Genomic DNA, 72089 nt, shown 5'->3' with positions numbered 1-72089 from the left:
TATAGTATAGTATTTAAAAAAAAAAATTGGGCCCCCAAAAAATAAAGGCCCTGTGCACATGCACAGGTTGCACAGCCTCATCACCGGGCCTGGATTTTGTATGTGCAACGGCTCATGTTTAAGACTATAGAACCCGGGGCTTAAGTACAACAAAACATGAGTTTTATTTATTTATTTATTTATTATAAGATGAAGTTAAGACATAAAGAACATATGGCAAAGAGCATGTTCGGCAAAACTAACTGATAGCGAGTAGCATATAGCTGGTAGCATTTTGTTAAATGCTACATGAGATAACTTTTAGATTTGTAGCGTTTTGTTTAAACTAAACTTAACGTTAAAAACTTGTAGTGTTAAATGAAATTTTTTGAGTTTTTATTCAAAACCAAATATTTTGTCAAACGCTAAAAGTTAGAAGGTTACAAAGCATCTTGTCTAGTAATTTATGTGTAGCTTTTGCAAAGCATGTTGTTGAATTGTACACTCTAACTGCAAGAGATGATTATATGCATTGCAACGATTTGGTGCCTTTCAAAGTTAATATTATGTGGTGGAGAGTTGGCTTAAATCATTTACGTACTAACTAAATGTTAGGGGGTTGAATCTAATGTCATCTCCAATGGATTAAACTCTATGGAGAGTTGTATGAAATGTCAAGTAGGAAAGAGAATGTATACATTCATTTAAATTCTTAAAAAATTCATAAATTTTCATTACAATTCCATTGAACCGTTGTATGGCCATTCAACCCCACACTCTCTCTCCTCTTTATTATATTCACATTTATTCTATTAAACTATCATACAACTCCCATTGTGAATGGCTTAAATCTATCATGTGCTCCTTGTGCGATGCGGACATCGAATTTATCGATCACTTATTTGCTTCTTGCCGTGTGGCAACTTTTCTCTGACAAAAAATTAGTTGTTGGTGGGACTTTCCAAATCCCAACTTTTCTTTTGCTAGATATTGGATTCTTTAGGAGGATCAACCTATTGAAGAAAGGGCACCTGATATACTTTATATACTTTGATACAGTCATTTTTATGGCTTTATGTGTTATGTGAGCTTTTCAAAATGCTTTAACTTTCGAATTACATAAAATCTAGAAAATATGTTTTATTTGATAGATTTGTCCTACAATCATTTTATATGGTGTCATGTAGGGTTCACAAGATCAAACATTAGCCATATTGATCGACTTAAAATGTAAAAACTCAATCAAAGTTATTTTTTTGTTGTAATTTTGTTTAGTTTCTTGTTAGTTTTTAAAATAATTGGATCAGTTTCAAAAAATGTTACTATTTATTGATTATCAATAAGGGTTAATAACAAAAAAACCCACTATATTTTGTCATTTTTTCTCGGTTTAACCACCTAATTTTCGTTTGTGTTAAAGAACCAACTTATTTTTAGATAAAAGTTCTATCGCGACTATTGACGTTTTTTTGTTTTTATTTTTAGTGCTGATTTTTATCGAAAAAATTACTATATCAAAATTTATACTCCTTTGTCCTCTATAGAGAGACAATTGTATCTATATGTCGGCAAATTTCGTTTTTTTTTTTTTTGTTTGAAAAACAATTCGGTTCGGTTTTATGATTTAGTTTAAGCTTTTTTAGGTTGAAAATTTCTATGATTTTGGTTTCTATGATTTAGTTATATTTTTTTGGTTGAAAACCATTCGATTTAGGTTTTTTTGTGTTGAAAAAACAAACTGTAAAATTTGGTTTATATAATTAAGTATGGAAACGCAATTTTCATACAATCACATGCACCTTTTCTATAATACAATCTAGAAATATTAAGTTTTTTACTAAAACTAAATTATATAAACCAAAATCAAATGGTTTTTCTACCAAAAAAAATGAAACTAAATCATAAAAATCGAAACCGAATGGTTTTCAACAAAATTAAAAAATAATAATCGAACTTTACCGTTTAGTATCAACATATATCGATATAGTTGTCTGTTTGTAAAAAAAAGATTATAAATTTTGATATATTAACAAAAAAAAAATAGTTTGTTGTGATGGAATTTTTTGAAAATATTAGTGGTTTTTGTAGAACAAAAAAGGGGGACATTACCTGTTTGACCAAATTTTGCAGGGCATAGTGGTTGCTATAGAACATTTATCCAAAAATTGATGGTATTTTTACAACAAAATAAAACTGTATGATTAAACCGGAAAAAATGTCAAAATATAATGATTTTTATGTTAGGGTAAATTACACCAATTGTCTCTCGTGCAGATGTCAGAAAACGTGTTTAGTCCTTATTTTCAAAAGTTAACTCGGACCGTCCTTCGTTTGCTTAAAACATGCACGCTTCGTCCCTGATATGCATTTTTGTTGTGAATGTAGTCTCTGCCAGATCTAAAATCACCATAATGCCCTTTGTGTATTTCTTTTCCATTTAATTTAATGTTATTATTATTATTATTTTTTTTTAAAAGGGTAAACATATCATACCTACCCACCCCCACCCCATTTGTCCCTTTCCAAATCCCCATCTGCCTCACACGAATCCACTCCCTTTAAAGTAAAAATCTGGCCACCGAACCATCACCTTGCACCACCACCGGAAAATGGAGCAGCACCACCGGAAAATGGAAAATCGTCGAAAATCTTCACCCCTTTTCTCTCCTTTTGTCTCATACACCTGGATCTACCTCTCTATAACTTCACCAAAAAAAACAAAATTATCGTCAATCGCAAACCCTAATCCCAAATTTTCATTAAATCTATTAGCTTTAATGAAACCAATTCAATCTTTTACCTGGCACTGTAGAGCAAATTAAGATCACTCCGATCAAATCTGATTCCAAGACCAGGAATTTTATTATTGATCTTGAGATAAATCGCTTCATCAGGCTGGACACGAAGCACGAGCTCATTTGTAGCCTTCTCCAAATCCATTTCAAAGTTTTGTTTGTAATGATTACCATGAACACGTCGATTGAAGCGTTAGGAAGGAGGAGACACATCTGGTGACCGATTGGAGGGAGAAGAAGAACATGGATTGTAAAACAAAGCCTTGTCAACGTATTCTCTTGCCACTTCATCCACCACTTTATCGACCTTGATTTACAACAGATTTATAGACGATGAGGGAACGATATATGAGCTTGAAAGTGGGGTCAGAAGACGAGGACTTCTCTGCTACCATCGTCGGAGAAAGGATGAGGAATGTAACATCCCAAAAGTCATGACCAAAAATTTTATTTTTGATAGAACAACTCATAAAACAATTTAAAGAAAACATCATCGATTTATTTCATTTCATCAAAGCCAAAGATCATATGTCTCAAAAGCATGTCATAATTTAGTAACGATGTCAGAGTACAATCCCAAGAACATCATAGTGCGGAAAATAGTGGTGTGATGCGATGCTACCATGCCGGCTCCTTTCCCTTCGAAGAAGAAGGACCTGAAACAAAAACTGTAAACCGTAAGCACAAAGCGTAGTGAGTTCCCCCATCATACCACATACCATAAACACATAATGACTATCCCTCGGTATCTTTCAACCAGTACCTGACTGGCATAACCGGAAGCTGGACTTCCTTTCAGTATCTTTCAACCGGTAACCAGGAGCTGACCTCCCCTTCTGTATCTTTCAACCGGTAACTGGGAGCTGACCTCCCCTTCGCTATCTTTCAACCGGTAACTGGGGACTATTTCACCCCTACCACTACCATATAATAACATAACATGAATATACTGCTAGGCATGCATGGGTACTGTCTACTCCTTCGGTATCTTTCAACCGGTAACCGGGGACTATTTCACCCCTACTACTACTACTACTACTACTACTAACACATATATCATAGCATCCTATCACATAAAGTGTAACAGATAGTGGCATACCAGACAATTATCACAAAGACAATCATCTAACAAACAACTCCTACTAGTGGGCCGACATTGTGGCCTTAGACCCACTTCTACTGGAAGGTAACTAACCTTAATGTCGTGCAGTAACTGAACTGCCCTCAGTGTTGGGATCAACTCTCCTCAAACTCCTACACATAACAGTCTCCTTCAGTTACTCTTTCATATTCATATCCCCTTTAAGGGCCAATCTTGGATAATGGTCAAATTCAAAGTCAAAGTCAACGCCCTGGTCAAAGCCAACATCCTGGTTGACTCAACTCGCCGAGTTGGTCCATCAACTCGTCAAGTTCCATAATTCAGAGAATCTCAAATTCGCGATCTGACTCGTCGAGTTACCCTCTAACTCGCCGAGTTTCTCCTTATGACAGAATCAAGACTTTCCATTTGAACTCATCGAGTCCTTCCTTGGACTCATCGAGTTCTCCTTCATACAGGTCTAGACATTTTCTCATTGACTCGCCGAGTTCATCCTTGGGCTCGTCGAGTTCTTGACCTTTAAGTCCATAACACGTCTAATTGGCTGAGTCATCGTTTAGACTCAACAAGTTTGCTAAGTAACATAAAAGGTTTGGGAACCATGACCCAACTCGCCGAGTCCCAAGAACGACTCGTCGAGTCCCCCATGATCCAAAACTATCCAGTCGACTTCAGTCGGGCTTAATGCATGGAAAACATAGATCTGGCCTCCTATGGTCGATATAACACGTAAAGTTACAAACTTTACGTTCATGCATTGGTCATTTAGCTCAAAAAGCCCCAAAAAGTGGTTCAAAGGATGCATGGGACTCCCATGGCCATAAAGTTGGCACCTTTATGCCATGGAGTCCCTCAAAGACTCTGGATCTGAAGTCAATACCACAAAACATGCTTGCATCCATGAATGGTTCCAAAAATGGCTCCTTAAAGCCCTAAACTACTCCAAAAAGATATCTAATAGATGAATGGACAAAGTATAAACTTTATACCTCAAATGAGCTGGAAATGGAACACAACCTCTGTGTAACGCCCGCAGATTCGGGCTAGTCAATTTAGAGACAATAAGCATCAAAAATGAGTTTTGATGGAAGATTATTTAGAAGGAGTAATCTTAATCAAATGGTAGTATATGTTACAAGGGTTCCGTACATATAAAGAACGCCGAAATCCGAGTTATAACGAAGAAGTTATGGCACGTCGAAGTTTTTCGGCAAAACCGGCATGGCACCGGGAGACATAAATAGTGAATTTACGATGGAGGAATTTTTAGTCTTAGAAATCTAAGCAAAAGTTTTAGTATACGTTAAACCGAGAACATACAAAAAAAAGAACGCCCAAATCTGACTTCGTATGAGGAAGTTATGAATTTTCTAAGATTTGGCATAGCAGTGCACGGCCCGAAACTCGAATTTTAGATCGAGCGGTTTTTGGCTTACGCAACCTAAATGAGAATTGAAGATCTCATTAATAGGAACTCAACGGTAAAAAGACAGACGAAAACGGAGTCCGTATGTTGAAGTTATGAATTTTACGCGGACATTTAACAGTATAATCTCCTCGTACTGTTAAATTTAAGAGCGGTCAAGAATTAGCCGATGGAGTCAAAATGAAAGTTGTAGATCTTATTTTTACCTACGCGTGGATATAAAGAACGTTGAAAACGGAGCTCGTATGCGAAAGTTACGGGGTTTTGAAGTCGGCAGGGTGCTGCTGCAAAAAGGGTGACGTGACACAATCTTGGCCATTGCTTTCTCCCCAAGGCTTGCCACTAGATGGTGACATGTGGCACTAATTTCAGCCATATTTCACCCTATAAATACAACCCCTTCCACCCTCATTTCTTCACACCTCCACCCTTCTCTCTCTACTCTCTCTCTAAACCTCCCAAAACTCCCCTAGCGCTAGAAGAAATCCCCGGAGCGCTCGACGGCTCCGAGAAGAAGAGCTTTCGGCTCGGAAGTTCTGCCCTTGCAGAGCGCGGCTTCTAGCCAAACCCCCTCGTAGGTAAGATACGCCTACCTAATTTTTAATATAGCTTTTATTTAAATATAGTAACGTTATTAGGACCTTATAATATTTATTTGAGCTATTATTACGGGTTATATAAGTGTCGTTATAATATCTTTTTAACCACTCGCGGTACGGGGAATCCGGTTTGAAGGGCCGCATGGGTTGTTGGATTTCAGAAGTGTTATATGCCAAAATGATCCTGCCCTCGGGTGTTTCATGTCTGGCCCCTGTCTGTACATAGTGGGTGAAGAGTATTGTTTAACGCTTATATAATAGTAATAATAGTTAGACTATTAATTAGTCTCGTTGAACATTAGACTAAACTCTAGTGGAAATGATACTAGATTTTGTCAACGAAAATTCGTTTTAAAGTAAACGAAGTGCTGTCCGAGTACCGAGTCACCACCATTGCAGGTGAGTGCATAGTTACTTTCATCTTACACATAGATATGAAGTATTTTATATAAATTACGTGGTATGTGTGCATATTATTTGAATACTTGCTTTCTATGCTGGATGAACGATTTTATACATGTTTTAAATAATGTAAAATGTATATGTATTTTATATCTATGAATATGTTGGGTAAAACATGGGTAGATGAATGATGAGAGATGAAAGATGATATGAGTGAACATTGGCAACTATAGACTTAGTGCCTAACAAATAACATCGGCAGCTATGGACTTAGTGCCTATAGAATAAACATTGGTAGCTATGGACTTAGTATCTGTTAAATAAACGTTGGTAGCTATGGATTTAGTACCTATTAGCTGAACACCGGTAGCTATGGATTTAGTACCCGATGAATGAACTTTAGCAGCTATGGAATTAGTGCTTTACGAACAAGCATTGGCAGCTATGGACTTAGTGCCTATCATATAAACCCTGGAAGCAATGGGCTTCGAAATGAATGAATGCAGGATAAATGATTCTTAGGGTAGATCCTTAAGAGTAAGGAAGATAATGGGGATGAGTAATTGGGTTGATTGTTTGATGTTTAAACATAATAATTGAATTATTGTGGGTTAAAAACCCTATGTACTCACCAGGTTTCCCAACCTGACCCACTCAAGCTTATTTGTATCACAGGTGTCGATATGAAGCTACTTTACACTGAGGGATTTAAAAGAGATGTAGATCACTAGTGTAAATGAATGTAAGTTCTGTTATGCTTATGTTTCTGTATTAACGATGACATCCCAAATGTTTTAAAATTGATAAAAATACATTTCTTCGGAAATGCTTTGATAACGTATTTATCATGTTTTTCTGAGAACAAATTCCGCAACATTTTTATTAAAAGAGGTACTCTGATTTTTATAAAGCATAAACAAAATCGGTCTTTTCTGGCCGTGAAAAATGGGGATGTCACACTCTGGATCTACTTGCTTCCTCTTAAACTCCCAAGCTTCTTCTTCCTTCTCAAGCTTCAAAACCACCAAAAACACACCACAATGGCTCAAGAACACTCAAAATGGGTTAGGGTTTCGAATTAGGGTTTTCTGGACTAAGGGAGGTGATGAGGGAGGCCACAATAGGGGTGTTAAGGCCTTTAAATAGGATGCAAACCCTGAAAATTAGGGTTTCACTCTGGCAGACCTACTCGTCGAGTCGAGGCTCCTCGACTCGTCGAGTAGACTTAAAGTCCCGCATCCAACATATCCAATTCCTACTCGACGAGTCTGGGGTCTCCAACTCGTCGAGTCCCTTAGCAAATATGAATAATTCTTATTTAAATACGTACCAGGAACCGGGCGTTACAAGGAACTTATGTGGTCTCACTGAAGAGTTAGGTTTTGGGTGGTTGTCGGTAATGGTAAGAATGATGGAGACGAAAGAAACTGGGGAAAGGGAAGGGGGGGGGGTAAGGGAGGGTTTGGTAGAGATATTTTTTTCTTTTTTTTTTTAAGTCTAAAAATGATTAACAGATAACAGAAAACTAAAAAAGAAATTATTAATGGCAAACTAGTCTTTTTATGTCTAGATGGATGAAGTGTGCAAGTTTTAAACAACCGATGGACGGTCTGAGTTAATTTTTGAAAGTAGAGACTAAACACGTTTTTTCGCCTATGCACGAGGGACGATTAGTGTAATTTACCCTCTATGTTATTAACCCTTATGATAAGTTTTAAACAACCGATGGACGGTCTGAGTTAATTTTTGAAAGTAGAGACTGAACACGTTTTTTCGCCTATGCACGAGGGACGATTGGTGTAATTTACCCTCTATGTTATTAACCCTTATGATAAATCCACATAAATTTATTCATTGATCGGATTACTATTTGTCTTTATTTACCGAAATGATGTTTCTATCAAACCAGTTTGTGTCTTTTATTGTATGATATGTTTGATTAATTATGATAAAGCCTCGTATAGTTATTCATTGTTCAAATTGAATTGTTATTTTTATCGAATGGAGTAATTTTATTAAAACACTAGCCAAGTACTAGTTAAGTAACTATATTACATATTGGAAATAGGCAAGCATGGTTGTATAATCAATTAGTCCTATTCATCTTACGCTTTTTTCATTACTGGTCTAGATCAAAAAAATAAAATTGGTAACAATCTTAGGGAGGAGGGACTCATTCCTTCCCAACCCACTGAACCCACTGCGACATCATTTTTTTTTCATCTTTTCCAACCCATGACACACGGAAACTCTATCTTTTTGAACACATTCAACTCATTCAATTAAAAAAATACAAAGCAATCAAGGTAAAATCTTAATTAGCAAAAGAGTTACCGCCGATACCACTTCCGTTTCGGCAGATTGTTTAATTGGTTTCACTAACCCACTTTATCCTCTCTCTCTACTTTCTCTCTCTCATTTTCTCTTGTACCATGTGTTTTAAAACTTGTATTATAGTTGTTTTGTATTTTTTAAATTGAGTGAGTTGAGTGAGTTGAGAAAGGTAGGATTTCTGTGTGTTGTGGGTTGGGAAAGATGAAGAAACAAAAAAAGAAACAAAAATTGATATGACAGTGGGTTCAGTGGATTAGGAGGGAATGACTCCCTCCTCCCTTAATACTAGAAAGCCCTACCTTCTCCAACTTAATTGTATCAAAACAAAGTGCTATTTTGCAAAATTCAAAAGGACCCAAAAAGTAGTGAGAATGATGTAAGTAGCGAGAATGTCTACATCTAAACATTTTCTTTGATGTCTATTTAACCCTTAATTGATCAAATCCACAAACATAATATAATGAAAAGCTAAATCCCAACACCTTCCTACTTGATTCTAGTACCAAATGTTTTGGTCATGAGAAGCTCACCCAACCATCTTATTCTTGATTGGATTGAAACTCATACACGAGCAACCTCCAATTTATCATTATTTCTAAAAGAAACATAGTTTCGAACTTTGAAAATCATCAAAAAGAGAGTTGAGAAATTATATAAAGTGTTTAGATACTCATAAAAAAAGAGTTTGAAAGTGTTTACATAGCTCCGAATTAAACTTTTTGTCACTAGATACTACATTTAATTTTCTTGAGTATTATCTAACGTTTATGTGATTACTAGGCGAATGCCCGCGCGTTGCGCAGAAACACATATATAGTTGAAATCTTTACAAACATATTTTTTTTTAAAATATAACAATAACGTTGTTGTTAAATTTGATATAATAATTCGTATTCTAAATTGATATAATATATTAATTATTTTGAATTATATGATAATATATACATCTATTATAACTGCATAATCTTAACCGTTTGAATGACTTCTACCCGTAAGTTACTCATGAATAAAATTAAATATAATATATGGTTTAATGTTATTTATAGTTGTTGTTATTGTTAATTATTTTTTTAAAATTTATTTGCTTAACGTTTTAATTTCTATCATTATAATTATTTAAAACATCAAACATTGTTTTTTGATTTTAAAGGTAACAATATAATCATTTATATAAAGTTATTTTTAACTATTGTTACTGTAAGTTATTTTAATCTACTTATTTGAAAACTTTTAACGATTATAAAAATATCTTTAGGAAATATTTTAGTTAAATTGAGATTATAATTTAGTTTTTGCATTTTAGCACTACAATTTATCACTTTTAACTATTCACAAAATATTCATTGAGATTTTTAAGTGGAACTGAAATTTATATTTAAGTTGACACTGTAATGTTATATTTAAATTAACAATTTAAGTATTTTGTTCAAACTGTTCAAAAGTTGTAGTTTTAAATTGATAATGGTTTACATACAACAACATATTAAATCTAATAAATTAAGTATATTATGTGAAAAGTTAAAGATATAACTTTATAAGTAGAAGTAAATATATTATTTTTAATATTGAAATTTAGTTTATTTAGGATTACACTTTAGGTTTGATATTTATTTAACCTTATTAACTAACTTATAATCATTATTAGAACGACACTACAATTTATCAGTTTTAACTATTTACACAATATTCTTTGGGTTGTTTAAGTTAAATTAAAATTTATATTTAACTTGATTCTGTAATGATATATTTAAATTTATAATTTAAGTATTTTATGCAAATTGCTAAAAAGTTGTAGCTTTGAAATGATAATGGTTTACATCCAACAATATATTAAAAATAATAAATTAAGTATAATATGTTAAAAGTTAAAAAACATAACTTTATAAGTAGAAGTAAAGATATTCTTTTCATATTGAAATTTAGTTTATATATGATTACACTTTAGGTTTGATATTTATTTAATCTTATTAACCAACTTATAATCATTATTATAAAGAAATTGAAAAATCATGGGAGTTTCAAATGAATGTGGTGAAAGGAAAAATGTTTCATTTATAAGTATACGATGCGTAACCTCGCGCGTTGCGCAAGAATGCATTTAAGTGGTTAAAATAATTATGGAAAAAAATAGAAATATGTTGAAATTTACGTTTTTAGTCATGCTTTGGGCATTAACCGAATTATAATAACAAAAAAATCCATCAACTTATATTTTGATACTATCTAATATAGTTTTACTTTTATAATATCCAATATATATTATAAGTTTTTGTATAACATTAATATAATCTACTTTTGTTATGTCCGATAATATTTTTTGGATAAAATAAGAAATAAGTTGTTTTGAATGAGCTATTAATAAACAATATTGAACTAATAAACTTTGTATTACACTATTTATATTACACCAAAACATCAAAGGTTTCATATATGAACTTTCAAATATTAAACATTGAAATTAAGAATGAAGTCATACAAAATATATCATTATACATAAATATCATCAAGAGTTTTAAAATAAGTCGATTAGTAAATATGATATTTAATTTTAAGTACATATTTTGCAAGGCGTACATTTGACTCTATGTTGGTGCGCCGATAATCCTCTTCCTTAATTTGTACCTAAAAAATTAAGGTGAATAGGAATATAAAATAGATATTATTAAGCATTGATATAAATAATTAAAAAGGGTATGTGGATCTCCTACCACCGGTTAAAGACAACATACATCTCTAGTGGTATCGATTCATATGTGAAATTTAAATAGTCATTCTATGTACACCTTGTTTTCTAATTACATAAACAAATATGAGTAACTAAACATAAAAATGTTATCTTTATGTAGGAAAAATATTTTAGTTAACTAACAAATTAAATAATAAGTTTAAGAGTTAAGAGTTTCAAAACATTAATATTTTTATTAATCAATCAATTAAGTAACACATGTTGAAATTTTTACAATCATTATTAAAAAGCATTTGAAATATTAGATTTTAAATGAATTTTGGTTGAAGTGTTTTGACCGGTATTATTATTATTATTATTATTATTATTATTATTATATATATATATATATATATATATATAGAGAGAGAGAGAGAGATAGAGATGGAAAGTATAACATATGCATGAGTTTTAATTAATTATCTTTTTGAAACGGTACAATTACAAAACAAAAAAAAACATATTTAAAATATTTTCGACATCACCCTATATAACATACGATCAATATATTAACGATTAAACCACAATATACAACTACTGTATTACAATAATCCAAAAACGAAGAAAATATAAAAACGAATTAGTATAACAAACTTACAAATTAAAATCTCTAATATAATAGCATATATCTAAAAGTGGTCATAAGACCTCAACCCAACACAAAAATCTTTAAGTTTGTTTTCTTTTTGAAATTTGTATATGATTTGTATACATGTCTTCCCAAAAGATTGGCCTTTTTATAGTAAACTTTTCACTAAATGCTAATTAAACATAATATAAGTTATAAAACTTTTGAGTTGCATTAGTTAACAAAGGGGGTTTCAAATGAATGTGGTTTGAGGAAGTTAAAAAATGGAGTTTCAAATGCATGAGATTCAAGAAAAAATGTTAACTTTATAAGTATGTATGACTAGGCGAATGCCCTCGCGTTGCGCAGAATCAACTATATAGTTGAAATCTTTACAAATATATGTTTTTTTAAATATAACAATAACGTTGTTGTTAAATTTGATATAATAATTCGTATACTAAATTGATATAATATATTGATTATTTTGAATTTATACGATAATATATACATCTATTATAACTGCATAATCTCAATCGTTTGAATGACTTCTACCCGCGAGTTACACATGAATAAAATCAAATATAATATACGGTTTAATGTTATTTATAGTTGTTGTTATTGTTAATTAATTTTTTAAAATTTATTTGCTTAATGTTTTAATTTCTATCATTATAATTATTTAAAACATCAAACATTATTTTTTGATTTTAAGGATAACAATATAATCATTTATATAGAGTTGTTTTTTAATTGTAAGTTATTTTAAGGTACTTATTTGAAAACTTTTAACGATTATAAAAGATACTAATGTTTTAATTTCTATCATTATAATTATTTAAAACATCAAACATTGTTTTTCGATTTTAAAAGTAGCAATATAATCATTTATATAGAGTTATTTTTAACTATTATTATTGTAAGTTATTTTAAGCTACTTATTTGATAACTTTTAATGATTATAAAAATATTTTTAGGATATATTTTAGTTAAATTGAGATTACAATTTAGTTTTTGCATTTATCACTACAATTTATCACTTTTATCTAGTTACAAAATATTCTTTGGTTTTTTAAGTGGAACTGGAATTTATATTTAAGTTGACACTCTAATGTTATATTTAAATTAAGAATTGAAGTATTTGCGCAAACTGTTCAAAAGTTGTAGCTTTAAATTGATAATGATTTACATGTAATAACATTTTAAATCTAATAAATTAAGTATAATATGTTAAAAGTTAAAGAAATAACTTTATAAGTAGAAGTAAAGATATTATTTTAAAATTGAAATTTAGTTTATTTATTATTACACTTTAGGTTTGATATTTATTTAACCTTATTAATCAACTTATATTCATTATTAGAAAGACACTACAATTTATCATTTTTAACTATTTACAAAATATTTTTTAGGTTGTTTAAGTTAAACTAAAATTTATATTTAAGTTGAGCCTGTAATGCTATATTTAAATTAATAATTTAAGTATTTTATAAAAATTGTTCCAAAATTATATCTTTAAAATGATAATGGTTTACATCCAACAATATATTAAAACTAATAAATTAATTATAATATGTTAAAAGTTAACAAACATAACTTTATAAATAGAAGTAAATATATTATTTTAATATTGAAATTTATTTTATATATGATTACACTTTAGATTTGATATTTATTTAACCTTATTAAACAACGTATAATTATTATTAGAAAGAAATGGAAAGTCATTGGAGTTTCAAATGAATGTGATGAAAGGAAAAATGATGGGAGTTTCAAATGAATGTGGTGAAAGAAAAAATGTTTCCTTTATAGTATATAAAGATCTCGTCTATTAAATTGCCACTTATAATTTTAACTCTTTTAAGATCATATTTTTAATCTTCATCAAAAAATATTTATAGTTTGAAATTAAGTCGAGATTATTAAATTTGTACCTAGGGGTGGCAACTCTCGACCCAACCCGTAACCCGACACTGACCCAATCCGAAAATAGACGGGTTTGGGTTGAGATTTTTGATCCGCCAATCCGTCAACCCGCCAACCCACCAACCCATTTATTTCATGGGTTGGGTTGGGTTATCTGTTTGGGTTCGCGGGTCAACCCGCCAACCCGTATTACATTAAAAAAAATGATATATTTAATTATTAATGAAATTTGATTTCCATCCATATTCGTAATATTCTGTATCATTGTATTCCTTCCGTATTCGTATGTGATTAATCTGCGTTTACGGTTCGTTAATCAAAAAAAGAAAAAATACATGTCGTTATTTTCACGAGTCATGAACGAAGAACGCATCCACTTTCTATGAATGTTTTTATTTTTCATTTTTATTTGGATGTTATTGGTTTTATGAATTTATGTTGAAAACCTTTTTTTATGTTAATTACTTTAATCATTTTATGAATTTATGTTGAAAAAACCTCATTTTTTTAAATGTGTTGTTTATTTATTAAACGGGTTATATGGGTTGGGTTTAACCCATTAACTTGTGAACCCGCGAACCCATATACTTAAACGGGTTATATGGGTTGGGTTGGGTTGGGTTGAGGTTTCCAACCCACCAACCCGTGACCCGCAAACCCGTCAACCCATATATTATATGGGTTGGGTTGAGTTTATGTTATCTTACCCGTCAACCCGACAACCCGTGACCCGCCAACCCGAACTCAACCCAATTGTCAGGCCTATTTGTACCCGTATTACCGACCTCGACTTAATACCCTCCACGTGTTGTGGCTCTCACCTTCCTTATTTCGTTAAAAATTAAAATCATATCTCAATCTCCATATTCGTCTTATCCTCTACCCACGTTGACCTATTTACCCTTAACTACTCCGCGCACGTGAGGGGCAAATCCGTCACTTCACTTCTCCACCATTACTATATTAACCCCATCCCGCCCTTACTCTCTTCACCTACACTTAAAACCTGGTATTCTTAGTTCCAGACTTCCAGTACATGCACGTCGTCGTTTTGTCACGTCAAAACTAAAACAACCAAACAACACATAGTGCATTGTGAAAGTGTGTGAGTGTGAAAAAAATAGAGAGTGAAAAAATGGGTAGCTTCCGGTGGTGGTTTACAGCTGTTTTGGTACTCGCCGTCGGTGTAACGGTGAATGCCTGCCCGCCGTCAGATAGGGCAGCTTTGATGGCCTTCAAAGCTGCTTTACACGAACCTTATTTGGGCATTTTCGAGTCGTGGAAGGGCAACGACTGTTGTAGCAAATGGTACGGCGTTACTTGCGACCCGACTACTAAACGGGTTGCGGATATAGCGCTTCGTGGAGAGTCCGAGGATCCGATTTTTCAGAAGGCGAAGCGGACCGGGTACATGACCGGTTCAATCTCGCCGGAATTATGTAAGTTGGAGAGGTTATCGAATGTAGTTATCGCCGATTGGAAGGGTATTTCCGGTACTATACCTTCCTGCATTACCACTTTGCCGTTCCTCCGTCACCTAGATCTCGTCGGAAACCAAATCTCCGGTGAAATCCCTTCCGATATCGGCAAACTCAGCCTTCTGACGGTTTTAAACCTGGCGGATAACAAAATCACTGGAAGGATCCCGAGGTCGATTGCAAATCTATCTTCGTTGATGCATTTGGATCTACGAAACAACTTGATCTCAGGAACTATACCGATCAACATCGGTAAGCTGAGGATGCTCAGTCGTGCTTTGCTTAGCAACAACCAGATCTCCGGACAGATTCCGAACACCATTTCCTACATCTATCGTCTCTCAGATCTCGATCTCTCGTTAAACCGGATCTCCGGACCGATTCCTGAAGCGCTTGGAAAAATGAAGGTGCTGGCGACGTTGAATCTCGATGGAAACATGATTTCCGGTAAATTACCAACGTCATTGATGAACTCCGGCATTAGCATTCTGAACCTTAGCAAAAACGGTATCGAAGGAAGCATCCCGAACGCATTCGGACCTAGATCTTACTTCATGGTGATGGATTTATCGTATAACAACCTGAAAGGTCCAATTCCGGAATCGATAGCATCAGCGTCGTATGTCGGACATCTTGATCTGAGCCATAACCATCTGTGTGGGGCGATTCCGGCGGGTTCGTGGTTCGACCACCTTGAAGCGTCGTCGTTTACTTACAATGATTGTCTGTGTGGAAAGCCTCTTAGGGCTTGTTAATTGAATTTGTTAGATTAATGTATTTACTCGTCGGTCGCCGTTCAAAGGATACAAATGTCGCCGGAGATTTGTTTCAGTTCGGCAAGTTTGAGCAGTTGGTTTTTACCGTGTCGGTGTTTCACAGGTAATGATGTATTAGTATGTAATTTCTAATCTGGTTAATTGTGTATTTATGGATTATGGAGAGTTTATATAGCGTGGGAGAGGTTCATGGTAGTTACTATGCACCGCTTCTTTGAATGAACACTTCACATGCTGTTATTATTAGTTTTTTTTTTCTGATTCTGAATTTCTGATCTTTTTATTAATTATATACCTTATAATTATAAATAATATCTTTGTCTGTTCATCAATTAAAAACTGATTTTGCCCACCTCTGTAACTTGTCGTGCACGTGAATGTCATGTGAATTTTAACGAACCTCGTGTCATAAAAACCAGTTTCATAGTGCTTCAACCAACAATGTTTTTCATGGTCTGTTTAACTATTAAACTATTAAATATATGTTGAAGTATCTTTAAATATTAATAAAAGATAACTTTTAATTCACCAATGAAACAATCAGGACTTTTAATTGAATTTCAGTCATAACTTTTCTACCTTTAGATCTTTTTGAAGACGTCACCTTGACCAAAATATACACCCGCGTCCGGTCGTAACTTACAATCTCACCTTCTACATGTTGAAAACCCTAATCTCCTCAACACACCAATAGCATCGTCAAACCACATCTCCTATTTCTCTTCCCTTTATATGTTGAGTCTCCGGCAAACGTTTATTACCACCACCCTCCGTATCGCTACAACCTACAAGAAGGTAACCTACTATCCATTCCCCGTTAACCCTCACATGCTTACCTAAAACTTCTTCCCTCTCCCTGTAAAACACTAGTCGGAGTCATTGTTGTTCAGGACCTGCTCCCTTCCCTCACCCTATAGACGATATGTACCATCATTCGAGAATCAAATGAACTCTTGCTATCGAAAAATCTTCTATGTGATTATGGCTTTAGAGCGCTCTTATTAGCTTGGACAGAAGTTTATAATTTTCTCCTCTTTGAGTTGATTTTCTTGCTGATAATTAAATTTGAAGAATGCTTACTCATCTTCAAACTCATTTTTGATTGTATGGATGATTGTAGCGTATTGCAAAACCATCTCCCCAGTCGTAACTTGGAATCCTCGTGAAGGATTAAGATATGTAGCTTTCCATTTAGCGTGAGTGGAAATTTTCAGCTCTCGCTCACCACCCATTCGATAAAATGCCTCAGAGGTCTCAAGAAAAGTTGTAAGTGCATCAATGACAGAAAACTTATTGCAACAAGCCTTCACACATCCAAGCTATAAAAACTCGTAATCCTATGAAAGATTGGTGGTTGTTATAGTTTGAAGGATATTATTGTAACATATGATGTTATTCTATTAACTGTTAACATAATAATATAATGTATATTGTTTTTATTCAAGCTTCTAATTCCATACTAATTTTGTTTTGTTTAGTTAATAAGTCTAAACCTGTAATCTTGCGGGTTGTCTTCCTTCCTCTGTTGGCATTTGAAGTAACCATTCTTGTTGACAATTTCAGGCATGCGTGTGTGTGTGTGTGTGTGTTTTTGAAAATTGTCTATTCCCCTTTACAACAGGATTATGTTAATTTGCAATGTATATAACAGAATGTGCAAGGCCTTATTACTTGGAGATGATGAAAATGTGAGCGATGATGTAATATAGGAGACACTTCCTGTAAGTTCATTTCATAAAGAAAGTATATTCATATGTATATGCCTTCATTTTTGTTCTCATAGTTCATCGAAAGAGACCATTGTCCTTATAGTCTAAAATATCTATTATTTTTCAACATTTTTGGGTTGCTATATCCATGGTTTTCTTCATTCCCTTATTCATATAGTACACACTCGAATATTAATTATACAATTCTCATCATTGAACTCTGAGATGATTATTGATGATAAAATCAAACGTACTATCCTACCACCACCGAATCATTTGAGATTGTTATCGTCAACAACTAATTCAGTCAAACAACCTATTGAGATTTTTACCACCACTGAATCATTTGAATGGTCTTCTTCGAAAGATGGTGTTGTTGCTCCTTCCTTGAAGATCCCAAAAATGGAAAAGTTTGAATAAGTTTAAGTCATTCATCATTATTTGACATTTTAGTTTGAAGACTTTTTTTATTGTTTGTTTATGGATTTGTTTAACAAGTAATTTGTTTTGATTTTGAAGTTTATGTTTGTTTTCATTTGTTTCCCATAAATTTTCTTTTTTAATTATTATGCAATATCTATAGACGTTTTTATGTTATGTGTTCCCCTCGTTTAACGCGAGTTATAATCTAGTTAACTTTAAAATATAAATAAAAATAAAATATTATACTTTTTATTACAAAATGACCATTAACATATGGTTAGTGATATAAAAAAATTGTTATTTTCCAGTTTAAGCAACCAATTTTCATATATGCTAAAACAATAACTTATTTTTGGATAAAAGTTTTATCGCAACAACTATAACTTGCAAATGTCAGTGAATCAGGCAGTTCCTTTTTTTGTTGTACAAAAACTATCCATATATATATATATATATATATATATATATATATATATATATATATATATCGAATTACTATATCAAAATTTATAATCTTTTGTCTACCGACTACTATAAATAGACAACTAAATTGATATATGTTGATGCGAAACTGCAAACTTTGGTTTTTCTGTTACTATATACAACTAGATTATAACCCGCGTTAAACGCGGGGAACACATAAAAAACATAGAAACGTCTATAGACATTACACAATGATTAAAAAAGAAAATTTATGGGAAAACGTGTTGTTTGATGACTGTCCTTGACTTTTGTTAATTGTCATAGCAAAACAAATAATTACGGGGAATTACATGATTTTCTTTATCAGGCAAAGTTAACTTCATGCGATGTATATAAGTAGTCTCGTTAAAGAATCTACCGGATATGATTTGGGCTTCAATGATGCGTCCTCCAAGAAATCAAGATATGAGTAAAAATGACAATTTTACCCTTCTCATATAAACACTGTTTTTTGGACTAAATACTATTAAATGACCGTTTTACCCTTCTCATATAACGATACAAATTTTCTTGTTATAACCATAAACTCAATTTCACATACCTTTAAGAAATCAAGATATGAGTAAAAATGACAACTTTATCCTTGTGAACTCATAAAGATCTCTCCCTTGATTAACCCAAAAGAAACAGTCCTATATATATATATATATATATATATATATATATAGAGAGAGAGAGAGAGAGAGAGATAGAGATTTTGGACCAAAAGAAAATTCCATTTGATAGATAGAGATTTTGATTTAAGCAAGAAGAAAGACACAAACAAATACATAAAAATATGGGATTTACTAACCTTGTTTCTGTAGTCATTGCTACACTAGTTGGTATGATTTTTTTGAAGACTATGTTGCAATAAGAACATAAAGTAGGATTTATATGGGTGTAAAAGCATCTTACATGTACCATAATCAAAACTTACAACATTTTATCAAGCATAAACTCAATAGAACTCTTTTATATGAAATTCTAAAGGAAATTTATACTAATCGATGATGATGATGGGTTGACATCATCTCATACTGAGACATGAAATCCAAACATTGATCCTCAATCACAGCAAATCCCAAGACATGATCTTCAAAAACCAAAACCGAAGTGATCCTCTTAGAACTTTCATCACTACCTGTCAGATCATCAAAAAAATGTCTCGATTAAGAAATTAAGACTAATTACTTCGATCTATGCCATGACCTAAATAGTAAAAACAAAAGAAAAGCATGAAAACCTCAGAAGCTACTTGCAATAAAAATAATATGCTACTAACCTGGTCAAAATCCCTTAAAAAAGTTTAATATTTCCTAAAATACCCTTCAGCAATACATACTGTGATGGGACAAGGTAGTTCTCATGTATATGAATCATGGAAGCACCACCAGCAAAGGTTAAGGAAACCTCATGAAAAATCCCATTTATGTTGTTTATAAGTCAAAAAAAAAAAGATCAGTTAAATGTTCTTGGAATGAAATGAAATAAAAAATTAATAAACCGGTGTCTTATTTAAAAATAGATGATAAGGGTATTTTGGTGTTTTTGCAAAAACAGAAGAGTTTATTGAACTTTAAAACCAATGTCAACATTTTTATTGAATTTTGTCTCAATTATGAAACGCCACAAGAATAAAAAAATAAAAATAAGTCTATACAATAAGTGGAGTCTTGAGGGTAAAATTGTCATTTACTATATTTTAACTAACCTCTAAGAATTGACACACCATTCTAGATTCTCTGAAAGCCAATACACCATGGTGTACCTCCATCCTAACCACACGTGAAAAAAGTCAAACTTTTTGTTACCCAATCTTTGACCCACTCATAAATTTGTATAAAAATGTAAATTTTAGAGACACTTAAAGAACACTCACAAGAGGATCCCCATGTACAAGGTAGTTCTCAGGTTTAAGAATCATAGAAGCACCACTAGCAAACTTTAAGGAAACCTCTGGAAAAATCCCATTTATGTTGTTTATAAGTCAAAAAAAAAAAACAAAAAAAAAGTTAAATGTTCTTGACACACCATTCATATATTTTTGCCTTGTTGCTATATCAGAACTCCTCTAACCTTATATTTAATAAAAGTCTGATTATATTAAACCCTTTAAATTTTAAAATAAGAAAATTTCAATGAACATTGAATAAAGAAGAATTACAATGAACCAAACAGTTAAAAAGAGGATTGTTTTGATTAGTTTTTGAGTAAATTACAATCTTGATCTCTGAGTTTAGCTGAAATTTTCGGTTTTGGTCACTAAAAGAATTGGGTTGTAATTTTGGTCATTATTTTAAAGTTTTCTTTCAATTTTGGTCCCTCGGTCATAGTTAACAGTCCAGCTGTTTATCTAAATGCCCTTTTTGCCCTTAGACTAAAGCTGAAAAAACAGTGCACTTAATAATGTGGAAAAGTGTATGATTTATATTTGTATCAGTGTATTGTGTATGTTCTTCAGATATAACATTTTTAACAAAATAATATATTTCGAATACTATAAACCTTAACTATTAAAAAAAGGAGCAAACTACGTATTTGGTCCCAATATGGATTGTTTTGTTCAGTTTTGGTCCATGGACAAAATGGCCATTTTGTAAAAACAAGAATTGTCTATTTATAAAAATTAAAAACCTAAAAAGGTCATCAGTGATAAGTAATGTCTGAACAACCATTCTTTCATGGGCAACCTCAACATGCTTTGGTCCATAACATGTACGATTTGGATCCTGCACAAAAATAAATAATATCAAAATGACTATCTGAATATGTTTTAAGGACTAATTTACAATACTTTCAGAGAAGTTGGAAACTTACATTAGTAAGCATAGTGAAGAAATTCTTGAGAACTCGCACCTCTTGGGCTGCTTTTGTATCTTTGATAATATTCATCACATTTGGAGCATCAAGAACTTCTCTTAAACTATGTTCGTGTAACAAACAAAACAACAAATATTACTTAAATATGACATTAAAAAACTTGAAGAAATGAATATAAGAAAAACCCGTACTTGTATCCTGAAGTGGAGTGTACATGAATGATGCATGATTTGTTCTCAATTCTCCCTCAAATTTCTCCTTGCTGCTTCTAACATTAAATGCCGATGAAAAAATAAACACCTGAAATTGTCAACAAGCCCTCACACATCCAAGTTATAAAAACTCTAAATCCTATGAAAGATTGGTGGTTTTCTGGAAACAGGCCAAGATGCTAATGAAACAATTTTGTCTGGAATGAGTTTTGACTACGGCAATCCATAATCAGGTCAACAATAACCTCTGGACTGTTGCAACAGTAAAAACAAAAATGCAGCTTATGCAAAAATTCTATTATCAACGAATTCAAACAACATCCTACCATTTTTTACAAATTAAAACAGTAAACAGTCAAAGTTAATTCATTGACCCCCTCTTTTTTACTTGATCAACCATGTACTTCAAACAAATCCGAATACCAAACCCATAAACTTAATTAATCAAATATCATTTTACTAAATCGAGAATAGATCAACAAAATTAAAAAAGAAACAGCTCAATTTGAAGGAAATAAAGAAAACCCACAAACAAATTACAAAAAAAAATGTACAGAATCACGTACCAGCCTTTGAAGAGTAGATAAAAGAGAGGAAGAAGTTGGGCAAGAAAGCACAACAGATTGATTGGTTTAGGAACCATGCTAATTGCTAAGACGTGATTGGAGAGTGTAATCCACAACAATATGAGATGCCTTCCTACACCTGAGCTGATATAACAGTAATATGTGTAAATAACATATTAGATTTTAAAAAAGCATAATCACATCTATTATTTGAATTGAACAAATTAACTTTTCAGCAGAAAGAGTATCCATGTAGACTGCAGGCATTAAATTCTCAAATGGTATAATATTTAATAAGCCAGGTGATTATACCTTTGGAGAAATGTTTTGAAGAAATCCATAGATGGGCTATGGAGGACTGAAGCTGGAATTGCCAACTCCGAATGAGTTTTTGGCTTCTTTAAGCAGTTATCTTTGTTACTCATATAATGCTTATGTACCATATACCAAACCCAGAAACCAAATCATCCTTAGTGACAAGCTTCTGATGTCGATTACACAATTGGTTGGAAACCTACATCATTTAAAAAAAATAATACTACAAAAATACAAAATATATATATATATGTATATATAATTCTACAAGAATATACCGAGTCAATGAATTGGTTTCCGCTTGTTATATGGAAGTATTTACGAACGTAACGTCCTAATTCGCTCATTTGTTCAACCTGAAAATCAATTGAACACACAATTTTTTCAGCGTAAAATCGGATCTGTCAAAAGGGGCAAATCAGATGAGGAATTCTAACATTGAAATTGATATTAAAAAGGATCTGTCAAAAGAAAAAAATGAATAACAAAACAATGAAGAACAGAAATCGATTAAACAAATGCACCATTGGAAGAAAAGAAATTTTAAATTTGGGAGTAAAATCAAGACGAAATAACAGTATTCTTGGAGGCGTTTGAAGAGGCGAGGTAGATGTGAATCAATGATAAGTTTTCTAGCATGATTGAAGTAAACAGGAATGATTAGGTTACAATTGAGAGAGAGAAAGAGGGTAGATGACGAAGGAAAGAAGAGAGAAGCATGTAACGGTGTTAGAGTAATAAGGATGATGTCAGCAAACAATCCAATGGTGATAAATTAAGGATTGAAATGTAATGAATGACCCTATTTTTTAAGATTAGAATTCAAGGTTCTCTTTTAATAATATTTAGAGATGATTATTTAACGCAAAATGAAAAAAAATAAATTCAAAAGAACAAACCTTGTTATAAATCCATTCTATCCAAGATGAGGCTTTGCAAAGAGGAGAAACAAGAATCAAACATGTAACCTTGTCTCTGTATTTTATCTGCAATATACAAAACCATATTTTGTTTTTTTTCAATATAATTTCTTTTTTAAAAAATAATAATTATAGCATTGTACTTTGAATCAAGAAGTCTCACCGCAAATAGTGTAAGGATGTATGCGCCAGCTGTCGCCCCCATACATATCACTGCACCAAGCCTTAAACAACCACAAGAGAATTTTAACGTTAATAATATAATTCAGAAAATTAAATATAAATATAAAGAAAGTAAATATGAGTTGGCACGTTGACAGACCTCGTGTCTAGGTGGACTGATGTGATAAATGCATAAATTATGGAGGAGCAATGAAGTTGCTTCAGGATAGAAGAATAATCCTTAGAAACACAACATATCTGTAGTCATAAGTAAAGGAAAAAAATGAGATGCTGACGTGGTGTTTGTTGCACTGTGTTAGGGTTATTTTCAATGATGAATATGAGAAGGGTATTTATGTCTTTTTGCATAGACAAGAGATTGAGAATGGAGTAATAAAAAAATTGCACTTTTTATCCCATTGACATCAGTACCAGTCCAAATATCCAAAATACAATACAATCTGTTCTACACAGTACAACTTGTTCTGTTTTGTTATGTTCAGTGTTACCATGTGATAGAAAGGGGTAATGAAATTATTCTTGCTTACGATTTAGAGCTAAATCTGGATAAATAATCAATGGTGGCTTTTCTTGATCTCCATACACAATCACAGACACGGACCCATGCCTGAATATAAATTTTAGAAGAATATTAAAATCCATGAAGTGTAAAACCGTTGAAAACTATTGAAAATTGGATTTTGTTTATTCGAAATAGAAAGATGACAACTAAATGCATCATGCATCAAGGCATAATTCTTGATCATTGTTGTATTGTATGCCATGTGAATTCGGCTTATAATATTATAATGAATCTAATATAAAAACAAAGAAGAGTGGCATGATATCGTTGGACTCTCTTTTAGAGTCTCCAAATGTAAGTTGAAGTTTGTGAATAAAGATGGGATTCAATGATGTTTAAATTTGACATTGACTTTGATATTGACGCATAAGCTAACAAGAAACAGATATAAAATAAATAAAAGATGGGACTTTCATGCTAAGATAATGACATCTCATCATAAATGCTTTTGAAGATAGCAAAAATTTACCATTAAAAGAAGAATCTTGGATTAAACCTTAAGCCAAGTTAATAAATCTGAAAGTAATTCAACGACAAAATTACTAATTAAAAAAAAAAAGGTTTTGTTTTGTTACCTTGAGAAGATCAATCCAACAAGGAATCTCTAGGGCTTGAGCAGCTTCATCAATAATGTCTAAATCAAATGAAATTCCATCTAAAAAGTCTGAAATACCCTTAATTCTTTTTTTCACAGTCAAATATTTCCATCAAATTATGGACATAGTCTTGGAAATGAACATGATTAAACAGGAGTACTATGATTAAGATGCCATAAAGGGAGCAACTATTCCATTGGACGGAAAAATAGATAAATAATACCTTTTTTTCTAATTAACACACCAAAATCGTCAATCACAATATTAAAGGATCAAATGGAAAACATTATACCAATACAAAACATAGACTACAGTTATTGGACAAATAAAACACGTCCTTTAGAATCTGGTTCAAGCCGATCAACTCAACAATAAGAATCTTTGGTCTCTGCCATTATTAAAAAACACAGAAACATAGTAAAAATAATGATAGAAGGTAATCAAGGTATAATTTTTAATAAATTGTGTGAATTCATGATGAATTATCAAGAGTCATAAGTTATAAAAACATACCTGGGAAGAATTCTTAAATCAAAGATTAGACAATAATGTTCTGTTCTCTGCATCTTGACCTCACATGGTAAGATCAAGCATGAACATTTCCCATATCCATTGTCAATTAGTAACTTTTATGTAATTAGAAATCTTTGATTTAAGAGATGGAAAATGAAAAAACATCTACCACAACTATCTTGAAGTAATTTATGTAAGTTCATACCAATCATCAAAGCCCTAAATTATGATATCAGAAGAAAACAAGCAGAAGGTACTTGTCTACAAATTATAGAATTATGTAGTTTCAGTTCATCTTAATCATCAAATTAACATAAAAGTCCGTTTCTAAAAACAGAATCCAATTAGTAAGCCCTAAATTCAAATTTCAGTGGACTAAGGTAAAATTGCACTCACAGTTATAGCAAACCTTCAGAAAAGAATACGATCATCATAAAATTCAGAAGCAAACAAAAGGAACATGTCAGAAAAAATACTGCAAATTAATAATATCGTGATTACATGGGAAAGAATTATATGTAAATTCAACAACGGGGGTTATTCCATCTCTAGATCCGATACAAGTAAAGCTTGGAAGTCCGATCAAGGTTAGGAAGGTATAAAACATACTGCAAATTAATAAGATCGTGATTACATTACCTTAGTGTTAAATCCATCTTTTGCATTGGTTTTTACAAACATGGCCCCGAAATTGCGAGCTTTATTGCCCCTTCTTCTATTGTTACTTGCCTGTTTGACCACCAAAATTCTTAATGAACAAAAGAAACTGAATAAAAATTTCATCTAATTAAAAAGAATGCCATCCGCACCTTTTGTCAACAAGATCAGTTTCGTTCCCGATAAGTGTTGGATTAGTGTCTAAGTCCATAACTATTTTGGTATGTACTTGACCCGATTATGAGCATGGTCCTTTTGGGTTGCCTTCACCATAGCAATATGTAGGATGAATTAAGGAGAGAAAGGTTTAATTATGATTTATTAATATATTATAAGAATAATATATTAAAGGAGAAATCATATTGTTTAATTAATATTAGTCAAGAATTAATTAAGAATTAATTTTGTGACTAAAAGAGATTAATTATATTAAGGGGACTGATATTGTAATTATAAGATAGTTACAAAGTTGGGCTTAGGATCCATTAGATGGCAATGGACAAATTCTATATGGAGGACCATAAAGAAATCGTCCAAGGGCCTTCTGGAATGGTCCATTGGACTGCTTAGGGCTTAAGCAGATAGATTAGGGTTTCCTAGTTGCAAACCCTAATAGCCTACACGTATATAAAGGACCCTTAAGCCCCAAAAACGTGGACAAGTAATCCTTTAGGGTTTCCAGCCGTTTTTGGTGCCTCCTCTCTCCTCCCTCTTCATCCAAGTTGTTTGGTGGTGTTTGTGACTCCATTAGAGGTGCAACACTTGAGGCACTAAGCTTTCTGAAGCCAATCAAAGCAAGGATTGATTGTTATTGCTATATAACAATCAAAGGTAATTACTAAACCCTTATTTCAGTTCTTATTTGATAGATCTAGGGTTTGTAAGTCTTGGATTCATTGCATGTACAATAGAGAAACCTAGATCCAAGCATTAGGGTTTGTATGAGCACATAGGATTGTTCTTATGCTTAAAACCCAACAGTGGTATCAGAGCCTTGATTGGTTTCTGTTGTATGTGATGCTATAACTGTTTACATGCTGAAAATCGTTTTTCTGCCTTCTGTTCGACTAGACTCGGCGAGTCCCTTCATGGACTCGGCGAGTCGGCCCTACTCAGCGAGTCCATGAGTGACTCGGCGAGTCGGATCGTCTGACAGAGGCAATATCGGGATTTCTTGCTGTTTTTGCTATGGAATAGTTGCCTAATCTGTTTTTACTGATAAAATTCGAATTTTAATGATTTTGTGAGACTATCCTTGCCAAAAACAAAAGATATTTACCAATTGATTAGATAATAGATTCCTTATATGATTAAAATTGATTATTTGTATTAATTGGGTAACTTATCTTGCAAGAAATTGAATTAGGTCAAATATAGATAATCACTAAATTAATTGTTTGATTTATATTATTTGTTATTTGATCCCTAGTAAGTTTGAATAGTTTCAAATTACTCCCTTTAGGTTTTATAGTTTAAATTTGAACTTAAAAGTTTTGTTTTTGAAATTTAAATAGTTAAACCCTAATGTTTTGAAAAGTTTCAAAACTTGCCCTCAAGTTTTGGAATTTAAATTTTTGATTAAAAGTTTAATGTTGAAATATTTAAATTCTAAAACCTAATGTTTTGAAATGTTTCAAAACTTGCCCTCAAGTTTTGGAATTTAAAATTTTGATTAATAGTTTAATTATGTAATATTTAAATTCTAAAACTCTAGTATTTTGAAAAGTTCAAATTACACCCTCATGGTTTTGTTAAGTTAATTAAAAGTTTAATTAAAAGAGAAAGTTAATAAAACCACCTAGTATTTTAAAAGTGTAAAATATACCCTATACTATATATATGTAACATTAAAAGTCTAATATTATATATATGAGTAAAGAGTCAGTCTTACCGTTAGTAGGCCTCATTCACGAAGCTGGTCTATAAGGGGTGTTTAAGGAAATTGCCTATAAAATGGCGATTGAATGGGTATCCACTCTTACCCACCGCACTCTTGACTAGTGGAGGGTCGTTAGCTGAACGGGTAGGATAGGACGAAACCTTCCATTATAAGTATAATGAAGTACAAAGTAACTAAATGCTTTTACAAATTCCCAGCCTTAGTTACTTTAGGGCAAAATGTGAATTTGTATGCTAATCCATGGAATTACACTTCGTACCCTTGTCAAACGTTAGTGGAGCGTGTGTGGCTAACCGGCACACTAATTTGGGATTGACATTGGTATTGAAGGGTGGCTCGATGTTTATCATAGATTAATGGAGCGTGTGTGGCTAACCGGCACATTGATTAGGTGATAGTAGCAATTGGGTGCACCACGTGATTCGTATGGTTATTCACACCTTGTTTGTGATCCTCGGCATCCCAGTCACAAATAGAAGGGTATAATCGAGATTAAACATGCCATTGAAAAGTTCAATGAATCTCAAAAGATCTAGGTGTTTCAATTCATTTAAAACGTAAATTTCTTTTTCGTTTTTCATGGTGGGAATTGGTAAATCGTCATTTACCTACCTTCAAATATTCTGCAACTAGATTACGACGTCCCTCTTCTAGGTTGTAGAATGTTGTGTTGGATTCTAGCCTTGATGTTTCATTTGGGTGTTACATCAAGGATTCTTATCAACTAACTTGAATTTTCTCCCGTTTTGTAGATGTCTAAATCTTACAATGGTCTTCCCAAGTCCCTTGGAACAAGCTTTCCAAATGAAGATGACGTTCCATTATACGATCAAGGAAATGAGAGTCATGCTTCACTTCCTCCACCTCCTCCAATTATTCTCCCTAACCCACAAGTTCAAAGTCTTGAAAAGTTTAAGCTCACTCAAGCCCTTTTGGAAAGTAAACACGAAGATGGGAAACCTGTGTGTGCACACGTCTTAGAGATGAAGTCACACATTGATAGGTTAAGGATGATGGGTGTCGATATCTCAGAAATATTGGCTGTTGACTGGGTTCTTCAGTCACTTCCTGAATCATATAGTGAGTTCGTTAGAGAGTACTATATGATGGACCATGACGTGACCCTCATTGATTTGACCTATTTGCTTATAGCTGCTGAATCAGAAATGATTTGGCGTGCTGATCAAGCAAATTTGTCTGGCAAATCAAACTCCCAAACTTCAATGGACATTGAAAATGGTGACATTGGAAATCCGGAAAAGGTGGATTCTGAGAAAGTTCCTTGTGCCATTCCAAAAGAGTCCATCTGCTTCTACTGCCAAGAGAAGGGGCATTGGAGACGAAGCTGCCCTGTTTACCTGAGAGATCTGAGAGATGAGAGAGTCAAGACGTATGGCTCTACTTCAGGTAAAATCTATTAACTAACTCTATAAGTTCCTATTCGTTGATTCTTAATACATGATGTGATAAGATTACATTTTGATGTTTTTGCAGGATCGAAGAAAAGAGAGGAAGCTTAAGGAAAAAGTGTGTTGAATCTGATCATAAAGAAATGGATTTCGATCGCATGGACTCGAGGATCAGATTTTTGAGCTGCTACTCTAGAGTTAGGATAGAATGATAAGAAATATGAAATAGCATAATTTTCAGTTGAATTGCATTGTAAGGACAAATTTTTCCGCAATAAAATAAATTTTGATTTTGTCTTATTTATTTATCCTTGCAATGGTGTGTAAGAAAAATTGATGTTTGATTGTTTCTATTATTAGCAATAATGGATTCTTAATTATGTTGTTTGTGGAAATGTCGAGAATTTGCCAAATAAGAGAGTTTCTCATCACCCAAGTTTCAATTGGACAGAAACTTGGAATCATGCAACCTGTATTGTGTGATGAATGATAAAACTTCATATTTGAAAATTAGACTAATTCCTTGACAAAGTGTCAAGTGAAGGACTAAGAGATCGAGTACACTTGGTTGTGCGTCGATCAAATCCACCACAAGAGTAATAAAGATATTCTTCATGATTTTACTAAAGTTTAGTAAATATGGTTATACTTATAAGATTAAGTATAATTTTTGAGTTGATTGAAAGAGTTTCAATAAATAGCAGAACGAATAAGAAGAATCTAGTAGGCAGAAAGATAAAAGTTTCTCTATTCTAAGAAGAAGGGAGAGTAACTTTTATTGTGTTTTATGATAGGTCTTAATGATTAAGAGTCATGTCTCAATTGATCCGCTAAGTGAGTCTTAGTGCAATTGCATGTCTAAGAAGAGGAATTGAGAATTGTAGAAATGGTTAAATCAAGAAGTCAATCATACTTCGTTCCAATATCAAGTCTTAGAGTCAAGATTCTGACATGAGTGACAAGTCTTAAGTAGGTTTATAACACTCGACAAATGTGGAATTTGGAAAAGTTTTCTTATTCCTGCACATTTGAGATTGGTAAGTTGTGATGTCTTGGATAAGACAAAGACCAACTAGAACCAATTATGTGAAGTGATAGTCTTGATAAAAACTACACTAACTCTTGAATATTTGTTTTGTCAAGGAATGTTTCTTAACAAGAGAACCCTATATGTCAAGGAGTCAGTGGGAGTCTTAATGGTCTTGAAAAGTTTAAAGAACAAATCAAAAGTAAACCTAGTTAATCATCATTAGCGCACGACTTGAGGTTTATAACCTATCGTGATGACATTATTTGTTTATGTGTCATTCCAATTAAGCTAAATATGTATGTGAGTTCTATGAGTTCTCATTTGAATGCATAAAGACAAAGCACCTTGATCAATGGAAAGTACATTGATATGTAAGGGTGAGTTGCTAAACCACTTGGAAGACATGGTGGGCACTCGTGTTACCATGAGGCAAGAAATCAAGATTGAACAAGTTCAGTCCATATGGTTTTGGATTTGTCGCAAACTTTCGTTTTGACAAATTCACATGGATAGGAACACATACATCATAAAATCTAAGTGTCATAAGGTTTTCCTCCTTCATGAAAATGATTGTGAGGAAATGCTTTCACTAAGAGAGATTTTAAGAAGATAGCAATTGTGAAAATTGTATTCTCAAATTCGATTATGATTACGGCATCCCTTTTCATAGTTTGAATTGTGAGATTTGGCAATTGATCTGAACATTTGGGACTTAGTAACATAAATTCCGAATTGTTTAGACACACATGTGAGCTATCTAAGGCAAAGGTGTATGAGCTTAAAAAGCTTAGATAAAGGCTTATCAAAGCATTAGGTATTAGAAATGTGAACTTAAGGAATTCAATAAGCATTGTTTTCTAGAAGTTCAATTGGTTTCTGAATACATGTCAAAGCTAGTGGGAGCATAAGTGTTATGCTGGTAAGAAAATAATCATCATGTTAGTGGGAGCATGATTATTATGGTAAGTATTGCAAGTTAGCAATATTAATTATAGAAAACAAAGATTCATTTTGCAAAGTTGCAAGGGTTGAAAAGTTGTTTTGCTATAATTAAGGGAGATAATATTATACTTCGTTTCAAAATTCTAAAGCTTAGATCGAGAAATGTTAATAAATTTAGTCAAGGATACATAGTGCATTCTCAAAATTCGATTATGATTACGGCATCCCTCTTCATAGTTCGAATTGTGGGAACAGGGCACATAAAATATTATGGCAGAAGGATGATGAAGTATCATGTCTTTATGTGAGACATTATGCATCGTGTCCAATACGCTTCGGGTATAGGATCGATTGCATATGCTATAATATTTGACCATTCTAAAATTTTCCAAATGCCTAGGGCATTAAGAGGGAAAAGGGACTAGAACTGGTTTTGACTAAAATAATTAAACAACTATCAAAGGACGATCTGAGGTTCACTGAGGATTTGTCACTTGTGAGTAGTTGGAAGTATAGTACTGGATGGACTATATTGACATTATTATGAATAGATAAGATTCTATTAAGAATGAGTTGTCATATGGCAAATATGGAAATATTTCCATTAATGGGAGTTGGATATTAAGAAATATGTCTAGATCAGAAACTTTTATGCGAGAAGGATGTTCAAAGGAATGTACTTTGAATGTGAGACTTCACGTCTATGGAATTGTCTTGTAACAATTTCTGATAGAATACGTTGTAATTTCATTAGTCGGGTCTTGGTGACTTTTGTGCTATGACATTACGAAAGAATCATTGCATAAAATGTTAGAATCTGACATATTCTAAAAGTGGCAAGAATTTGGTATTCTTATACTAATAATAAGGATTGGGGATTGTGAAATGAGTTTCATTGGAAAAGTTTTCAATTGATCTATTTCACAAAGTATGGACCATAGGAAACCAAAGTGTGTATGCTTGGAGCATGGGACAATCGTGGTTATAATTCGAGTAATAAGTTGATTTTCTGAAACAGTAAGCAATGAATAATGAGTAATCAATATGGTGTTTAAATAAAAGTGTTTTTATTTACGCTCAAAAGTTTTGGGACCATATAGGATTAATATTATTATTGCGTTTCATTTTTGCATGTTTTGACTTCCAGAATAACTAGGTTATTCGAACCTCTACAGTCAGTCATACGTTAGAAGTAGGTATGAAGGAAGACTGTCATGAATCTGTCTGTAGATTGTCGAAAGTGTTTAGACATAGCACAAGTTTGTTGCAGAGTTCATGAGTGCTTTGATAAGATTAAAGTATTGGATTAAACTCACGCTCACTTGAATCACTTCATGGTTTTATCACGAGTGATTGGTGAGACGATAACATTGTATATTCTTGAAACCGAGACGTGTGAGTTGTTATTTGATGGTCGGTTGCACATTAATGATAAGTAAACGCACCAGTAACTTGGTGTTATAAAACTTATTGTTGTGTGTGATTCGATTAGTAGGTGCAAGCAAGCATTTGAGTAAAAGTTTATCCACTCCTTTTACCCAAGGTGGGATAAAAGCGATGTCTGTGGGCCCCTCGATGATTTAGTGATGACAAAGGAAAGTGCTCGGCCGGGCCAGGACTGATTTGATTTGTTCAATTAGTCAGTCGTCATAAATCAGAAATCGGGAAACGACACATAGACTGAGAGAATGATTTCAATCCATGTCTCATGTCTATACGATATCTTGTAGAATGGAGAAATATATGATCCCTTATCTAAAGGACACGCGTACCTGATAAGATCAGAGTTGTCAGCGGCTTTTGGAAGCTACGATTGCTGATCAGGTTCTGAAGTCATACGCAGAATAGTTATTAGACTTATCCAAGTGGGAGACTGTTGGATTAGTGTCTAAGTCCATAACTATTTTGGTATGTACTTGACCCGATTATGAGCATGGTCCTTTTGGGTTGCCTTCAGCATAGCAATATGTAGGATGAATTAAGGAGAGAAAGGTTTAATTATGATTTATTAATATATTATAAGAATAATATATTAAAGGAGAAATCATATTGTTTAACTAATATTAGTCAAGAATTAATTAAGAATTAATTTTGTGACTAAAAGAGATTAATTATATTAAGGGGACTGATATTGTAATTATAAGATAGTTACAAAGTTGGGCTTAGGATCCATTAGATGGCAATGGACAAATTCTATATGGAGGACCATAAAGAAATCGTCCAAGGGCCTTCTGGAATGGTCCATTGGACTGCTTAGGGCTTAAGCAGTCAGATTAGGGTTTCCTAGTTGCAAACCCTAATAGCCTACATGTATATAAAGGACCCTTAAGCCCCAAAAACGTGGACAAGTAATCCTTTAGGGTTTCCAGCCGTTTTTGGTGCCTCTTCTCTCCTCCCTCTTCATCCAAGTTGCTTGGTGGTGTTTGTGACTCCATTAGAGGTGCAACACTTGAGGCACTAAGCTTTCTGAAGCCAATCAAAGCAAGGATTGATTGTTATTGCTATATAACAATCAAAGGTAATTACTAAACCCTTATTTCAGTTCTTATTTGATAGATCTAGGGTTTGTAAGTCTTGGATTCATTGCATGTATAATAGAGAAACCCAGATCCAAGCATTAGGGTTTGTATGAGCACATAGGATTGTTCTTATGCTTAAAACCCAACAATAAGGACTATATTCACATCGTTGCCTTGCTAGACGGGAAACCCTAAAATCTGAGATTGATGAAGAAGATTGAAGTAGACGGGAATGGTTTCGCTGTTTCTTTAGGTCGCGATTGGAGAGAGAGAGAGAGAGAGAGAGAGAGAGAGAGAATGACGAACGAAAGAAGACAATTATGTAACGGTGTTTGACCAATACCATACCATGACGTCAACAAATAATCTAAAGGTGGAGAATATAGTGGAGAATATAGGATTGAAATGTAATCAACGGCCCGGATTGTTTTAGGTTAGAATTAAAGGTTCTCTTTTAATAATATTTAGAGATATGGTCAAATGCTCAAAGTCAAATGCTTTTCTACCAAAAAAATTTTTTTTAACTAAATCATACAGCCCGAATAAAGTTTTTTTGACTTATACAAATATGGTTTCATGTTACTACATACAATATGATCAAAATTATAAATTGTGGAAAAGTATTTTCACACACAATCCTTGAAGTATACACGATATAATTGATATTTGCTAATCCTTTTTCTAAAATAAAATACAAATAAAATAAAAGAAATCGAACAATTTTCACAGGTTACAAATTCTGATGTTACATACATTAATAATTATAATAATAATAATAAGGTAAAGTTACATGACAAATACTACATGAAATATAAATTGTTAAGTTGAATAATATAGTTTTCTACTAAAATTGAACAACTTTCAACTACATACCATAAAAAGATTAAGTGGCTAACAACTAAAACAAAAACATAACAATATGATACATCAACATGTCACGTCAACGAGTAACTGGATTAACAAATCAAGTGGTCAATATTACAAAAAATTGAAAAAGTAGAAAACTTGGTAATTAAATTGTAACAAAACATAACACAATATCATAAATGATTTTTTTTCTAAAACATAATTACTTTTGTGCGATTTACCTTCATCATAAATAAATAAAATATATTGTCCTTTGTTTTATAAGATAATCATTATATGTATTAAACTCTTTCCATTTATCTTTTAATTGTAAATTACTAAATGTAAATGCAATTTAAAATAAATAAATAAATAAACTTACTGTTAAATTGTTTTTCTGTTTATTTTAGCTTCTAACTTGATAGATCATTTTCAAACTGTAAAATGTAAATCAGTAAATCCAATTGAGAATATGGGCTTGTAACATCCAAAAATTTCACGCCAAATTTAAACTTTTTCAATCACAAATAAAACCAGATAGTATTTGTTTACAAAAATGTTTTCAATCATTATTCATCAGAGTGTCCCAATAACCAGATCATAAGGATGAGGAGCGGTACGGTCACGCTTTCGCCTTGCCATGATCTCCTGAAGTACATGAAACAATAAACTGAAAACTGTAAGCCCGAGGGCTTAGTGAGCTACCCCCAAAATACCAATTAGACCTGTCAATGGGGCGGGTTTTGACCCTGATTCGCTCCAAACCCATAAGAATTTAACGGGTTTGGATTTTAATTTTTGATTCGTTTACCCGTTTACGATCCATACCCGTTTACCCTTTTAGCAAATGGGTCGGGTATGGATCATGGTCGATTCGCTCCACTTATGACCCGCCCCATTTAATATATATATATATATATATATATATATATATATATATATATATATATATATATATATATATATATGACAACAAAATATACAACTCGATGTCTAAGTAAAATGTGATTTTTATTGTATTGGACTTTGAGTATTAATTAATGTACATCTTGTTTAAGTAGACATTTTATCCTTTTGAGAAATATTACTTTGTGGAACACATAAAAATTACGAAAATTTAATATTATAAAAGGGTCGGGTTAATGGGTCGGGTATTCGTTGATTCGGTGGATACGGGTATGGATTCGACTATTCAAGACCCTGAGGGTTATTGGAGCGGGGCGGGTCATGTTTTTATTTTTTTATACGGGTTTGGATCAATGGTGATTCGCTCCAAACCCGCCCCATTGACAGGTCTAATACCAATACCACACCGATAATACCATATCAGTAACAGACAATCAACAACATGCATGCTGGGCCATCGGCCTGACTGGACCGCTCTGTAGGGCCTACAGTCTATCTAAATCTGTCCCGAGCCTTCGGCATAACTGGACCGCCACGTGGGCCTACAGTCTCTCCGGACCGCTCATAGGGTATGTTGGCCTTCCGCACAAATCAGGACCGCCTCAACCCAAGCAACAAGCAAATAACCATGTGCGCATAACTAACATATACTGGCATATACAAGCATCAAACATATCTATCTCACTGATCACCAATCATAGCAATCTCTCGTAACTAGAGCACCGACCTAGCAGGTCACTAACATATCAATCCCTACGGATCATAAGAGCATAACATATTGTCTATCCTGATTTCGATCTAACATGTCATAACCACATGTATCATACCATAACAATAACAACTAAAGGGCCGGCCTTGGTGTCTTAGACCCTATCGATATAGTGAGGATAACTCACCTTGCAGATGTCGACTCGGTAGATAAACTTCAACCCTCGAATCGCTGCCACAAACTCCACCACCTATTACCATAGTATAATCATACCCATAAGTTCCCAACCTTCCAATGTACCCCATAAGCCAACTAATCAAACCCTGGTCAAATTCAAAGTCATCAGTCAAGGTCAACAGTCCATGTAGACCCTAACTCGCCGAGTCCCTTGAAGTACTAGCCCACTCGCCGAGTCACCGGAGTGACTCGTCGAGTTCCTTCGGTTTACGATCGAAATCCTAAGGCCACTCGTCGAGTTTCCTTCTTGCAACTCGACGGTTACACGCGCATACATAAATTGGGGAAACCTCAACCGACTCGCCGAGTTGTTCATCCAACTCGTCGAGTCTACCGCAATCTTCATCGGACTCGCCGAGTTGTTCATCCAACTCGTCGGGTCCAAGCTCATCTTCATGAGACTCGCCGAGTCAACCTTGCGACTCGCCGAGTTCCATCAGTCCTTAAGCCATACAGACTCTTTTAAGCCATGCAGTGGCTCCAAATTACAGATCCAAGCTTCTAAGGCATGCTTTTCACGTAAAGTTGCAAACTTTACGTGCATGCATAGCTACAAAGGCTCTAAATGACAATTCCAAGCTCACAATGGGGTTTCATACTCAAAGAGGCTTCATACATGACCAAATTTGGGGCTTTATGACTCTAGAACCCCAGAAAGGTCCAGATCTGAAGTTACAACTTCAGATCTAGCCCATATCTCACCTTATCTTCTCAACCAAACCATAAAAACCCTAGATCTCAACCAAAAGAGGTCTAGGAGGAAAAAGAAGAAAAGGCGACGACTTGATACCTCCAAATGATGCTATCTGAGGTAGATTTCTGATTTCCCACACCTCCTTGCCCCTAGCCTTTTGTCCTTCAAGCTCCTCTTCTCAAAAGATCTCCTCTCCAAAGCTTTAAACACACAAGAATGAAGCACCACACGAATTAGGGTTTTCTGAGCTCTCAATGGACTGCAAAGAGGCCAAAGGAGGCTTATGCTTCCTTGAATAGGGTGCAAAACCCCGGGATTAGGGTTTCATCTGCCAGCTCCTACTCGTCGAGTCCCTTTATGGACTCGGCGAGTAGGCCACTAAATATGCGTCCCCATCCCGCTGCTACTCGACGAGTAGGACAACCAACTCGTCGAGTAGACCTTAAAATCCAAGAAATTCATATTTAAACAATATCTGAGAATCGAGGCGTTACAGGGCTAGTCTTTTTACGGGATAATGACTTAAAAATGTAATATATTTTTTGATTTGTTCATATTTGGTCACTGAGTTTTTATTCCGTCCATATTTAACCCTTCAACTTGTTAAACTGTACACATTCAGTCCTTATGACCGGTTACTCCAGGTTGACCGAAAAAAATGACTTAATAGGGTAATATATTTTTCATTTTATACACATTTAGTCCTTAATATTTTTTTGTTTCAAAATAAGTTATTTTTGTTTTTGTACTCATTCAGTACTTATGAATGATTTCTTTAGACTTTTATCACGACATCTTACGTGACACAAGCATTGATAAGGTTTTTGGAGTTGTTGATGTTTATGTCCATCGCGATCTCAACTGCTTGGTTGTGTATGCCTTTTGGTTATGCTTAGGTCTTGTGTTCTGAACGTCGTAACTTCTTCATACAATATTAGATTTTAACGATCTTTATATCCATGTGTTCAATTTTTGAGTCTGCTAGAACTTTGGTTAAGATTACTCCCGTTAAAATGTAATATATTTTTACTTAGGATTTTATAAAAAAAAACATCCATACATGCATTCATAAAAAAACGTATGGATATAAAGATTGTAAGTAAAAATGTATTACTTTTTAACGAGAGTAATCTAAACGAAAGTTGTAGTAGACCAAAATACGATCGTATGAAAAAGTCATGATGTTCAAAACACATGACCTAAGCAACTAAGTAGTCGAGATTGCGATGGACATGAGCATCAAAAGTCTCAAACAACTAATTAATGATTGTCCCACGAAAGATGTCGTGAGAAAAAACCTAAATAAATCATTCATAAATACTGAATGAGTACAAAAAACAAAAATGACTTATTTTAATACAAAAAAAAATATTAATGACTAAATGTGCAGAAAAATATTAAGTATTGAATGTGTGCAAAGTGAGAAATATATTACCATATTAAGTCATTTTTACCAGCTAACTTGGGGTAGCCGGTCATAATGACTAAATGTATACAATTTAATAAGTTAAAGGGTAAATGTGGACGAAAAAAAAACTCAGTAACCAAATATGTACTAATCGAAAAATATATTACCATTTTAAGTCATTATCCTTCCAAAGAACTACATCTTTGAGGCCAAATGTTTTCAAATAGTGGCCGCTCTATATGGCGGACCAAAAACACTTTCTCATCATTTAATAATATTGTTTTAATTATCAATTTATTTCTCAAGTTCTATATACCTTATATTCTATATTATTTAATTATTATAACTAAATTTACCTTATATTTTATATTATTTACTTATTATAACTAAATTTTTCCTTATAAATTTGATATTTTCTTGCAAAAAAATCAATAAACGATTATTACATCCCATGCTATAGTTTTGACATTAAATTAATTGTGTGTACTGCAAAAATAAAGATATTATAAATGCGATAATTTTAAACATATATCGTTTCCATACATGTTTGTTTCATTGTTTGTATATAATTATACGAACAATTAAACCCCTTGAATGATTTGACACACACACAAAATAACTTTAAGATATTTAAATGTCTATTCTAGGTTAAGCTTATGACCTTATTTTAAGATGTTACATAGAGAACTTTACATACTATACAATGTAGTATGATTTATGAAAAGGTAAAGTATGAGAGACTTGATGCTATGATCTGTGTATGAAGGTTTCCTAGCAATTATAAGAGTGTACGTAATAAGTGTTTCCAAGTGGGCATGGTACAACCTCGTCATGTATTACTTATGGTTGGAATTGTTAATTGTGATATCATATGGTACAAGAGCGGGAGCATGGATTTACAAGAGTATGCATGTAATTTAGGCTTATAACTTGAAATGAGACATGAAAATTTGTTACAAACTTGTTTTGTTCCATGTCAAGTCGAACGAGAAGCTGCATATGTGGAAATCATCCAAGTTATCCCTTCCTTCCCAGTCTACAAGCCACACCGTCATTACAACAATTTTTATCTCTCTTTCTTGTTTTTTTTTCTAAGTTCCATAAACATATGGAAATGGTCGTCCCTAGTATCCCTCCCATCAATGATGCACCGGGTACAAAATGCAACAAGAATAAAAGGGAGAGGGGAGTTCGGTGAGTTTTATGCAAAAATGTTTCTCTATTTTTCCGTAAACACATGTGGTCGTGTTCCTTCCCTTCCCATGTTCCCTTTCTCGAGCTTAAATGCTCAATACCAGTGTTATAAAAAATGTGATTTTAATCCTAAAATCGCACGATTCTGTGATCCTATGTTTGGTATTTCAATTTCGATCTTAGTAAGCTTCTTTTTGGGTAGAATCGTCAAATCGGGTCGTGGGATCGTAAATTCGTAAGCGTCCCGATTCTACATATGTTAACTAATTGACCTGTTGACCTTTACCTCTTGACCAACTACCATTCTCGTTTACTTGCTAATGAAATTTAACTATTTCATATAAATAGATAATTTCAAATTTACTTATAATAGTTTATTGAATGTTTATTAAAATCAATTTCTAATAAATAATCAATTGTATCAAGTTTTTGTTAGTGTGACCAATTCGTATCATATGTTAATTAGCAATATCACTTTAATATGATTATTGAGCATATAATATCCTTAAGTATATTGGTCCTTATAGGGTTTTAGCCCGGGTGGGCAGGGTTGTATATCGTTTGGATATGCCCGATGAGCTCAGTCAGATTCATAGCACTTTTCATGTCTCTCATATGCAAAAATATTTGGTTGATGATTATGCAGTTGTTCTATTGGAGGACATTCAGGTGGATGATCATCTGAATTATATAGAGAGACCAGTGGTGATCCTTGACAGGAGGACGAAGACTATGCAAAACAAAGTTGTGGATCTTGTGAAGGTGCAGTGGCAGCACTGAAAGGGTTCTGAATGGACGTGGGAGCATGGGGACGATATAAAGGAGCGTTACCCATAGTTATTTGAGGTGGCTGACTTCGAGGACAAAGTCTAATTCAAGTGGGGGAGCGTTGTAATGCCCAAATCTTTAGGTACTTTATTTGTAACCAAAATTATCATTTTGAAGGTTGCCACGACGTATTGGAGGCACCACCATGACGTGGTGAGGTGAGAAGGATTCATGTATTTCATTTAAGCCACCACGGGGTGGTGGACGGCTGATGTGAAAACGCTATTTTTCCGGGTTTGCTCCCTATTTAATGGAATGAGGAGGCAAGGGTTTGCTCATCCTGAGCCTTCATCAGCTCCCTCAAGCTCTAAAGAAAACTCTAATCACGTTCCTCCATTATTGAGCTAGTTTGGTGTTCCTTGAATATAAAGAAGGAAGAAGGAGGAATAAGGAAGCAAAAATCAAGCAAGCAAGTCACCATTATTCACCTTAGCACTCTTCTGGACCTTTATAAGTGTCCAATACTCGATTTTTATCATGCTAGGTTGCTAGATCTTGAGTTTTGTCCCAAAAACTTCTTGTTCTTGTTTTTTGGGATGGCGAGATCTCTTAAAGTTTGCAACTTTATGAATCTCTATTTGGGGTAGTTTTGTGCCTTGGATTTGGAGTTTGGTTGGGTCTTCAATCTATGCATGTGATATAAGTCATAAACCCTCATTTTGAACTAATATGGGTTCAAGACATGCATTGGACATGCATGTCTATAAATCACCAACTTTTAGGTTAGTTTTGGTGCTATAATCAATTTTGGAAAGGATAGATTTTAGACCTTATGGAATAAGTGCTTAATGGTTAAGTTCTTGCATTGTTAAGCCTTTTGGGACTTAGAGATTTGGGTTTTGGACCTTTTGGGTTGTCCTAATGGATAAAGTTAACTTTATCCTTCTAGATCATATTTTGGACTAGATCTGAGCTTTGGAGCTCTTGGAATCGAAGAAAACAACTTAATGCATTAAGCTGTTGGAACCTCGATAACCACATAGTGGTCCTAGGTCACCAAGGCATGACAGTTGGGATTTTCCCGACTGTTTGGTAGTATGTCGGTCACGACGTGGCCAAGGAAGACCACGTCATGGCGGTCAGCTGGAGTCAACATTAATTGTTGACTCTGACCGTTAACTTTGAGGGTTGACTTTTGACTTTTGGATTTTGTTCAGGTATTAATATATCTTAATATGTAGATTAAACGTTTGCCTTGTGTGATTATCTAGGTGGCATTTAGCATCTGTTGTGGGATTTTGAGGGCGTGTTAACTTTTGAGATGCTTTGTGATGTGAGTTTGCTCACTATACTGTAGGACACTATGGATTATATGTGCCTGTAGTCTTTGTGACTATTATTGTATGTGTCGTATGCGTGTGTGCTTGTTTCCTATATATCTGTGGGGTGAAATAAACCCGATACAACCTTGTGCTGATATATGAGTTGAAATAGACTCATGGGTGAAATAGACTTGGGGGTGAAATAGACCCGGTACAACCTTGGGCTGACATATAAGTTGAAATAGACTTGAGGGTGAAATAGACCCGATACAACCTTGAGCTGATATATATGTATGGTATGCGGTATTTTGGAGAATTCACTAAGACTTTGAATTAATGATTTAAGTTGCCGAACTTGTAAAATCAGTAAAACCCCCAATATCGAGAATTTGAATATGAAATAAATGGTTATAGGGCGTTGATGATGCCAAATGATACGAGTCGTTGGACGTTTGAGTGGAAATATGAGAAATGATAGAGTATGAAGAGCGTTGATTTTGGATCTGAAATCGATGTTTTCTTGAAGGACTTCGATTAAGAAAGGGTTTGCCTCGCTTGAACCTATGATGGTTTTTGCTTTGTCGAAATAGGAAAGATTAAGGTATATGACTATGGTTGCACATTTTTTTGTTCCTATAAAAGCAAATCGATGGGTCGATTGAAGAGAAAAACACATATTAACGTATGAAAGTTTGGAAAACATGAAAAAGTTCAATTGAAAAAGAGTTGTAGGATGCCACATGATATACAAATCCCTCCTTCCTTCTCTCTCTATGTGTGTGTGTGTTTGGTTCATCTTCTTTCAACCCATCTTATGCATATTGTTCATCATAAGTTTGATTATGATTTTTTGGGTTTCATTAGAACATTACGAATTAGAATGGTGGTGTTGGGTTTCATCTGGTGAATGGTGGTATTGGGTAATGTGGTGGTGGACTTGATTTGTGTTGGAAATTATGTATGGTGGTGATTGGTGGGGTGAGTGTGATTTTTTTTTTTTAAAATTAAATAAATTATAATTAAATATAAAAATAAAAAAAATTGAAAAAAGTAAAAAATATATATTTTTTATATGGGTGAGATACCTTCGTGATAATGAAAATATTAGAGACCAAAATTGATATTTATGAAAATTACATAGACCATTTACGAAGATTGCTCTTTTCTTTAATCTCATTGTGTCCTAAATTGTCACAACAACTTTGAAAAAAAGCTGATGAATCAAATAGTTAAAAGCTTTCTAATAACGTTTTATTATTTAAAAAAGAAAAATCCTACTAGTATTACAAATATTTCTTAATTTTTATCATGTATTATTCCCGAATGATATATTTAAAGAGGTTAACATATTTTATTGTTTATTAGTGAGACGGACCCTATTTTATTTTTATATATATATATATATCTTTTACAAATAATGCTAGATATAAAATTAAGGAAACAAATATGTGCAATGACACAATTCTCCCTAAAAAAATCAACCAATCAGATGCAAAATACTCGCGATCCGGGTCAATTAAAATCAACCAATCAGATCACACGTCTCAGTTCATATATAATGCCAACCTCCGTTTACAATCACATCCCACAAACAACAATCTTTCTTTCTCTCTCTAGAAAATCAGTCTCTCTTTCTCTAAAATTCAAATACCTTCAATGGCGCCAAAAGCAGAGAAGAAGCCAGCTGAGAAGAAGCCTGCGGAGGAGAAGAAAGCCGCCGTCGCTGAAAAAGCCCCTGCCGAGAAAAAACCAAAGGCCGGGAAGAAGCTTCCCAAGGAATCTGGCGCCGGTGCCGCCGACAAGAAGAAGAAGAGAAGCAAGAAGAATGTGGAGACATACAAGATCTACATCTTTAAAGTGTTGAAGCAGGTTCATCCTGATATCGGGATCTCAAGCAAGGCCATGGGTATAATGAATTCCTTCATTAACGACATCTTCGAGAAGCTTGCTTCAGAATCATCGAAGCTTGCGAGGTACAACAAGAAGCCGACAATTACGTCGAGGGAGATCCAGACAGCGGTGAGGTTGGTTTTGCCAGGGGAGTTGGCAAAGCATGCTGTCTCGGAAGGGACGAAGGCTGTTACCAAATTTACTAGTTCTTAGATTTGGTGGTTTAGGGTTTACTCATTGTATAATTTCATCTTTCTCGATGAACTATGTGGGTATCAGATTATGAATTGGTTATATTTTGTTGTCAAACAGTTAATCTATTTGAAAAGTTTGGTTTTTAGAATTGGGTATCCATAACGTCATTGTCCATGTTTAAGTTTCTTATAAATCTTCTGGTTGGATGTGATTTCGTTGGTGAACTTGTATATGATCTGTTGCTGGTTCCTTATGCCCTTATGAAATGGTTGAGTGCTCTTGATTAGGTCTCTACATAGAGTACACAGTGGTGACGAATTAAACGTGTAGTTGCAATTTGCAAATGCTTTAGGCAAATCGGTATATCCTAGAAGGTTATTTTAATGGAAAAAATTTATATATTGTTAGGTTGTTTTTGTTCATTGAAATGGTTTTTGAAGGTTTTTGGATTTTGTTTCGAATCAAAATCTTCTATCCAGTTTTAGCGCAACAGATCGTTTTAATTTTGCCCCTTGTGGCCATTAACATGGTTATTTATTCTTTCTCATCGGTTGCAATTTTAGGATGCCCTTTTCTTTTGTTTGGTACTATTTGAGAACAAACCCAGTTATTTTTTTTTTATTTTTTTTTGTGTGTGTGTCGAACAACATCAATTTCAGCATTTCTTAGTTCCACAAGATTTGCACATCTAGAGGTCTTCAATATCATTTCAATACACTTAACGACCCACAATCTAATGGAGCTGAGAAATATAGGGCAATTATCCTCTTAGAGAAAGCTACATATATAAGCCTCACAACGATTAGACGTGTCCATGTGCCTTGTACCCCATACACAGGGGCGGTTTTGCTTGGTGTCCCGGTGTGGCACCGGCAACACCTACTTTTTCTGTACGTGGTAGAAAAATTTCGATTTTTTTGGTTTTTTATCTTTTTTTTTTTTTTTTTTTTTGCACGAGCAATAACGTCAACCTCGGCAACATCTATTATGTATTCATGTATTCGCCCCGGTCCATACTGCGGTATGCGGTAAACACCGTGTCGATCCGCAAACAATTGTGCGGTATACGTCCCACGTGTTACAGTTTTGCCGCAAGATTTTTAAAATATTAGCGTTTGTGTAGTCGTTGGCAACGGCTAGAATATTTTAAATTTAATATGACAAATATGAGAGATTAAATATCTTTCCAATTATCTTCCTAATTATTTTAAAAGATAACAAATGTTTTAAACTATAACACTTATCACTATTTATTTGACATGGCACGTAAATACGTACAAAAAAAAGGTCGAAGGATATTTAATCTCTCTCTCTCTCTCTCTCTCTATATATATATATATATATATATATATATATATATATATATATCCCCTATCCTAATAAATAAGTAGTATCTGTCCACGTGTCATTCTCCCAGCAGCCCTAAATTGTCTTTTCCCGCTTCTTTTCCTCATCTACATTTACGAAACTGCCCTCCAGATCATATTCATATACAATCAATCAATAAATCCGAAAAATTTGCACCAATTAAAAATATATACCGAAGATAGATATGTTGATGTAGATGAAAGATTTCCAAATAATAATTCAAAATAATATGCAGAATCATAAATTCAAATTTCAAATTCATCATATCCAATAAAATATGGAAGTTTGGTTATTCTAATTGGAAGTTGATTAATTTCCATTCATTAAATCCCATAAAATCTGCACCAAATAAATGCATACATGCATTTATACCACTATACCATCTATACGCTTCTATTTTGTTCATGATTCTGCTTCAGAGAATTCATTACAATTTCGTTTTTGTCATCGTTTACTGTATATTCATCCTCGACGATAGGAACAACTACACAAGGTTAGCAATCTCAAAGTCTGTTCAGTCTTTCTATTAGAGGACAATCAGACTTCAAGAACCATTTTACTATGTATTTATATTTATATATTACTTTACAGTTCAAACACTGATATTTTTTTAAATCCTATTTAGGGATCAACTCGAACTTGTCTTGTAGTTATATGAACTCCATTAAAATCCAGTTACAAGTACACTGGATTGATTGCATCCAATATTACATTGTAATATTGAATTTAGTAATTGTTGAAACAATGGTATTAATATATACCCGATTTAGTTGGTCAACAAAAAATGATATTCAATATTATCGAAAGAATTTATGACATTAATATTACATTGTTTAATTCGTTTTTATGTGTGTATTCCATGTCAAATAAATGCCATTAAATAATTTTTGCTAGAATATTCACATTCCTATGAGGATTATACATATTTTTTTTAGGTATTATACTTTCAGAAAAAAAATTGTTACTTTTTTGCCACTACCAATTCATGATATTAAATATTTATGACATATCACAATTTGATAAAAAAAAAATTCCTATTAATGATGCTTAGACCGCTATCCTGTATCACAACCAAATACATATTTTCTACTATTTACTTCACATTATTTTTTTGCAGAAAATGACTATTATGCCCTTTTATTTTATCTTATAATAAAGCTGCCTTTCTTTCTTTCTTTTTTTTTTATCAAAAAACACAAATTATTGCATTGTTTAATTCGTTTTTCTGTGTGCATTCCATGACAAAAAAATGCCATTAAAATTTTTTTGATAGGATATTGACATTCCTATTAGGGCAACCTACTTTTGCATTTGGTTATGACATTAATCTTAATTTGTAATTTTTATTTTAAATTTTATGTTTATTTGTTACTTATATTTTAATAAAAGTTACTTTGCCTGTATTTTGTTGTAACATAAATGGACAGTTATGCCCTTTTACAACAAAAAACTGAAATTATTGCATTCTTCAATTTATAATTATGTGTTATTTAATGACATTAATCCTAACAGTGCAACCTACTTTCTCATATGTTTTTGACATTACTTTTATTTATATTGTTTTTTTTTATTAACATATCTGGACACTTATGCCCTTTTCTGTTACATTATACCAAATATTGGCATTCCTAATAGGGCAACCTACTTTTGCATATGTTTATGACATTAATATTATTTTGTAATCTAAAACAACATTTACATGTATGAAAGCTTGGATGATTAGATTACATTTGAATTTAACGAGACATGTGTCATGTTAATTAATTACATAGCATAGTGCCTTGGAATGGTTGGAATTGATGCAGGCATGTGTTAAGTCCTTGTGATTATTTCACGTATAATTAATTATTAATTATGCTTAATTAAATCTTCCCTTAAGTTTACATTATTTAAAGGTGTTTTTTGTCAAAAAAAAAAATTCTTATAAGTCGCTACAATAGAAGTAATGGTTTTATCTCAAGATTTTAAATGAACAAACTAAAAAACGTGACGAGATTAAAATTGATATATATTTTAGTATAATTTTTACAAAAATTATCAATATTGTTTGAAATTGCTAAAAACAACTTTACCAACATAATATTCCAATTGTTTTACAAAAATAACATTCTGTAAAGAAGTCGTTTATACAATTTTCATAAAAGACTATGTTTTTATTATTATTTAATTTATCTTTATATACTTAACTGAACATAATGGAGAGACTACTTGCATATAACTAAACTGTAATTGCCCAAAAAAAAAAGTTATTTATATGTAAATTGTTAGAATAATTAAACACAATTCAAGATTACCTCTGATCATTTTACTTTTTGGGTTTCCTTAACAGCAAACTCCCTGCAAGTTAATCCTGTAACTAAGAATCTCTTGAAAGGTTTTTATAATGTTTATAAGCTTTTCATGATCGCCTTTTTCATTATCTGTCATGTTGTCAGTATATGAGTTATCTTCTTCTTCTTCTTCTTCTTCTTCTTGCACCTCTTGATTTAATAACACCTCTACAACATGTTTTCCCCCTGTATCCTTCGCCTCTGATTTTCTATGCAAATGAAAACACAAAAACAACCACATCAGCCCTTTTTTGTTCTACTTGCAGCTGATTCAGCCCGAATGAACATGAGTTGTTAATGTTGTTAAATAGTTTGTCATTTCAAATAGTGTAGAGAAAACGTTCATCAGGTTATGTAGAATAGTTTGTCAAAACAAAACTGCATAAATGAATAAAAGCTAATCATGTAAAATCTTCTCACAGGGGAGAAGATTATATAACATACAATTTTACACTCAAAAGCTTCCCTCACACTCATTAATCTGCATAAGATCTTGTCAAGTAATTGCTTCAATTATCAATCAAAAGTACACACATATTAGAAACACAAATAATCAGCCATATTAGGAGAAATCCTTCACCTTTAATCAAACCAAAACAAACAGCCAAACTATCTCTCCTGTCTGTTTTGTTTTTCTGCTTCGTGAACTGCCAAGCAACACCCCACAAGATGTTATTTTTTTTTTCTATAAAATTGAGGAGGCAGCAGCCCCTTTGCTGTTGATCGAAGCAAGCCAAACACCATCGTAGATGGCTGTTCCCGTTGAGCAATAGAGGCACACCCTCTTTCTCCGTCAGTTTCAGTCGGTAAAACCTCCACCGAAGGTGGACATTTCCGACGACACCACGAGGCAACATTTCTTCTCCATCGCACCACACTAACAGGAGTATAAGAAGACCAGCCTCGCTGCTTCGTCCTTACCCTTTCGGTTACTACTGCTGACGAAGAGAGCAACCACAAGGAGGTCGCGTTATTTCGACTTCACCCTATTTGCGATAGATTACCACCACCGACCCACTTCCTACCTTCAATCGACAGCAGCTTGCTGCTTTGTTCTTCTTCTTCCTTCGGTCCAGCGAAACTCCAGAGATCCTCCCCCTGCTTCTTTTCCCGATCGAACGCTATCTGAGCCCTTTGTTCGATCGGTTGTTTCTTTTTCACAAATTGAAGAAAACGGAGACCTGACCCCTTTTCCCCAAATTTCAATTCTTGGTCTAATCGACCAATTCAACCCCTCCATGTAACACCCGATTATTTATCTAATAAATAAATTAATTAATAATCGAATAGTAGTCCTAAAATCGATAATTATTTAGCAAGGTGTTGGTCTTGAGGAGCTAATTGTCACAATTTTAGAGATTGGGGGTTTAAAGTGTAAAATCCGGACTTAATTTGTAAGCAATATGGAAGACAGGGGCTGCTTGGTAACAATTAGGGCTCACTATGAAAGGAATTATGGAAGCAAGGGTTAAAATGTAAATTCTGGATTTAAATTGTAAAGATTTATGGAAGCTGGGGGCTGAATGGTAAATATTGGATCAATGTTGAAAAGAGTTTTTGGGGTCAGGGGCCAAACTTGTTATAATGCTTCAATGTTTTCGTCGTGTGCGGGTCGTGAGCCACCAGAAACGCCGGTAAGTCAGCCGCAATCCACCTTCTTCTCTCTCCCTCTCGTTGTTTACTGTGGGTACGACGTTGGAAACGTCATTACCGTCGTCGGTGGTCATGGGGCCACTGTTTCGCTTTTCCGGTGACACCCGCCGCCTAGACTGTGGCTGTGGGAGTGTGTGTTCGAGTATACATGTTGATGTCGGCATTTGTGGTGTGGCATGTGTGTTATTTGGCTGGTACTACCCGAGAAAAAAACCACCATGGCTGCCACCATGCCATCTCTTTCTGCCGCCACCAACCACCATGCGGAGGTGGCTATGTGCGTGAGTTGCTGTGTGTATGACTGTATCTTGTAAGGATAATGCTGTATGGTTTTTCTTAGGGAGGAAAACGAAAGAAGCTCATCACCGCCGCCTGGCGCGGCCGTTCTGCCAACTGCCGCCGCTGCTCCGCCACTGTTAGCCACCATCTTCGGTGGCTGTGGGCTTTCGGGTGCGTTAGATTAATGTTTGGAGTGCTTTTGGTGTTGCGTTGGCCCAAGATCATAACCACCACCACCGTGAGGTGGTGGCTGCCACCATGTGCCGCCATGTGTGTGTGTTTATGTTAGTTAGTGTGTGTGTTATTTTAGAGATTAGCATTGTAAAATGTAACCGGAAAGAAAAATAATGAGAAAGAAACCCTAAGCACCACCGTAGGGTGGTGGCTGCCGCCTCCTGCCGCCACCGGCCGCCGTGTCGGGTGGCGGTGTGCTTTGATGGTGTTTTGACTCGTTTGGATGTTTGGACAAGGGACTAAGAAACCCTAATGGGCCCAATGAGGCTTAATGGACTTAATAAACCCTAATGGGCCCAATGAAGCTTAATGGACCTAAAAGCCCAAACAGATGACTAATGAGTCTAATAAACCTTAATTGATCAAAAGACATATCAATTGGGCCTATTGGGCTAAGATGGGGTTGGAAACCCTAATTAGGATTTAGAAACCTAATATTGGATTTATGGGTTTGGACTTATTGAGACCCACTTGTGGGCCATTGGAATAATGGAATTGTGTGGTTAAGCCCAATCACACCATATGACTTATTTAGAAGAATGATGGACTTAATGGATTAAGTCCTTAATGGGTTAAGTGAGAAACACTTAACCTTAATCGTCATTTTATGTGAAACCCTAATTTCACATGGGTGTATTGTTGGGCCTTCTATTGTGCCTTGATGATTGCGTTATTAATGGGCCATCCAAAGTCAAGCAAATGGATTAGAATATTTAATGGGCCTAGGGTAAGGCCCATGTAAGGGGTTTGGACCCAATTTGGAAAATTGGGCCATAGATGGGCCATAGTTTGGGCCTTAATGATTATATGATGTTGGGCCTTAGAATGAGACCATGTAAAGGTTTGGGCCCAATTTGGAAAATTGGGCCATATGTTGGGCTTTGAGCCATAGTTGGACTTTTGGGCTTTGGATTGGGCCTTGGGCTTGAATAAAGCCTAGCACTGGGTAATGTAGTAATTATCCAAAGTATGTACTTATGGTTATGTAGTGGAACCCAATTATTAATTGGGTGTTATTTTGGTGTTGACAGTTCGGGAATCTGTCAGCCAGCAGCTGGGGTTGAGTCTGCAGGACTTCAACAGTGTGGGATTGTGTCTACGGGACTTCAGCAGTGTGAGGTGAGTTACCTTCCAGTAGCGGTGGGTCTACGGCCACAATGCCGGCCCACCAGTAGGAGCTGTATGTTAGATGATTGTCTATGTGATATTCATTTAAGTTTGCTACTACCTGATATGTTTATGTGCTAGCATGATATGTTATATGTGATAGTAGTAGAGTTCGGTTGTTAGGATCGAAGGGTAGGTCAGACACCCCAGATGTGTCTGACAGTATGTGATGATATGTTTATATGCTGGCATGATATGTTATATGTGATAGTGGTAGTAGGAGGGGAATAGTCCCCAAGTTCGGTTGTTAGGACCGAAGGGTAGTTCGGACACCCCAGATATGTCTGATAGTATGTTTATGTTATGATATATATGATAGTAGCAGTAGGGGGTGGAATAGACCCCGAGGGTCGGTTGTTAGTACCGACGGGTAGGTCAGCACCCCATAATGGCTTGACATGGGTAGGTCAGCACCCCATAATGGCTTGACACGGGTAGTCAGCACCCCATAATGGCTTGACACGGGTAGGTCGGCACCCCAGAATGGTCGTACCGGGTAGGTCGGCACCCCAGAATGGCCGTATCGGGTAGGTCGAGCACCCCATAATTGCCCGACAGTATGTATGCTATGTGATTGTATGGTATGTGGTATGATGGGGGAACTCACTAAGCTTTGTGCTTACAGTTTTCAGTTTTGGTTTCAGGAACTTCGTTTTTGAAGGAAAGGAGTCGGCTTGATCGCAGCGCATCACACTATGGTTTTCCGCACACGAGATCTTTGGGATTACACTCTGATGTTGTTTTATGATAACATGTTTTGATTATTTCTACTTGGGTTTTGACATGACATGATATTATGGATGCTTTCTTATACTGTTGGTTTTATAATAATGTATTTAAAAATGAAATTTTTGGCCTGTATTTTTGGGATGTTACACTCCACTTTATTAATTTGACCAAAATAGTCCTCTATGGAAATTGTTGACAAAATAAGCTCAAATATCAAACATTGATTCTTTTAAAACATTTCAGTCCCTACTTTGGAATTACATTACAAAATCATTTTTTACTTCGTTTTATATGTTTTCTAACAATAAGATTTTTTACAACTCAAATTTTATGTCGTTTTATACGTGCTTTCACATGTAGATACTTGCTATTGGATTTATATTCCTTTTTTAAAATTTAATATTATGGTTAATGAAATATAAATGGGATTCTTACATATTGTTAATTACATTTTTTTATATTATGTAATAACAATATTTAAATAATATATTTACTTTTATATATTACTATTTTCAACAAATATAATTATAAACTTTTAAATATAACTTACACATACCTAAACATTAGATTTTTTTATTATTTAATATGTATATTTTTTTGAAATGTTATATTAATTGTATAAAAAAATAAGAATATTGATATATGTGAAACTAATGTGCCATATTATAAAGTTTAATAAAAATATTCCAATTACATAATAAATACTACAATTACAAATTGTAGGTTTATATATTTCTTTGTATTTCAATCATAATGTGTGAATTTGTAAAAAAAAATGACATTCTACCCCTTTATTCAACATATGACAACGTTATTAAAATATGCAATATTACAACTCATAAGTTTTCTAAATTAATGAAATATTATTTTATTAAATAATTTATTTTTAAATTCAATTAAAAATCAACACCCGTGGGTTCTACGGGTTTTAACCTAGTATATATATATATATATATATATATATATATATATATATATATATATATATATATATATAACGCCATAAAAAAACTAATATCTGTTATATTTTTCAGACACAATCCATTTTCAATTTATACAACATTTGTGTCACACCCCGAAACCGTGATGGCGGAATCGTTCCGGGGTGGAGGACGTCATGCGTAGTATCACAACAATTGTATCATAGCAAGCATAGTAAACAAAACCAGACATTTAATACATATATGAAAGAGGTTTACATTGTTTTAATACATAGTTTTGTTCATATCAAAAGCAAAATAGAAAGACGCGACTCTAACACTTCGACTTCTCCGAGCTCCTGGAAGTACCTGTTTACTAATTCCCTGAGAATACAAGCAGTTTTGAAAGAGTATCAGCATAAAGCTGGTGAGTTCATAAGCATTTTGATTTTGGTGGAAAATGTTCTTTGAATCCTTTTGAAAAGTGTTCCTCAAGAAAATCTTATATTTTCTTATGAAAAGCGGTTTTGAAAGAGTGTCCATTAGTAGAAAATAAACCACCAGTTTTAGAAATGCCGGTGTTATCTTGGGAAAATCCTATATTTTCCCTAAAAACAGGTTATCCGTACTAGAGGTAGAGATGTAAGTTTTGAAAACCCATGATTACTATCGGTATATACATGAAAGTAGTTTTATTAATCAAAATAAAACAAGTGAAGAGTAGAGTTTGTAAACAAGGTTAGTTTATACTTATTTGCGAGTCGTATAACCATACTTGATATGACCGATAGACCTTTATAACGTTCTTCAGGCGTTAAGCTAAATGACATTTGTTCACCACAGGCGTGCCCGCCTAACTGTAGCTAGCAGTTCTGGTGTGGGATTGTCAGTCCCGAATAGATCTATTCACAAATCTCACGCTCTCCCTCCAGGAGACTCTGGTTATACTAAAAGGATTTATCACTATACACCTAAGGGTACAATATTGAAGTAGCGCCTCACAATTATGTATAATCTAGTTTACTAGCGAGAAATCAGTATAAAACAGTAATTATCCTTGAATAAATGTACTTTATACTTCTGAGAAAACATATAACATAAACTAAATCTGCCATAGTTTATATATATTCATTTATGAAATTTGATTAAGTAGAGACTGCCTAGAGGGTTATCTCAAACTATACCCATTATAGTTTATTAGAGTTGATATGGAAAATGTTTTGTAAAAACCTTTCTGAAAGCTATGAAGTTGGATTTCCAAAATAGAAGTTTCCCTTATGTTCAACATATTACAAAAAGAGATTAAATATCCGAATATGTTATTAAACATGGAAATCATTGGACTGCATTAATAAGTTTAAAACTTAACAAAATACTTAGCGTTTGGCTTGTATTCCCCCCCTGAAAACATTAAAAACACGGAAAATGTAGGGGTATGAACTCACTGTTTGACGGATGATTCGAGCGGATGGTCGGTTACGAGTGTTGAGTGTCAATTGAGGTTTCGCACTCAAGTGGATCCTAGTAACATATAATAGCACATATATGTATTAGATTTAGGTATTCCATGACAAAACATGACGGGAAACTACCCTAAAGACTTGAAAATGCTTGTCGGGACCTTATGTGATCAAACAAAGGAGGTGTATGGTCATTAGGGTGTGTGTGCGGCCAGGGTGTGCGGTCAGCACATGTGTGTGCGGTTGCACACAGGAGTGTGCGGCCGTACAGAGGGTGTGTGCAGCCGTACACTCCTCATTTGTGCCCGAAATGTTGATTTTGAGGTGTTCTTGTGCTAATACCAAGTCCTACTAGTGAATGAAGGCCAAACTCTTCACTTTGGAGAGCTTTAAGGTGTGTACGGCCACCTTATGAAGGTGTGCGGCCGTACACCTTCATGTGATGAAGAACATGATGAACTTTGATGGTTAAGGGCTTAGATCAACGGGTCCTTCATGTATGATAAGCTAGGTGATGGAAAACTCACGTTTTTGAGGCCTTGAGAGCGTTCTTGGATGAAGTTCTTAGAGAGAGAAAGTAGAGAGAGAAAGTAGAGTGCAGCCAAATGAAAGGAATGAGTGAAGGGGTCACCCTATATAAATTGGGATGAGTGTGCGGCTGGAGGATGGGTGTGCGGGCACACACTCGTGTGTGCGGCCATACACTCGGGTGTGCGGCCACACACTCGTGTGTGCGGCCATACACTCGGGTGTGCGGCCACACACTCATGTGTGTGGCCACAAACTCCTTTTGATGGAGTGCTTGGCCTATTTACAACCCTAAATCTTAAACCAACCCATCCCTAATTTAAACTTTGGTTGAACAAGGCTTTAGATCATCCAAACAGACTCAAAACAATGCTAAAAGATAGCTGAACGAGTTTAGCATTGATAGAATTGGCTAAGTGTACAAGATAAAAGTTTCGGGTTGTCACATCATCCCCCCGTTAGAGGGAATTTCGTCCCGAAATTCAAGAATAGAGGTATAACTCATAGACTTGGAAAAGATGGAGGTACTTAAGGTTCATGGAACTCTCGTCTAACTCGAGGTTGTCGAGGGGAAATCGTAGGTATCTCATCGGACGAACACTTATTTGGTTCGACACAAGAAAGACGGGATGGACGCTGCTAAGCGCTCGAGGTAACTGGAGTTTGTACGTTATGGGACTGATCCTAGCAAGGATCCTGGACAGTCCAACGTATCCTGATTTTAGCTTTCACGCCTTCCGAAGCGTATCAAGCCTTTTCCGGGGTGAGACCTGCAAAAGACACATCGACCAATCTGGAACCCCAATGGTTTTTGTCTCTCATCGGCGTAGCCCTCTTCGTACGATCTTTTAAATCGTCCTACGGATGGTTTTAGGACTCGCGCGAGTGCTATCGGGGACTTGACTCTTTGACTATTTGCGTGTCGTCCGCCTCAGCCCAACACAGATGGGGTCTGTACTTATGGCTGTAGAGGGCTTCGAGCAGCGCAGCCTTGCTACTGGAACGATCGCCGTTGTTACAAGAAAGTTCATTTAAGAGTAAATGTGTGTCCCACGACGCATCTTCATTGGTCCGGATGGTTCCCTTACTTTGTCCTTCTCTTTGTGGATGATACTCTTCGTATGAAGACTTTCGGGTTTCAAAGAGACATGAATTTTTCGAAGTTCGCATCTAGTTTGTCATCATGAGCGACGGGAGTTTCGCGGTTCGAACGATTTAAGACAAAAGGGTTTGGTATAACATAGACTCGGTCGAAACTAGGCAGGATGGTGTCGTAGAATCGCGCGTTAAGTTAGTCCGGGAGGATCGTTTTGCTAGCACATTGGTATCCCTAAATGAACGTCTCTGGTGTTTTCTGCGTTTGATATTGGACTCGGTAGGTACTACTACTAGTGCGAGGGTCCTGATGTTTTGAAACCATGAACTCTCGATGGAATGATTCTCACTAGACTTTCCTATGATTTCTTGGCGCATACAAGTCATGTATAAACACAACTGACTCGAATGTATACACTAGGCTATCATAATTTTTTTACCCCTTAGGGCATCAACTTTTAAGAGTACGTCGTGATTAACTTTGGACGAGAAAGAAATCACGATTATGAATTAGTCATTTAGGTTTTTGAAAACGTACCAAAACAAGGCAGGGTCCTTCGATGCTTCCTCCTTCACTGAGGTCAGACTCCTCTGGTTTCCTCATTGTTCCTTTCTGTTGGGCAGTCTATTGTGAAGTGTCCCATTTCGCCACATGTACCGCACACTTGAATTATGCTCGCGTCGGTAGTGGAAGTGATGTGCTCAGTCGGGGTCTTTGCGAAGCGAGCTTCCTGGCCATCCTCGGCCCCTGGACAATTTCTTTTGAAATGTCCGGGTTCGCCACACTTGTAGCAAACCTGGCCCATCTTTTCACCAGAAATCGAGGCGTTTGACGGTGCTAGTGTTCTGTAGTAACGAGCGGTGTGTCCTTGCCTGTTGCAGTTCTTACATCGAAGTTCGTGGCATTCTCCTACGTGGTGGAAGTTGCATTCCTCGCAATTTGGAAGTTTTCCAGCATATCGCCACACTGGCGTTGGCACTGGTTTGGCGGATGTTGTGGCTGTAGGAGCTATCACGGGTTGTTGTCTCTTGGCAAGTTTCTGACACAACTTGCGCTCCCTCTTGTTCCAGAATTTTCGTTTGGCGCTCTTAGGTTTGGGAGTCAAAGTGTCCTCCTGGAAAAGCCCTTGTTGGTTTCCTGAGGTGTTGCTACAGTTCGTGATGTGGAAACTGTTCCTATTCCCACTTGGGTTGTTAGCGTTAAGAACAGCTAGGGCGGCTGCTACGGCTGCCGTGACAGTAGCTTGGAACGTAGCTGAGTCCACCTGAAGGACTGGTGTCTTATTGGTGGGTTGGGTACGTTCCTTTGGAGGCATGATCTGCTACATGTCAAGAAAAGGAATTTATGAGCAACAATGGTTACCCCTGTATGTATCCTAAATGTTTATCTATGCATTGAGATTTCCCGTTTTGCTATCTGACTCTCATTGACTCGGCCCACATCCCCATGATATGGTCTTAGCAAGGATAGAACAGATTTGAGCACACAAAGTTCACATTAAATAAGTTTACAAACTCCTGGTTGCTCAGCTCCTTGGGCTGGCTGAGTAACTCTCACATTTTCGTCGGCTCTTGTAGATTTGGCTATAAAGGTAGTTCCGAGGATCAAGTCGATACGGGATTCAACTTGGCACTCGGAAGAAATACCTGGAACGCCTTTGGGGAAGACAGTGGGAAAGTTGCAGACTTCGAAGATGCTCTCGAGGTCTTTAACTTCTTGCGTCTCATTGGCAACATGAGCCAGAAATACATAACATTCTTTCCGTAGATGCTCTTAGGCTTCGACGCATGAAATAATACTAGGGTTCGAACAGACTTATCACTGAAACCAGTGAGGACTCCTGTCATAAGGAAGATTGAGACGAATCGCTTTCTCGAAGCAAAGGTCATCGGCACGATGGGAGACTCATTCGTCCTATGCCGATTAGGACATTGAAGCTTTTCATGGAGACTGATATGAAATTGATGGGTAAAAGGAATAATCGTCTAAGCACATCTTATGATTCATGTTTTGAGGACAAAACAGTGATGGGACCTTGATAAGGTTGCTCAATTTGAATGCTACCGCTCCAAGGTATACTTTTGACAATGATAATCTTTGACTGAAATATAATAGTTGCCACCACTGTCGATATTAAGATTACACAAAATTTGGAAAATTTGACCTAGGAGTAGGTCTACAACATACCAACAAATGAACAATTTGACAACATAAAGAACTAGTGAATACTGCAAGACAAGAATGTCTACAGAGAAAGGAGCTACTTAGAACATAAATACGAAAGTCATCCCTTAGACCAAAAAGGAAGGTTGAGTGGAGTATCCCCTATTGGCGACAGGTACTCCTCAAGTGAATCCTTAATTCGGCCAGCTGACGCTCCACATCAAGCAAGCATCTCTCGTATTCTGACTGGCAGGCTCGGAGCTCTATGACTTCGGTTCGGGTTGTAGCTAACTCTCGCTGCAGAGCTTCATTGTTCCTTGCAGCTCTCGCGTGAGCAATCTCGAAGTGACGAATGCGATCCGTGCTGGTGTTCGAATCCGCTTCGAGCTCCTCAGTTCGCCGAAGGGTTGCCATACCTAGCTCCACATTGCGAGCCACTCGGCGTATCAGGATTGGAAGGGCCCTGTCTGTGGGTCCTCCTTCGTTCAGATTGTAGAGGTTGCAGTTTTCGTCGCATGGGAGGGGTTGGTCTTGCTCATGGCTCCACCTATTCAAACTCCCGACCCATATAGGCGTTGGACCTTGGAATCCAACTCGAGGGTTAGGATTTGGTATTGGGGTCACTTGAGGTAGGTTCTCGACTTCGGGTTCCTAGTCAGTCTCTTCAGGTAATGGTTCGGCGAATCCATCGTCCAAAGGGATTTCATGATTTCCTTCCGGCTCTGCCTCGATCCATCCATCATCTCCTTGGTTGGAAAAGTACGGGTCGCCAGGAAGATGGAATCCAGCCATGCTATCGACGTGAGGTGATGATAAAGGGATAGTTAATGGGCATCGAATCTAATAATACTCCCAATGTATTATAGCTACAAGATTGATTCTTGAAGATTGGATTCTTGGGTAAGTTTCCGGTCCGGTCGCTATAGCATCCTAAAATAATAGCATCCTAAAATACTCCTATAGTATTTTAACCCTTATGTTCGGTTCTAGAATTCTTCTGGTATCTAGGTAAGTTTTAGGCTTGCTGCAACACCACAGTCACTCCCAAGCACATGTTGGTCATGTCTCGAATGAATATAGTTGATCATACTATATTGATCTTAGACATGATTACATAACTGCCCAGGTTTAACCGCAGTGTCTCAACATCCAAATACTTTTGTTTTGTTCTACCTATGACACAATTTCAGGTTCTTAGGTATACTTGTATACTTTTATAAAAATACTTATATTTTTGAAAGTATACTTTTAGTTTAGAGCACTTAGGCCCCTTAGTATTTATAGTTGTATACCATGTAAGGTTCGGTATACTTAGTTCGCTATAAACAAGGGCTCTGATACCAATCTGTCACACCCCGAAACCGTGATGGCGGAATCGTTCCGGGGTGGAGGACGTCATGCGTAGTATCACAACAATTGTATCATAGCAAGCATAGTAAACACAACCAGACATTTAATACATATATGAAAGAGGTTTACATTGTTTTAATACATAGTTTTGTTCATATCAAAAGCAAAATAGAAAGACGCGACTCTAACACTTCGACTTCTCCGAGCTCCTGGAAGTACCTGTTTACTAATTCCCTGAGAATACAAGCAGTTTTGAAAGAGTATCAGCATAAAGCTGGTGAGTTCATAAGCATTTTGGTTTTGGTGGAAAATGTTCTTTGAATCCTTTTGAAAAGTGTTCCTCAAGAAAGTCCTATATTTTTTTTATGAAAAGCGGTTTTGAAAGAGTGTCCATTAGTAGAAAATAAACCATCAGTTTTAGAAATGCCGGTGTTATCTTGGGAAAATCCTATATTTTCCCTAAAAACAGGTTATCCGTACTAGAGGTAGAGATGTAAGTTTTGAAAACCCATGATTACTATCGGTATATACATGAAAGTAGTTTTATTAATCAAAATAAAACAAGTGAAGAGTAGAGTTTTAGACCTTTAGATTTTTGTTTGATTTCATCCCTCTCCAAAATTTTGTCGATTTTGATGTCCCACATTGAAGATGCTAACTTGTGGCGTCAATATAACTAGAAAAACTAACACCTTTGAGCTTCTTTTCTACATTATCGTGTCCCATAGGACGAGGTGGGACTTCATATGGGTTCGCGTTGTTAAGGTCGACATGGCCGTCAGATGATTGACTATGATTTTTCTAAGTCGATTTGCTTTTTCATGAAATTATACTTGTAAATTCGTCCACCGATTTAAGACAAAGCCATTTTGACTTTTTTTGTGCACAACTAGCTCAAAAGACTCATTTTAGAAAACGTTTATTGTGTATTGCTTGGTAAATGCCACAAGGATTTGCAGTAATGTCCACTTCAATAACACCACTTCGCGGATTACAGGCGGTATTCATATAAATGACATTAAACTTTGTGGTATTTTTGTTAGCCGTTCTCTACTTGGAATAAATTTGCTCATATGAGTGATACATTTTTCCTATCCGATTACAAAAACGTTTCCAAACTCTTATATTGAATGTTTTGCCATATTGGTTATCGTCTCTTGTCAAATCTTAAGATATGTCAATCAATGTTTCAACTAACATCTTCTCTGTTATGGCAGTCCAACCTCAGCGTTGGATCCTTCATTTTTCTTTTTGTTGTGGCATGGGCTCCTCTTCCGGTTCGGCTTGTGGAGTGGGCCCGTCGGAAGAAAAAGCAGTATCTTTATTGAGTAGGCATCATGGTTGGGTTTGCGAATTTTGTTGGGAAGCAAATTGGGGTTGATAACCGTCTCAAACGAGTTAAAGGCGGGTTCAGTTCGATTGGTGTTTTGGGCTTGGAAACTAGTTTGGGTTTGTAAAAGGTTTTGTTGTTGGAAGTTTTTTTATGGAATTGGTATGTATTAAGGATATTGATATATATTTGGAGCCATGCCTGCAAAATGGTAATTTACATGAGAGTAGATTGGTTGATCGAACAAGGGTCTATTAGGTATCGATGATCTAAGGTTTGGTGATGTAGGGCTTACTGAAAGATCTGATGAATGCGTGTTGTCGAATTTTGAAGATTTTTTCTTCTTTCTTCTTGGGGTCGTGGTTTGTTTTGAAGAAGACATGGTAGAAAATACTCTAACTCTTTCCCTTTAATAATATTATATTTGACCCCTTGATTTAATTTTAAGTATTCATTATTTATTTAAAGTTTATAGAATAAAAATATACAATATATGAATATATACTATAGTAATATGTGAATCGTTTGTACGTGAGTGAGTGTTTATATTAAAATAAGACGCATTTAAATAACATTTAGTTAAACGAAAGAGTTTTATATAACATTTTAGATAGATAAGGATAAAATAATTAAATTAATAAAAAGTTCATAATAAAATTTAAAAATTAGAAAAGCAATTTAAGTAGTGATCAATATAATTAAACAGCAAGGTGACAAATTTTTTGAACTATCATATAAATATACTATTAGAGATGTTCTACCTTTTAAACTTTTAGATAAAAAAAAAAAAAAAAACAAATTGAAAACAAATTCAATGGTTTTTGAATTAGATCAATAGAGGGGGAAAATTTGTAATTTACAACATTTCAATTTTCAAAGCACGATCCAGGACAACTAATACTGACCAATCAGATCACGCCTCTCAATCCATATATAAATGCAAGCCTTCGTCTGTTCCTTTTCACAACCACAACAAGCCATCTCTCACTCCCTGCAAAATCAGTCTCTCTTGAATTAAATTCAAATCCTTTTAATGGCGCCAAAGGCAGAGAAGAAGCCAGCTGAAAAGAAGCCGGTGGAGGAGAAGAAAGCCGCCGTCGCTGAAAAAGCCCCTGCCGAGAAAAAACCGAAGGCCGGGAAGAAGCTTCCCAAGGAAGCTGGCGCCGGTGCCACCGATAAGAAGAAGAAGAGAAGCAAGAAGAATGTGGAGACATACAAGATCTACATCTTTAAGGTGTTGAAGCAGGTTCATCCTGATATTGGGATCTCAAGCAAAGCCATGGGGATCATGAATTCCTTCATTAACGACATCTTCGAGAAGCTTGCTTCAGAATCATCGAAGCTTGCGAGGTACAACAAGAAGCCGACGATTACATCGAGGGAGATTCAGACGGCGGTGAGATTGGTTTTGCCAGGGGAGTTGGCAAAGCATGCTGTCTCGGAGGGGACGAAGGCTGTGACAAAATTTACCAGTTCTTAGATTTGGGGGTTTAGGGTTTATGTTGATGTTGGTTTAGGCTTAAGGTTTCCAGATTGTAAAATTAGTATCTTTCTCGTATCTTTCTCGATGAATAGGTATCAAATGAATTGGAGTTGATATTTTCTTGTGAATCAATGGAATTTAATTCAAGATTTATGTTTAAAGAACTGGTTTTCCTTGTTGAAGTCTCCATGTTTTCTTATTGTTTTGTATTTTTATTTATAATTAAATTAAACTTGTTATTTTCGAAAAATACTTAAAAACCTACTAATAAATCTACTGTATTCGTAGTAAATAAAGATGAAAGATCCTATTAGTAAAAGTCATTATAAACCTTGATAATTAAAAAAGTATGTGTTAACTCTGTATTTTATTTATGTGAACACAGTTCTAAATATATTATATTAAATATTCATTACGTAATTAACAAATCAGAGTGGCGTAGCGGAAGCGTGGTGGGCCCAAAACCCACAGGTCCCAGGATCGAAACCTGGCTCTGATACAGAGATGCTTCCACAATGTAATTCTATTTTTGTTCCTCTTCACACTAGTTTATTGCACTTCAGTACCTGTACAGTTTCGATTAGTCATTTTTAGTCCCTAACACGAATATTTTTTTAGTTATTTTGAATACTCTTTTTATTTCATAATAAACAACACAATTAAGTTATAGATAATTTTATCAAAAATCTCATTAAAAGTGTTTTTTAATATCAATAAACTAGAATAAATAAAAACGTGAATTTGGTGCATTTGCATTTAGGTAATCCATTTTTAGAGAGCTCTAAAAAAAATACTCGACTTTTTAAAATTGCTTGTTTAAAGTAATTTGAACCAAACAAACAACATACTATGTGGATGATTGCATCAATTTGTAATTTGTTAATATAAAGTGTCATTACACATTGCTAGGTTCTTATACGTGAAAAATCTTATATTATTATTCACTAGGTGTAAAACCCGTATATTACATGGGTTGATTAAAAAAATAAAATTATGTGGCTTTTTAAAAAAATAAGAAATGAAGAAACATATTAATTGCAATTTATTATAATATTTATTATATTTGATACCTTACATATAAGTATAAGATTATGTGGCTTTTTAATTTTAAAAATTGAAAAAAACCATAAGTTGACATGTGAATATTATTTATTTAAAAAATATCACAAAATGACAAGTGTCAAAACTCATTAGAGATTGACATTTGGCAAAAAAAAAACTTCATTTATTAGAGATGATTGATTGATACTTTACATATATAAGCATAAGATTATGTGACTTTTTAATTTTAAAAATTGAAAAAACCTTAAATTGACACGTGTATATTATTTATTTGAAAAATATCACAAAATGACAAGTGTCAAAACTCATTAGAGACTGACATTTGTTAAAAAAAATCTTCATTTATTAGAGAGGACAATATATATATATATATATATATATATATATATATATGATTTTAAACTACTTGATTGGGTAAACGGTATTGTTTCTACGATGGTAGTTATTGCAATTATGTTTGAATTTAAAAATTATTAATGTCAATTTCTTTTCAAATTATATCAACCAATCTCACAATCCAAACGATCTCTCAATCGTTTTTTATGAACGCAAAAGCAATTTAAATTATTACATTATATTCTCAAGTTTTTTAAGGAATGAATGACAATTCATCTAATATTATTAACACCTATTTTATGTTAATATACAAAGTCACGATTTAATGGTGCAATATTCATACTCTATTTGTCCTTTATTCCATATAAATATATTGAATATTTTTTTTTATTTATAATAGTTAAGTTAAAAAAAGAATCATATAATGATAATGTTATTTTATTATCAGAATATTAGAATATGTAAGCTTTTTTAAACTTGAAAAAATATACATAAGTTTAACTGTTATTTCTTTTATTTTCTCTCAAGAACACAAAGTTAGTAATAGACAAACAATGTTGACATCAATTAATCAACATCCTTAACCATGAACTATTCTTCGTGTAGCCAACTCTCTTTCAAACTCTAGATCTCATGTTCCAGCTCTCTTATTGTCACACCCCGAAACCGATAGCGGAAACGTTCCGGGGCGGAGGACGTCATGTGTAGTATCACAACAAATGAATAATAGCAATCATAGCAACTCAACCAGTATAGTGAATACTAAAATAAAAATGTTTACATCAGTTTGAAACTTTGTTTGAATTACATTCAATAGCTTTGTATAGTATAAACTTAAAACTCTTATTGCTCCAGTTCCTCGAAAATCCAGCAAGTACCTGTCTACTGATTTCCTGAGAATACAAGCAGTTTGAAAGAGTATCAGCATAAAGCTGGTGAGTTCATAAGCGGTGGTTTGTAGTGAAAATCGTTGATGAGTTCGTAAAATATTTGTATAGTTCCAAGAAAATCCGATATTTTCTTTAGTGAGAAAGTAGTGTTTTCAATTCTGTATAAAACCATGAATGTTTGTCACTGAAAACTGTAGTGATATGCGAAATTATTACTTCATGTGACTAGCTAATGCTAATCATGATGTAATAGTATTTCGTGCGTGAAACCATTGTATGCTCGTTTCTGTTTGAAAACCCTGAAAGTTCTCCAGTTGTAGTGTGTATTAGTTCTATTTAATGTAAATAAAACTGTTGAAGAGTGTTAAGTTGTAAACTAAAGGTGATTTATACATATTGTGAGTCGTATAACCATGCTTGATATGACTAGAGACCTTTCCAACGTTCTTCAAGCGTCGAGTTAAATGACATTTGTACATCTCAGGCGTGCCCGCCTAACTGTAGCTAGCAGTCCAGATGTGGGATTGTCAGTCCCGAATAGATCTATTCACAAATCTCACGCTCTTCCTCCAGGAGACTCTGGTTATACAATGATAAGATTTATCCCTGTACACCTAAGGGTACAGTAGTGAAGTAGCGCCTCACAGTATCGTACAATCTAGTTTACATGTAGTGTAGTAGCGTTCTACCATAGTGAAAATCCGTATGTATACCGTATGTAGTGATAATTACCGTTATGAAAACCATGATAAAATAGTGATGTAACTGTAAACTGTTTCTGTCTTAGCACATAGTTTTAGTAGTGAAAGTTTCTGTACTTGTTATGTTTAGAAAAGCCCGAACTATACCGATTATAGTTCGCATGTATAATGTAGTGAATATCGTGTCCGGAAAAACTATGCAATTTTTAGTGAAAACGTCCCTTATGCTCAACACAGTACAAAAGGGTTAAAGTATGAGATTTGCATAAGTTTTTGAAAAAAATTAATGTTTAGCTTGTATTCCCTCCCTGAAAACATTAAAAATGCGGAAAATGTAGGGGTATGAACTCACAGTTGTTGCGTGAAAACGTTGACTGAAATGGAGATCCTCGAGTTGTTGCACGTGACACTTAACGGAATCCTATTATCAAATCAATCCATATATGTATCTAAATTAGCGATTTCGTTAGATAACGTGTTAGAGGAACACTTGTATTCGGTTGAGGAATGTTACCGGGACTTGATCGAATCGATGAAAGTGGGTTTTCAGCCAAATGCACCACTTAAAAGGTGTTTACGGCCGTGAACAAGAGTTTACGGTCGACTGATAGTTTACGGTTTCTGAAGGCTTGGTGAGTTTACGACCGTAAACTCAAGAACAGGGTTTACGGTCTTTGAAGATGGACCGTAAACTCAAGAACAACGGTGCTGATTTCGAAGAGATAAGTGCTCCAGATGTTCCGAAGTGACTCGAAACGGTGTTTCTCGATGTTTCCCGAAGTTTGAAAGTGTTTTTAGGTGTTTATGGTCAAGGTTCTTAGAGAGAGAAGGAGAGAGTTTTCGGCCAGAAGTGTTCAAATGAAGATGGAGGTCTCGTATTTATAGGGGTTTTGTGGTCGGTGGTGGGGTCCACTCTTTACTGGTCGTAAATGGGTTTACGGCCGTAAACTAGTTTACGGTCGTAACCCTACTTAGGCCGGAATTGTTTGGTTTTCGAGATATTCGGGTTTCCGCGCGACTTTGGTTTCGACTCGTAAATAATTTAATTATATATAACTAGATCATTTTCTAAACCAAGAAGTTTGACGGAAAAGTTAATGAATTCGAAATTTTATTAACGAAAACCACGTAACGAAAACGGACAAAGTTTTGGGTTGTCACATCATCCCCCCGTTAGAGGGAATTTCGTCCCAAAATTCGAACATAAAATACAAATCATGGATTAGGAAAGAGATGCGGATATTTCTGTTTCATCTGATCTTCGCGCTCCCAAGTGAATTCAGGTCCCCGCTTGGCATTCCAGCGAACCTTCACTATCGGGATGCGACTTTGTTTCGTTTGTTTGATCTCTCTGTCCATGATTTCGACCGGTTTTTCCACGAAGTTGAGGTTCTTGCTGATTTCAATCTCATTGAGAGGAATCACAAGTGTCTCATCGGACAGACACTTGTTTAGGTTCGATACGTGGAAAACAGGGTGGATGTTGCTGAGCTCTCGCGGTAAATGGAGTTTGTATGCTACGGGACCGATCCTAGCAAGGATTTCAAACGGTCCAATGTACCTTGGGTTTAGCTTTCCACGCTTCCCAAAGCGTATCATGCCTTTCCAGGGTGAGACCTTCAGAAGGACGCGGTCACCAACCTGGAACTCCAAGGGTTTTCGTCTCTTATCGGCGTAGCTCTTTTGTCTATCTCGTGAGGCTTTCAGTCGTTCCCGGATTTGTGCAATCTTCTCAGTTGTATCTCGGATGATCTCAGGACCAGTGAGAGTACTGTTGGGGACTTGACCCCTGGCTAGCTGCGTGTCACCCACCTCAGCCCAGCACAGAGGGGATCTGCACTTACGACCATAGAGGGCTTCAAACGGCGCAACCTTGATGCTGGTATGATAGCGGTTGTTGTAGGAAAATTCAACCAAAGGAAGATGAGTGTCCCATGATGCGCCGAAATCGATGACGCAGGCTCTCAACATGTCTTCCAATGTTTGAATTGTTCTCTCACTCTGTCCATCAGTCTGCGGATGATAAGCCGTGCTCATATCCAATTTAGTTCCAAGAGCTTTCTGTAGTGACTGCCAGAACCTCGATGTAAACCTACTATCTCGATCGGAGATAATGGATACAGGTACACCATGAAGGCGAACTATATCTTGAAGGTAGATCCGTGTGAGTCTCTCCATCTTGAAGCTTTCTTTGATTGGCAGGAAGTGGGCGAACTTCATCAACCGATCGACAATTACCCAGATGGCATCGTGCCCACTCGGAGATCTGGGTAGCTTGGTGATAAAATCCATGGTTATCCTTTCCCACTTCCACTCAGGTATTTCCGGCTGTTGAAGTAGACCTGAGGGCTTCTGATATTCGACCTTCACCTTGGCGCAAGTCAGGCACTTGCCCAACGAAGGTAGCGATCTCTGCTTTCATGTTTGGCCACCAATAGAGCTGTTTGAGATCCAAGTACATCTTATCCGACCCTGGGTGAACGGAGTATTTCGTCCTGTGAGCTTCGTTCATTACAACCTCTCTGTAACCACCGAACTTTGGGGTCCAGATCCGGTCCATGAAATAATAAACTCCGTCTCCCTTGATCTCTAGGTTCTTTTCCATTCCTCTCAAGGCTTCACCGGCATGTTCTCTGGTTTTAAGGCTTCCAGCTGAGCCTCCTTGATTTGCAAGGATAAATGGGAATGGATGATCATTGTTAGTGCCTTCACCTTACGCCCCAAATACTCCTTTCGACTGAGGGCATCTGCTACCACATTGGCCTTGCCGGGATGATGGCGAATTTTGCACTCGTAGTCACTGAGTAGCTCGACCCATCGTCACTGTCTCATGTTTAACTCCTTCTGATCAAAGATGTGCTTCAAGCTCTTATGGTCGGTGAAGATAGTGCACTTGGTTCCATAGAGATAGTGTCTCCAGATCTTTAACGCAAAGACCACTGCTCCCAACTCCAAATCATGGGTTGTGTAATTGACTTAGTGTGTTTTCAACTGTCTCGAGGCATAGGCGATGACCTTTCCTCTCTGCATGAGCACACACCCTAGGCCCTGATTGGATGCATCACAATAGACTACGAATTCTTCCGTCCCTTCGGGCAGGGAGAAGATAGGTGCGCTGCATAGGGCCTGTTTCAAGGTTTGAAACGTAGTGTCTTGCTTAACTCCCTAACTAAAGGTTACACCCTTTTGTGTCAGGGTAGTTAAAGGCTTTGCGATTTTGGAGAAATTTTGGATGAACCTGCGATAATAGCCCGCGAGACCCAAGAATTGTCGGATTTTTGTGGGTGTCTTTGGTGCAGACCAATTCTCAATCGCTTTGATCTTGGAAGGGTCCACGTGTATTCCTTCCTTGCTAATCACGTGTCCAAGGAAATTTACCTTCCTGATCCAGAATTCGCACTTCGAGAATTTCTCATATAGTTTTTCTGCCCTTAATGTTTCCAACACCTGCCCTAAGTGTTGTTTATGATCCTTCTCACTCCGCGAATAGACAAGTATATCATCGAGGAACACAATCACGAACTTGTCTAAGAAAGGGCGGCACACCCGATTCATCAGGTCCATGAATACTGTCGGTGCGTTGGTTAGACCAAAGGGCATTACTATAAACTCGTAGTGTCCATAGCGAGTTCGGAATGCTGTTTTGGGCACATGATTCTCATGAACTCGCAACTGATGGTACCCTGATCTTAGATCTATCTTTGAGAAATAACTGGCTCCCTGAAGTTGGTCGAAGAGATTGTCGATTCTGGGTAAGGGATATCGCTTCTTGATGGTAAGCTTATTCAGCTCTCAGTAGTCAATGCACATCCGAAAGGATCCATCTTTCTTTTTCACGAATAAGATCGGAGCTCCCCAGGGTGAGGAACTCGGCCTTATGAACCCTTTGCTGATCAGTTCATTGAGCTGACTGGATAATTTTTTCATTTCTGCTGGCGCTAAACGGTAAGGAGACTTAGCTACAGGCGTAGCTCCGGGGATCAAGTCGATACGAAACTCGAATTGGCGCTCGGGAGGGATTCTTGGGAGATCTTCGGGGGAAAATGTCAGGAAAGTTACAGACTTCGGGGATGCTCTCGAGGTTTCTAACTTTTTGCGTCTCGTCTACAACGTGAGCTAGAAATGCATGGCACTCCTTTCGCAGATACTTCTGAGCTTTGATGCATGAAATGATACGGAGGTTCGAGCTAGGCTTATCTCCGTAAATCATGAGAGCTTCACCAGAGGGAAGATTGAGACAGATAGCCTTCTCGAAGCAAAGAATATCAGCACGATTGGGACTCAACCAATCCATGCCGATAATGACATCGAAGCTCTTGATGGACACAGGCATAAGGTCGATGGGAAACGAATAATTGTCTAGAGTAAGAGTACAGCCTATGAATATGTCGTTAGTGCTCTCCTTCTTTCCGTTATCCATCTCGACGGTAAATGTTTCGGTTAGAGGTTGGGATTTACATTTGATTAGATGCTTGAATGTATGACTAACAAAACTTCTCTCCGCACCAGAGTCGAAAAGAATGCATGCATAAGAGTTGTTAAGGAGGAACGTACCCGTAACAACGGTAGGATCAACAACTGCTTCCTCCTGGCCCATCACCAGAACTCTCCCTGTATTGCCACCAGTTGTTGCCTTGGGGCAGTTTCTCCTGAAGTGCCCAACCTCTCCGCATCCATAACAAGTTTGACCAGCGCCCGCTCCCGGAGCCTGGTTGGTTGGTTGAGCCGGTGTCTTGCAGTATCGAACTGTGTGTCCTTTCTTTCCACAGCTGTTGCAACTCAACTCACGGCAGGGTCCGTGATGATGGAAGTTACACCTGTTGCACAGGGGTAGTTTTCCAACATAACCAATGGTAGGAGATTGAGTGGTTGGGACAATGGCTGGAGCAGCAGCAGGAGCAGTAACAGCATGAACTGCCACTGTTTGTTGTTTCTTGGAGGGCTCCTACGAAGACTGGCCCTTTCGTTTGTTACCAAACTTCTTCTTTTTCCCACCACTTTCCTTTTGTGGCTCGGAGATAGCTGCCACCTCATCCATATCGATTCCATGATCGATCAGAGTCTGTGCCAGATCCTTGGCGCTTTCAAAAGTAATCGGTCTAGCAGCCAAGACATTCCCTTTTGTTGGTTGTGTCAGTCCCCAGATGTACCTTTCGATTTTCTTGCTTTCCGGGGTGACCATTCCCGGACAGAGGAGAGCCAGATCACAGAATCTAGCGGTGTAGGCAGCGATGTCGGAACCCTTCATCTTCAAGTTCCAGAGTTCGTGCTCCAACTTTTGCACTTTGCCCCTCGGGCAGTACTCCGCGAGCATGAGCTCCTTCAGTCTTTCCCAACCCATGGCATTAGCCACTGGCAGGGTTAGGGTTTTGACTCGACCATTCCACCAGGTCAGGGCTCTGTCGGTGAAGGTGCAGGCGGCGAACTTCACCTTGTTTGCTTCAGAACAGACGCAAATTTCGAAGATGGATTCGATCTTCTCGAACCATCGAGTCAGGGCGATGACACCTCCATTTTCGTCGAAGGACTTGGGTTTCACAGTCATGAAGTCCTTGTAGGAACACTCTTTTTGATGTCCCTGACTTCCACCTGGTCTCTGTGGGTCGGTTCCACCTCCAGCCCCACCAGCGTTCACTTGTGCCATTGCTGCAGTCACGACGGTGGTAACTGCTGCCTGAAACATGACAGGGTCGAACTGAGGAGGTGGTGGTGGTGGCGGAGTGTCGTCGTTCCTTCTGATGGGTCTTGGTCGAGGAGACATCTCGTTCTAGAAAACAGTCAGGAAGAAGAGGACGGTAAGTCCTCGAGATATATATAAAACAAAATATATCTCATCCTGAAAATAAAAGTATACTACCGAGCGATAAGCACAGAAAGGTTACTGACGCAAGTAAGTTATCGCTTAAGGAAGAAGAGGTAGCAACACTTAGAGTGAATCTGTATACTGAGTTTGGCTCTAGCGAAAATACTCCTATAGTATTTTATGTGAGATGATTTTTGGTAAGTTTTAGGCCTGCTGTAACACCACAGTCACTCCCAAGCACATGTTGGTCATGTCTCGACTGAATATAGTTGATCAGACTATATTCACCCTACACATGATTACATAACTGCCCAGGTTTAACCGCAGCGTTCCAACATCCAAATACTCTTTGTTTTGTTCTACTAGTGACACGAACTTTGTTATGTATGCATGCTCGTATACTTTTATAAAAATACTTATATTTTTGAAAGTATACTTTTAGCGTAGAGCACTTAGGCCCCTCAGTGTTTATAGTTGTATACCACGTAAGGTTCGGTATACTAGTTCGCTATAAACAAGGGCTCTGATACCAATCCGTCACACCCCGAAACCGATCCGGGGCGGAGGACGTCATGTGTAGCATCACAACCAATGAATAATAGCAATCATAGCAACTCAACCAGTACAGTGAATACTAAAATAAAAATGTTTACATTAGTTTGAAACTTTGTCTGAAACTTTGTTTGAATTACATTCAATAGCTTTGTATAGTATAAACTTAAAACTCTTATTGCTCCAGTTCCTCGAAAATCCAGCAAGTACCTGTCTACTGATTTCCTGAGAATACAAGCAGTTTGAAAGAGTATCAGCATAAAGCTGGTGAGTTCATAAGCGGTGGTTTGTAGTGAAAATCGTTGATGAGTTCGTAAAATATTTGTATAGTTCCAAGAAAATCCGATATTTTCTTTAGTGAGAAAGTAGTGTTTTCAATTATGTATAAAACCATGAATGTTTGTCACTGAAAACTGTAGTGATATGCGAAATTATTACTTCATGTGAATAGCTAATGCTAATCATGATGTAATAGTATTTCGTGCGTGAAACCATTGTATGCTCGTTTCTGTTTGAAAACCCTGAAAGTTCTCCAGTTGTAGTGTGTATTAGTTCTATTTAATGTAAATAAAACTGTTGAAGAGTGTTAAGTTGTAAACTAAAGGTGATTTATACATATTGTGAGTCTATAACCA

At 35.5% G+C, this 72089-nt stretch overlaps 3 protein-coding genes and 1 non-coding gene across 4 annotated transcripts; all 4 read left to right on the top strand.

The window, feature by feature from the left end:
- Positions 1-14831: 14831 nt before the first annotated feature.
- On the top strand, positions 14832-16356 carry LOC145157604 (uncharacterized). Its single transcript, XM_079076631.1, has one exon. The coding sequence runs from the start codon at positions 14992-14994 to the stop codon at positions 16087-16089; it is 1098 nt and encodes a 365-aa protein (XP_078932757.1). The 5' UTR covers positions 14832-14991; the 3' UTR covers positions 16090-16356.
- Positions 16357-43523: 27167 nt separating this feature from the next.
- LOC145157601 (putative histone H2B.1) lies at positions 43524-44168 on the top strand. Its single transcript, XM_079076629.1, has one exon. It carries the CDS (start codon positions 43592-43594, stop codon positions 44036-44038), a length of 447 nt encoding a protein of 148 aa, XP_078932755.1. The 5' UTR covers positions 43524-43591; the 3' UTR covers positions 44039-44168.
- A 17424-nt stretch (positions 44169-61592) lies between these two features.
- Positions 61593-62274, top strand: LOC145157596 (putative histone H2B.1). The gene has a single exon (XM_079076622.1). It carries the CDS (start codon positions 61661-61663, stop codon positions 62105-62107), a length of 447 nt encoding a protein of 148 aa, XP_078932748.1. The 5' UTR covers positions 61593-61660; the 3' UTR covers positions 62108-62274.
- A 263-nt stretch (positions 62275-62537) lies between these two features.
- On the top strand, positions 62538-62609 carry TRNAL-CAA (transfer RNA leucine (anticodon CAA)). The gene has a single exon. It is a non-coding gene; the product is annotated as a tRNA-Leu (tRNA).
- Positions 62610-72089: the final 9480 nt, after the last annotated feature.

This window comes from Lactuca virosa, chromosome 1, assembly GCF_052849685.1.
Source record: "Lactuca virosa cultivar CGN04683 chromosome 1, Lactuca_virosa_CGN04683_v6, whole genome shotgun sequence".
NCBI classification, from domain to species: domain Eukaryota; kingdom Viridiplantae; phylum Streptophyta; class Magnoliopsida; order Asterales; family Asteraceae; genus Lactuca; species Lactuca virosa.
This window is presented reverse-complemented; position numbering and strand designations above follow the sequence as displayed.

What these genes read in the sequence shown, in the direction of transcription:
- LOC145157604 (XM_079076631.1), top strand. Translation starts at nt 14,992, where the DNA reads ATGGGTAGCTTCCGGTGGTGGTTTACAGCTGTTTTGGTACTCGCCGTC.
- LOC145157601 (XM_079076629.1), top strand. Translation starts at nt 43,592, where the DNA reads ATGGCGCCAAAAGCAGAGAAGAAGCCAGCTGAGAAGAAGCCTGCGGAG.
- LOC145157596 (XM_079076622.1), top strand. Translation starts at nt 61,661, where the DNA reads ATGGCGCCAAAGGCAGAGAAGAAGCCAGCTGAAAAGAAGCCGGTGGAG.